The 72,089-nt window shown below is 36.0% G+C and overlaps 1 protein-coding gene across 1 annotated transcript; it reads left to right on the forward strand.

The window, feature by feature from the left end:
* The first annotated feature begins 16,420 nt into the window (after positions 1 to 16,420).
* On the forward strand, positions 16,421 to 34,701 carry LOC131155451 (uncharacterized). The gene is made up of 6 exons (XM_058108604.1): positions 16,421 to 17,063; positions 28,436 to 28,635; positions 30,007 to 30,147; positions 30,244 to 30,324; positions 34,260 to 34,387; positions 34,488 to 34,701. Exons 1-6 carry the CDS (start codon positions 16,838 to 16,840, stop codon positions 34,531 to 34,533), a joined length of 822 nt encoding a protein of 273 aa, XP_057964587.1. The 5' UTR covers positions 16,421 to 16,837; the 3' UTR covers positions 34,534 to 34,701.
* The last annotated feature ends 37,388 nt before the right edge of the window (positions 34,702 to 72,089 follow it).

The raw sequence follows: 72,089 nt of genomic DNA on the forward strand, positions 1-72,089 counted from the left end.
TTGGGGTGAGTCTAGATAGTGTTTGATTTTGAAATAAGTACTGGTGAGATGCATATATATAGTTATGTTTTGGTTTACTATGGATTGTATAACATTTTGAGGAGATATGTATGTAATTATGGTGATCTTAGAACTCTAGTATTGTATCTATGATATTATGTGTTAAAATTGGCATGATCCCAAAAGGGGGGTGAATTGGGTTTTAAAACTTTTTTCCTAATTTAAATATGTACCTATTCAGCACAGTTCATATCCCATTCAATATTGAAAGCATGTATGTAAAATGATTAAGCTATCAGTGTAGACATACATGCGTATCTCATTTAAAATAAATATGCATGCAAATAATTATAACTTTAAATGAACAAACATACACATATGGAAATTAAAGTGCGGAAATTAAATGAGATAAGGAGAGAGAGATACACGATATTTGTTATCAAGGTTCTATCAAACCAGCCTACGTCCCCACTTTGGGCATACCCCCCAAGGATTACACTATCCCTGCTCACTTAAACGAGCGGAGTAGAAGTCATTACAACCTTTCCTTACGAAGCAAGGTAAACCCCAGCTCAATTACAAGGTTGATCCCAAATTGCCTCCTTTACAGGGTGAAGACTCCCCAGTTCAATTTACGGGCTAAACCCAACCGGTCTCACTTATGAGGTTGAGACTCTCCAGTTCAATTTACACGATGAACCCAACCGATACATTAAAACATTTTTGTACATATGAAAATGCTTCTAAATACAAGTAGAGATGTACATCATTAAAACTCAAATGCATACACTCTAATATGATATGAGTTATGCTCAGTAGAGGAATGGTGTTTTCTCAAAACAATATTTCCAATCTTTGAGAAATGATGTGTATGATAAAATAATCAAAGATATGACCCTAATAAAATTTTCTCCCAAAAATATATTTCAATACAAGTATAGGATAACCTAGGGTTTGCTTTTCAAATAGTTTTTGTACAAATAATATACATATATATATATATATATGAAAAATGAGTATTATGTTCTCCTATAAATATTTTTGCAAATAAATAATATTTGGAGAATCTAGGAATTTAAGTTCAAGAAAATATTTGTGCTATAAATAATTTTCTCCCAAAAATATTTATCAAAGAAATAACCAGGAGAAAACCTAAGCAATACTCTCAAAAATATTTTTCAAATATTAAGTGCTAAGTGAGAGTAAATGCAAATAAAATGCCCAAAATAAATATACTCTCTTTCAAAGTGATTTTGAAATAAGTGAATAGAAAGACAGTTGGAGAGTTTTGTTTAAAAGATTTTGCCCCAAAAGAATAATTTTGGCAATAAAAATTAATTTGGGGGAACTTTGATTAACAAATGTTTAGTCAAAATTGCTAATATGAGTTATGGAGCGGGGGTATTAATAGATTTTTAGGAAATATGACCATTGAGGGACATGCTTAGCATTTTGTAAAAATTTAATTAAAAATTAATGATGTTTTAGCCCTTAAAAAATTTCCAACCCGAGAGGTTCGGTTGACCCAAGTAAAGGTTCGGTCGACCACTTTTGTAAGTTTGGTGGACTAGAGCAAATTTGAACTAAGGATATGGTCGACCGTCTCAGTGCGATTTTGAACCCTTCATGGGTTCGGCCAACCAAGACAAAGGTCGGTTGACTGTTTATATGATTCGATCAACTAAGGCCAATTTGAACTATAAGGTTTGGTCAACCAAGTAGTTTGGGTGTCAGAGTATCATGGTTCAGTCGACCTAGGACGGTGCATTCAAAACCAAATGGTCGACCGAGTGAAGTCAACATGTTGACTTATGGTCGATTCGGTCGACCGTGGCATTTATACTACCAAGGGTTCGGTTGACCAAGGCAAGTCAAACTATTGAATTTTCCAAGGTTCGGTTGACCAGGGCATTTAACGCACCAAGAGGTCGGTCAATCAAGCTATGAAGTCTTTGTAAGCCCAAATTTTTTACCTTAAATTATTTTGAAAACCTTTGTGTGATTTAGGCAATTTTAAAAAAGGTTTTATGTGAATGGTTAGGTCCCTAAAGTCAACCTATGGTCATCTAAGCATTCAAACATATCATGTAGATGGATGCATTATTACAGACCAAAATAATAAAGATTAAATGCAATACAAGTATAATCAAAATGTCTTCTTCTTTTACTCTTCATTTTCCATGGAATTCGCTAGGAGAGTGTGAGCTTTATGTTCCTTTTGGCTTCCATTTTTCAATATCTTGTGTTTGTGCTAAAATGAAAAACTTGTTCACACACTAAATACAAACATAAGATATTAATGCTTTATGAGCATCAAAACAGGGATCGGACTCAAAAAGTCAACATTATGTGTATGATTTCGTTGCATGGTTAGATATATGTGACGAACAGGTCAGCTTGGTACCACTTTGGGTCTGGGATATTACAATTGGTATAAGAGTTTTATATGTTGGAATATATATATATATATATATATATATATAGCAAAATTCTCAGGTCGTGACATAATCATTTGTATCTTGCCAATATTTTATATTTTATACAAAAAAGTAAAAATAAGTAAAAGAGTCTATTCACCCCCTCTAGACTCGACCCTAGGGCCAACATGTAAAGACCTGCCTAATTTACCATATATATTTTTTCCACATAAAAATTATATTAATAATTCTAACTTTCAACTAAAATATCATAATCATAATCAACCTGGACCCATAAGTACCAAAGATAAACCTATCATACAACTCTGACACCTAAGTAATGGAAAACATAAAATTATATACATGTTATACAATACCAGAAACCATACCAGTGTTCTAATAACTCTGTCATATACCTATACATACATCCCAAAAGACCAAAAAGTATCCTACCGTCATAACCAAAAAATCCATCTGACCCTAGTTCATCCACTTACCCTATAAACAGGGTAGCTCAGTCCATTTCTACTACCGCAGGGCTCAATCCGCCCTCCTACCTGGATTTTTTGAAATGTTTGTAATGCCGAGGTGAGACACCTCTCAGTAAAGGAGATGAAATAATATCAATGTGTGGCAACATGAGTATTGTTTGTGATATACATGTAAACAATACATAATTCATAATTGGTATAAACAGATGTAACATATCTGAATAGAACATGATTTATCATAACATAGTTTAACATACTACATTTCTATATTGAAAAATCATCTTGTATAACCATATCATACTTGAATTATTACCCAAGATAGATAGATAGTTAGTTGCTGTCATGTCTTACCCCCCACATGACAAGGTTGTGTGGCCTGGAGGCGAGACCTAGCAAAGGCTGGCCGACCATGTTAAGTCAAACATAGGTGTGTAAGTACGATGGGCCTGTTCCACTTGTGTCGGACTACCAGGGAAACTACGATACTCCCATAAAGCCACATCGACTATCATCTCCCACACTCTACATAAGATGTGTGGTAGCACTAACATATTCATAATCATGAACATATAGCTACGATACCGTGTTTCATAAAACTGAACTAAGCAATCCGGGTTCTGATAATATATAATACATTCCATATTTTAAAACATAGCTATTTCATATTTTAGAATAATATTTAACATAAATATATTTCATGATTTCTTACACATCATACATAATCATGGCATTTACGGCAACATAATTCATAACGTAAAGATCACGACATTTACGATGACATAATTCATAACATAAAAATCATGGCATTTATGCCAACATAATTCATAACGTAAAAATCATGGCATTTACGTCGGCATAATTCATAACGTAAAAATCATGGCATTTACACCAGCATAATTCATAACATAATAAACATAAATTCTTGCACTATTTAACATAATTTTAAAACCTCAGTTCCTGTACTATTTTTAGGGTTTTCCTTAAAACTACTATAACATGCTTATCTTGGAAAAATCATAATACTTCAATATAACATAACTTTCATGGAAATATTATACTCATGCCACACAAATGTACATAGCCTTATAAACTCATAATATATTTTGAAATCATATTTCCATATAAAATGTGTTAAAATCATTTTTCCATTCAATGGTAGTATTTCCAAACATAATTCTATATCATACATAATTTCCTAACAATAAATGCTACATAATAATAAATAATTTCATGAAAAAACTTAATTTATCCCTTTACCTGACTTACTAAGAAGCCCACAATTTAAACCAAACCTACACCCGTGTGTTCCCTAGCTCAACACCATGAAATTATATTTTTTCCCTACAAAAATTCAGTATTATTCTATCTAAAGCATTTTCCTCAGTCTAGAAACACCAAATACCCTATAAAACTTAAAATAACCAACTTACCCAAATTTTGGGATGGTGCCCAAGTTGGCCTAACCAACAATATTCTACCAAACTTGAAGAGAATCTTCCTAGGAGTAACGTGGCATCTTCTGATCGTTGAACCGGTGAAGAACGAAGCCAGAATCAAAGAGAGAGGGCAGAGGGGATGAACTTCTAGAGAGAGAGAGAGAGAGAGAGAGAGTTTTCTTGCAAAATTTCTCACTGAAAACTTGAGTTTGGCATATTTATACACCTGGATTCATCGACAAGACTAGGAAGGGAGTTCGTCGACGAGCTCATAACCTTCATCAATGAACTTCAGGCCTAACTTCACCACTCTCAGTACATTTTCATCAATGAGACATGGGGCGTACGACGAACCAATGAAGGAGTTCATTGACAAGACCAGTGGGTTTGTCGATGGACCCTGCTTTGTCCCCTTTTTGAAGTTTTTTTCCTTCCACCTATTTTCTCTCTCTTTTCTTATTTAATGGCTATAAATTTCTGGGTCTCTACATTCTCCCCTCCTTATAAAATTTCATCCTCGAAATTTACTATCTGTATTAAACACCATCATTTGAGGAAAATAGGCAACTTATTTTTTTACTTACCCTCACTTGTGGCGGATGAATACCGTGGTTACATTCAGGGTTCTAGGAGATTACATAAGATAAAAAAAAAAATTCTCCCAAACCAAAATACTACCTACTAATAGAAAATTACATTTAATAACTAACCTGCACAAAAGAACTTAACATACTTACCTGCATTTTTCTGATTATTGCCGATCCCCACTAAACAAATGTGGGTACTTCTGATGTGTTTCTTCCTCAAGCTCCCATGAATCTTCTTCCACCGCATGATTCCTTCATATGAATTTTACTAATGGAATTTTCTAATTACGCAATTCATGTTCTTTCCTGTCTAAGATTCGCACTGGTATCTCCTTATAAGCCAATGATTCTCTAAGCTCTATCTCTACATAACTGACCACGTGGGAGCGATCTAGGACATATTTCTTTAGCATAGAAACATGAAAACACGTCATGTATTTTGGATAAAATTTGCGGTAAGGCTAGCCGATAGGCAACTGATCCCACTCTCTTAAGTATCTTGAAAGAGCCAACAAACGTAGGGCTCAGCTTACCCTTCCTCCCAAACCTCATAGTACCTTTCAATGGCGCTATTTTCAGAAATACATGGTCTCCTACTTCGAATTCCAATTTCTGGCAACGATTATCTACATAGCTTTTCTGCCGACTCTAAGCTACACTAATTCTTTCTCTAATAATCTGGCCTTTATCATATGCCTACTGCACTATTTCTAGTCCCAAAACTCGCCTCTCACCTACCTCATCCCAGTATAGAGGAGAACAACATCTCCTACTATATAGCACCTCGTAAGGTACCATATTGATGCTTTTCTGATAGCTATTATTGTATGCAAACTCTACCAGCGGCAGATGTTGAGTCCAACTACCCTCAAAATTTAGCACACATGCTCATAACATATTTTCTGATATCCGAATCATCCTCTCTGACTGTCCATCAATCCGAGGATGAAATGCCATGTTAAATGAAAGTTGAGACCCCGGAGCCTTCTGCAAGCTCCTCCAAAATCGTGACGTGAAATGTGTGTCTCGATCTGATACTATAGACGCTGACACACCATGTGATCGTACTATCTCTTGAATATATATATATATATATCTGCCAGTCTGTCCATGGAGTAGTTGACTTTAATAGGAATAAAGTGAGCAGTCTTCATCAGTCAATTTACGACCACCCAAATAGCATCCTGCTCCTATCGTACTGGCGGTAAACCCATCACAAAATCCATAGAAATTTGATCCCATTTCCACTCCGGAATGTAAAGTGGTTGTATCTGGCTCACCGGCCTCTGGTGCTCAACCTTTACCTGCTAGCACGTCAAACACTGCTGTACAAACTTGGCAATTTCTCTCTTCATACCGCTCCACTAGAAATACTCTTGCAGATCCCTATACATTTTAGTGCTACCCATATGAACCATGTATAAGGATCTATGAGCCTCCTCTAGGATCATCCTTCTAATATCCACATCTGCAGGGATGCATAGCCTGGCACGGAACCTCAGAGCTCCGTCATAAAAAATACTGAACTCCTCTCCTTGTTTGTCCTGCACTTTAGCTATCAGCTCCATCAATTCAACGTTATTATTCTTGGTTGTTTTAATATTTTCACATAGCATAGCCTGTACCACCAGGTTGGCAATAAATTCCTGGTGATCACTTCTTACTAACTCTGCGCGAAACCTCTCCATGTCCATCAAGATCGGGTGCTGAATTTTCGATGCTGACAATACTGCTATCATGGACTTTCGACTCAGCGCATCAACCACCACATTTTCCTTACCTGGATGGTAACTGATGGTGCAATCATAATCCTTGATGCTCTAACCATCTTCTCTACCGCATGTTCAACTCCTTCTACGTGAAGAGGTACTTTAAACTTTTATGGTCTGAAAATATTTCATATCTCTCTCCGTAGAAATAATGCCTCCAAATCTTCAGTGCATAAACCACTGCAACCAATTCTAGATCATGAGTGGGATAATTCTTTTCATATTCTTTCAATTGTCTAGAGGCATATGCTACTACCATGCCCTGTTGCATCATAGTAGATCACGTAACCATCACCTCCCGATGGAATAACCAATACTGGTGCTGTGACAAGCCCCTGCTTCAATTTCTGAAAGCTCTGCTTGCAATTGTCATCTTATTCAAACCTCACATTCTTTCTGGTTAGTCGTGTCAGAGGCCCTGACAATGTTGAGAATCCTTCTACAAACCTATGGTAATATCCCTCTAGTCCTAAGAAACTCCTGACTTCCTGAACATTTATCGACCTGACCCAAATTTGCTACTGCCATTATTTTACTAGAATCTATCGAAATTACATCCCATGATATAACATATCCCAGAAATGCAACTTTCCCTAACCATAATTCACATTTACTAAACTTGGCTTACAATTCCTTTTCCCTGAGCATCTGAAGTACTAGACTTAGGTGTGTCTCATGCTCCTCAAAACTCCTCGAGTAAACCAGCATGTCATCAATGAAAATCGTAGGAGCATTTGTCATGCCGAATGGCATAACTAGAAATTCATAATGCCCATACCTGGTCATGAAAGTTGTCTTTGAAATATCTTTAGTTTTAACTTTCACCTGATGATAACCTAACCTGAGGTCGATCTTGGAATAGACCCGTGTACCCTGACGCCGATCAAATAAGTTGTCTATACAGGATAAAGGATATATATTCTTAATTGTTACTTTGTTTATTTCCCTATAATCTATGCACATCTTCATAGACCCGTCCTTTTTCTTTACAAATAACACTAGAGCTCCCTAGGGCGATAAATTAGGTCTGATAAACCCTTTATTCAATAAATCTTGCAACTGATCTTTTAATTCTCCCAATTCTGCTGTAGCCATTCGGTAAGGAGTTTTAGAGACTGGTACTGTCCTTGGAAGTAAGTTGATAGTAAAATCTATCACGCGGTCAGGAGGCAATTTAGGTAGTTTTTCTCAAAAAACGTCTGAAAAATCCTTAACCACTGGTGTACTGACAAGCTTCAATTTATTTTCTGTCACCTCCTTTACATAGGCCATAAACCCTTGACATCCATTCAGAAGTAGTCTTCTCTCCTGCATGACTGACACTAACTGAGGTGGGAATTGCACTCGCGATCCTACAAATATGAATTCTGGCTTTCCTAGTAGTTTGAAAATCACCTCTTTCAGATAACAGTCAATACTAGCATGGTTAGTAGCCAGCCAATTCATACCCAAAATTACATCGAATCCATGCAAATTTAACATAATTAGGTCAACTGGTAATACTTGTTGATTTAGATGTAATCCCAAGAGGGGGGTGAATTGGGTATTTTAAAAATTCTTTGAAACTTATTTATCAATCAATCCCTATTTCTATGTTTAACTAATTAATGGCTGGAATTTGATACTGATTTGAATTACTAAATCTATGAATTCCTTTTTACCCAATTAAGTGTGTCTAAAGTTATTCAACATACACAAGCAAGTTGGAAATTGAAATACGATGCGGAAAATAAAAAGGATAAGGGAAGAGAGAATGCAACCACGATTTTACGAGGTTCAGCTAACCCAACCTACATCCTCGCCTTGAGCAACCCACTCAAGGATTCCACTATAATCCCTGCTCCTTAAATTGGGACGGAGCTTCCCTTACAATCCACTGCTTACAAAAGATATAACTCCCTCGTAATTCGCTGCTTACAAGAGGTATAACTTCCTCCTAATCCGCTGCTTACAAGAGGTACAACTTCCTCCTCACACCTGGTTCACAACTCGAACCGTGTTTACAATTTAGGCTCAAATTTGCAAACACTCAATGTTGCTTCTAACGAAAGCTGGTGAGTACAATTCAAAATCCTAGTACATTGACATATGATGTAACTTGAAGCTTAGAATGTATGGAAACGATACAATCGTTTATGTATGATATGCTTCAACACACAAATACTCTTTTTATGAAATCTCCCAAATAAAGATATATTTAAGCACTTTGGAGAATTTTAGGGTTCTAGTTCACTTGGTAAAAATGCACAAATATATCTTTTGTGAACTTATCAAAAAGCTTTGAAGATTATATCAATTACAATCAAAAAGGTTCCTTTCAAATATTCAATCTCAACATAATCTTTGTTATATGCAAGCATGTATATATATATAGATAATGATGTTCAACACTCACAAACTGAATATATTGTTGTTCAGAAAAATATCCCTCAATAAAATGAATATTTATAAAAACCAAGGATATTTAATCAAGCGTTAATATATCTAAAATATTGATCCTTTAACAAGCACACACCAGAATCAAATCTTTTTAACCAAAAAAAAACTTAATCAAGTAGTAAGATTATCCAAATAATCTATGTGAAAATATACCCACTATCAATCACCCGGCTTATTTCAACAATAGATTTGGAATGAGAAGTTCTTTGAAAAATAGATTTACTCTTGAATCAAACACTATTCAACCAATAGCTAAAAACTTTCTCAAGTAATGATCTTGTTAAAAAAAATATTTATATGTATATGCACATTCAAGATCAATTTCTCCAATGATATTCAATAACAAGTAATGAGATAAGGAGTTCATGAAAATAATAACTTGAATGATCAAACCTCAATACTAGAATGAAAAACTAGATGAGTAAACAAGTTCCCTTCGAGATTCTGAGTTGATTTGCCTAAGCTCGATGATTAGAAGTTGAAGTGTAGGCAATCGTATAGCAATATGAGCAAGTTTCTCAATATTCTTTCAATAAGATGCGTTATTCTCTTCTTGTGTGTCTTAGCTTGGTTCTAGGGTTTATATATTTAGTATTTATAGTGTCTTACTCTTAGGATTGATCTCAACCATTGGATCAAAGAAAAAGCTCGTGAGTTCTATTAATAAAAATCTGATTTTTAAACTTTCCCGTGACTTCAGGCTACTAATGTTGAAGTTCAGGCTCCTAAAGTGACTTCAGGCGACTGAAGTTCCAGGGTCAGGCAACCGAAGTATCTCGGTCTTCTTGCTGTGTTTTCCCATTAATTCTTTAGGCTACCGAACTTAATCTTCAAGCTCCTGAAGAAATTCTTCAGGCTACTAAGGGTGAGTTCAGGCTACTAAAGTCCTCTTTTTGTCAATTTTCCTTTTTTTTTAATTTAAAAATCTATTTTACTTTCTTTCTTGGCTCTTTTATAAAGGTACTTTCCACGATTTTAAGAATATTTTTAAGTCCATGAAAGTCCCCTAATGATATACATGAAATGCATGAATCCTAAAATCATTCTAAGTTATGTTGAGCCTCAAATTAAATCATATGAAAATGTAAGTACATGAGTTCCAAATACCCATTCCCAAGATGTTCTTGAACTTTGCCACTTGCATCTTGATTCTCATACTCTTTGAATTACATGGATCTTGCCAAGATATGTCAGCTTTACTTTATGGCTTCCATAACTCATTATCTTTCCATGCATGTTTAATATAAGTCCTGTTCACAAACTCAATGCACATATCAAATACCAAGTGATTTGTCATTATCAAAACCGAATTGGACTCATAGAGTCAATAATACTCTCTTTTTAATTTCTACTAGGTAACCTCTGAGCGCCCTACGACACCTCACCACTGACCCTGTCGGTGTTGCTACTAATAATTCAACATCTAATAACTGTGTCTCAACACCCGATAATTTAACATATCCCGCAAACACAAAGGAGTGGGTGGCATTTTTATCAAATAAAAAAATAGCTTGATATGATAAAGCAGTAAAGGTACCTATCACGACGTCATTTACGACTTCCGTGTCTCCCGGCATCAAAGCATAAACCCTTACCGGGGCTAGATTCCATTGCTAGCCTCTACGTGGCACTTGTTAACCTCCTCAGTAAGGTCTGGGAGCAAGTGTTGTACCAGGTGGTGTAGGACAATATCGTACTAAATGTCTCGGTACACCGCAATGATAGCAGACGCCTCTCCTTACTCGACACTCTCCCAAGTGTCTCTTTCACATGTTTGACAAACTAGGTAGATCTGCACACCCTGAGTCTCACGACCTCTCGTCTCCTGCCTCTGTCCCCTGCCATAATTACCTCTCTTCCACTGGCTCCAACTAGATCCCTGCTGATAGCCTGAAGGCGTGGACCTCTTCTTCTGTCCCTGCTCCTCAGCACCCATCCGCTCACCGACCTCAGCCTTAGCTACTCTATCTACCAATTCAGCAAAGTCCTACATTTTCAACACAGCTACATGTTTGTATATTTATCACCTCATACCTCTTTCAAACTGCCTTGCCTTCTTTGCCTCATCGGGAATGATATACGGGGCGAAGTGGGACAACTCTATAACCTCATCACGTATTGCTGGACTGTTTGCTATCCCTGCTTTAAGTGCAGGAACTCCTCCACTTTAGCCTCCTTGATAGTGACCAGAAAGTATTTGTCAAAGAACAAATCTTTAAAACGGCACTAGGTCATAGCTATAGGCGCCACCCTCGTTCCTCCAATAGTTTCACCGCAGTCCACCATCTTTCAGCCTCCCTTGTCGATTTAAAGGTGGCAAATAAGATCCTCTGCTCCTCCGTGAACTACAGCACCACTAATACTTTCTCTAGTTCCTGCAATTAGTTCTTGGCAACTGTAGGATCTACTCCTCCAAAAAATGCCGAAGGATTCATCTTTGTGAATTTTTCTATCGCGCACCCGTGGCCTACAGATAGGCCTCCCTACTCTCTAGAGCTCCATGCAATCTCAATCATGACCTGTTGAGCCACACTGCGTAATACTGCATCTGAATCAGCTCCACCTGCCCCTGAGGGCCTTGCACCTTTACTACCGCTCGCATGAGCACTGCCACTACTCAGATCCATCTTGAAAAGACAATAAACATGACTTAGGGGCCCTATCCTTATAATTTACGTATCTAATCAAAACTCATATTTACCCTCTAACTTGTCATTCTTATCCTAATTTAAGATTCAGTCCCACACTTTAGAAACACAACTTGATAATAGTTTACTGTGGCTTTCCTAAAATTGTCACCCTAGGAAAGACACAGAAACCACCATGGAAGTCCTGCCTCCACACTATAGAACTAAACCTCAAATCATTTTCCTATACTCTATTATTGTTTTCGCTGCACTCTAGAGTCTACAGAACCTAGCAACCTAGGCTCTAATACCAAACTATAAAGACCTACCATATATATATATATATATATATATATATATATATATTCCACAGAAAAATCATATTAATAATTCTAACCTCCAACTAAACTATCATAATCATGATCAACCTGGATCCATGAGTACCAGGGATAAACCTGTCATACAACTCTGACACCTAAGCAGCGAAAAATATAAAATTATATACATGTCATACAATACTAGAAACCATACCAGAGTTCTAATAAATCTGTCATATACCTATACATACATCCTAAAAGACCAAAAAGTATCCTACAGTCATAACCCAAAAATCGGTCCGAACCTAGCTTATCCACTTATCCTACAAACAGAGTAGCTCAGTCCACTTCTACTGCTATGGGGCTCAATCCGCCCTCCTACCCGTATTTCCTGAAATGTTTGTAATGCTGGGGGTGAGACACCTCTCAGTACGGGAGATAAACTAATATTAGTGTGTGACAACATGAGTATTGTTCGTGATATACATACAAATAGTACATAATTCATAACTGGTATGAACAGTTGTAACATATCCGAATAGAACATGATTTATCATAACATAGTTTAATATACTACATTTCTATACTAAAAAATCATCTTGTATAACCATATCATATTTAAATTATTACCCAGTATAGATAGATAGTTAGCTGTTGTCATGACTTACCCCCCTCACATGACAGGGTTGTGTGGTCTGAAGGCGGGACTTAGCAATGGCTGGCTGACCATGCTAAGTCAAACATAGGTGTGTAAGTACGATGGGTCTGTTCCACCTGTGCCGGACTACTAGGGGAACTACAAGACTCCTATAAAGCCACATCGACTGTCATCTCCCACACTCTACATAAGATGTGTGGTAGTACTAACATATTCATAATTGTGAACATATAACTACGGTACCGTACTTCATAAAAATGATCTAAGCTATCTGGGTTTTGATAACATATAATACATTCCATATTAAAACATAGCTGTTTTGTATTTTAGAATAATATTTGACATAAACATATTTCATGATTTCTTGCATATCATACATAATCACGGCATTTACGTTGGTGTAATTCATAATGTAAAAATCATGGCATTTACGCTGGCATAGTTGATAATGTAATAAATATAAATTCTTGCTTCGTTTAACATAATTTTAAAATCATAGTTCCTGTACTATTTGTTAGGGTTTTCCTAAAAACTGCTATAATATGCTTATCTTGGAAAAATCATAATGCTTCAATATAACATAACTTTCATGGAAATATTATACTCATGCCACACAAATGTACATAGCCTTATAAACTCATAATTTATTCTGAAATTATATTTCCATATAAAATGTGTTAAAATCATTTCTTTGTTCAACAACAGTATTCCCAAACATAATTCTATGTCATACACAATTTCCTAAATATAAATGCTGCATAATAATAAATAATTTCATGAAAAATGCTCACTTAATTTATCCCCTTACTTGGCTTACTAAGAAACCCCCAATTTAAACCAAACCTACACTCATGTGTTTTCCAGCTCAACACCCTGAAATTATATTTTTTCCCCAACAAAACATCAGTATTATTCTACCTAAAGAATTTTCCTCAGTCCAGAAATACCAAATACCCTATAAAACTTAAAATAACTAACTTACCTAGAATTTGGGATGGTGCCCAAGTTGGCTTAACCAAAAATACTCCAGCAGACTTGAAAAGAATCTTCCTAGGAGTAACATGGCGGCTTTCGATCGTCGAACAGGCGAAGAACGAAGCCAGAATCGAAGAGAGAAGGTAGAGGGGACGAACTTCTAGAGAGAGAGAGAGAGAGAGTTTCCACGCAAAATTTCTCGTGAAAACCCGAGTTTGGTATATTTATACACTTGAATTCATTGACGAGACACGTCACCTCGTCGATGAGCTCATAACCTTCATCAATGAACTTCAGGTCCAACTTCACCACTTGTTAGCTTTGGTGCAATCCCAAGAGAGGGGATGAATTGGTATTTAAAAAACTTATTTCCTAGGTTCAACTAATCCAACAATCAGTATTACACAAGCCTAGGATCTTTTTTTGTAATTGCAAATCCAATCAGATATTCAGACAATAAATGTAAACGTACAGGTGCAGAAAATCAATTGCGAAAAATAAAATTGACACCAGATATGTTATCGGGGGTTTGACCTTAATGATCTTGCTAATCAGTGCTAATTTTTGCAAATGAACAAGTATATATAGGCAATGACAGATTTATGACCGTTGGAGACCTAATGAGAATTATTAGAAAAGTTTTAAACTTGTTTAAAGAAAATAACCCCATTTAACCACTTTAACCTCAGTAAAAAAACTAAACAACCCGAGAGTTTTAGGGTGCTTGGTCCAAGGTTTGGGAGCCCAAACAGACACAATACAAAAATGTGTTTTTGAGGTTCAGTCGCTTGAAAATTGGTTCGATTTTCTGAACCGAATGATTCCTCAAAAAGACTGCAGTTCGGGTGCCCAGTCTATAATTCAGTTAACCAAACACACAGGTTCAATCGCTCGAGGTTATTTTGAACACAAAGGTTCGGGCGCCCGGGTTGGTGAATAGTACTTTGACAAGTGTTCGGTCGACCGAGGAAGATATGTTCAAAAATGGTTTGGTCTACTGAACAAAAGTCAACAAGTTGACCTATCTATGGTCGGTCGCTCAAGGCGTTTTGAACGCCATAGGTTCGGTCACCTGCCCTCTCACACGATTTTCAATTAAGTCCAATTTTGCTTCAGTTATTTCTCCTGATATATTTAAGTGATGTTGGGGATTTAGTGCATTATGTGTAGGTACCTAAAGTCCAACTAATGTCGTTTTGAGCATACCTACCTATCATGCATGATGCAAATTATTATAAGCCATTAGTGTACAGTTCATAATTAACTTTACATCCTAGAATGAAGAAAAAAGAATAAATAATAACAAATATAGCACAAATATCTTCATTCTTCTGCTTGATCACCGTACGCCATCATGATATGTCTTTCAGTTCGAATACATGCGTAAAGTGAACCTGCATGCAAGTCTCAGTACAAACATCAGTACCAAGAGTATTTGTCATTATCAAAACTGGGTGTGACCTATCAGGTTAACACCACTCTCGGTACACTTTCGTCGATGAGACACGTGGCGTACGACGACTCATCAACGAACCCTGCTTTGTCCCCTTTTTGAATTTTTTTTCCTTCCACCTATTTTCTCTCTCTTTATTATTTAATGGCTATAAATTTCCGGGTCTCTACACAACATGTTGATTTAATGATCAAGTTTCTTTGTAATGAACTATTTATGAAAAAGTCTACAACAAAAATGGTTTTACATGAGCTATTTTTTTATTTTTTTTTTTAAGAATTGGATTAAAATCAACTCATAAAAGTTGTGGTTTTTATATATATGACGAAAAGAAATTCAAAACACTTTATAGACTTTTAGAAGAGTAAAAAGAGTAGTACATATTGTTTTATCTTGATCGACACGATTTATGAGATTTCAGTAGATAGAGTTATGAAAGTACTTTAACTAATAATCGATTCTTAATTTTTTGTTTTATATATATATATATATATATATATATATATATATTAGTTTTTTAGCATGTCATTCGAAGTGGTTCATTCAAATAGATAGCCCTTAATTTTTGGTTATATTGTTTTATGAATTTTTTTCGTCATTTATAATTTTAGTAATTTTGAATACTAAAATTACATATTATGTATATATTGTTGGATGAGATTATTAGAAATTAAACTATACATGTCGAAGTCCATATCCCATACTTAAGTTGATCCAAATAATGGATTTGGATTTATTTTGAAATTTCATTTCCATCTCATAGTTTAACCAAACCAAATTATGCAAAATTCAAACATAAATACATATATGTGTTTATAATTCAATTCAAATTGAAATCCATGCATCCAAATATTAGTTTATGTATTTGTTTGAATAACTTTAAAATAAGAAATTGTATTTCTCCCTAAAAAAATATTTATAAATTAAATTATGTGCAGAGATGATTTAGTTATGGAATAGTATTTATATTTATATTTATAAATATGTACATTGTTTTTTTTTGTCTTTTAATATTTGTATAAGAGAGTTAAAATATATTTTCATCATAAATATTTAATTTTTTTAAAGTCATAATATTATGAAGTTTTAAAAAATCAAAAACAAAATTTATTTCCCTGAAATTGCAGAGCACTAAAAACTAAAAAGAGCGTGGCGCTTTGCCTCTCTCGGTCTCAGGGAGGACCCAATAATTTCTCCTGAATTTCATTCACTCTACAGTCTACACTCCCCATTTAAGTCAAAAACAATGTTTGAAAAAGAAACTGTCCAAAAATGGGCAAGGCCGACCGTTCCATCTCTGTCATCTTCTCAAAAGACATAAATAATAATAAGAAAAAAAGTTGGAAAGATAATGTGATTTATTGTTTTTCCGGATGGAAAAAAAGGAAAAAATTTGTGGGATTGTCTCTGCATTGTCACCACACCAATAACTGCAGGGTTGCTCGCTCATGGAAAAGCATTAAATGCACCCAAAATCCCATCAAACCCTCCATTGCAAGAACTTGTTTCTCTCCAAACGCCTGTCTCTGTGCCCCATGTCTTTATGTGATTGGATTAATACACATTTACCCACAATAATACACACACCCACAAACTGATATGTATGTGTAGATATTGATTGGATACATTGATAGATTGTTTGTGCAAAGTAGGAAGGTGAAGCAATCAATGGGGCGGAGAAGGAGCTCGCCGGTGAATGCGTTGTTTGGTTGGGTTAGAAAGCAGTCCATGAAGGTAAAGGCCTTCTTGGCTGTTACTACTGCTATTGTTTCTTTGGTGGCTTTGAAGCTTCTGGTGAAAGATCACAACGACTTCTTTCTTGCCTCCGAGGCCGTGCACGCTGCTGGGATCCTGGTTTTGATATACAAGCTTACTACCCAGAAGACTTGTTCTGGTACTTCTCTCTTTTCTTTACTTCAATTCATGTTCTGGTCCCTCTTGTCCATTTTGTGTGGTTAATTTCGACGATCTTGGGTTGGTCTCTGGGTTCTGTTGGTTGAATCGATGTGGGTATTTGGAAATTGGAGTTGGAGATTCAATTTATTGCTGTACAGATTAATGGGTTTGGAGTTGAATTAAAACCTATAAAGTTGATATTTAAAATAACTAATTGGATTTATAATTCCATTCGCATTCAATTCTGCGAAACTAACCGGTGGCCTTAAGGTTTCTGTTGAGCGTTTTAAATTTTCAATCGGCCTTTTTTCCTTTTCCCAATAATGGACTGGGCCTGCAACTTAGAAATTTAGGTATAAAAATTTTGAAAATGGGGAAGCATAGTCAATCTTTGTTCTGTTTCATTAAGGAAAGTAATTTTCTAGTCGGTTGTGATTGATGCTAATAGATAATAATGGGGAATAGATTTTAAAATTAAAAGGATACCTAATGTGTAAGGTCAGTCAACAATCAGTACAGATAATTCTTTAAGTGCCTTCTTTTTAAGTGCTCTCTTCCCAACTTATTTGTGCAAGAACAGTTATTTTATTTGTCTCTAAGCTCCATCTCTTTTTTTTCTCCTTTTTTTTTTTTTTTCCCTGTTTAAAATTTTTATTGCTGAAAAAATGAAAAAGAAAAGCATCTTAGGCTTCTTGGTTGTCTTCCTTCTGTGCTCATTATAGAGTTATGTAGGGACTTTTTGACGCACATGTGCACCTTGATTTGGTTAGGATTTCTTACAATGTCCATTGGCATGGTATGGTACCTGTACTGCACCTGTGTAGTTGTATTGTTTTATATTGCTGGATAAGGAACATTCTTTTCAGACACTATTGTCTGGAGCAACTACAGAATGCTGGAGTCATTGCTTTTTGTTACTGAGTCAATTGAAAACTTCCTGGTCCTTCTGTTGAAGGTTGTCGGGAGTGAGTTTGTGTAAAACATTAATAACATGGGCATAAATATTTTAGTAATGCATCAGTTATAACATGATTTTTCTTTCCTTCTTGGATGCTACCATCCCATGAAAACACATTTGTTAAGGGTTCATTTGGTTTTTTAATAAAGAATTTCAGGAAAGAAAATCTTTACGATATTCTATTTTATCTTGATGGATGTATTATCATGAAGTTTGAAACTTGTCAAAAGACATGTATGCATGTGTGTACATGCATGTGTGTGTGTATATATCATGATGGTTGGAGAAATTTTGTTATGTCTTCTCTGTAGTTTCTGTAAATCGAGTTTTAAGTTCACTAAAAAATTTTGTGATGAGCATATTATGCTAGTGCTAAGTATATAATGCTCATGCATCAAATGACATGTTGTTGGTGCCATATATTTAACCACACTATAGGCCAAAAATCTAAATAAACAATTTCAGGTGAGCTTTATATCTGTAAGTGTGGAAATGAGAAGTTTCTATAATTGGGTTTTTATTTTGATAATGGACTCATCTGCATTAAGGATTTCGTAAAACTTTCAGTTGATTCTCTTTGGATGTAGCATTAAAGGCTCATTGCCACTAGATCTTAGCAAATAAGCGACTTTGATCCAGTTCAATCTTAGCTTTAACCAACCTAGTATGGGTATCAGAGAAATAGTACCTGTGATAAACATACAATCTCTTTTTAAGTAATTTCAACTTATTGCATGGAATGAACATTGGTTAACCTACTATTCTTGAACAACAATCTTTCTCGTCCAGTGAATAAGAATTTGGATGATCAATCTGGCAGTTAAAGAAACTCAAAGATGAAAATTTTCACTCCCAGAAGCCAGCTTCCTACAGAATTGAATGAGGACAGGGCAGTGACCAGAAATACTGGGAGATAAAAACTCAATGGTGATTTAAAAAAATAAAAAGGAAACAAGGAGTTGCATATAGGATTTGTCAACACTGTGTAGTCTCCTTGCAAGTATAACCCTCCTTTTTATTTGACCCTGTAAAAACTGGACCAGCAGAAGGGAAATCATCCAAGTATTTTTGAGAAAGAAACTCATTAAAATGAGCAGAGTTTTGAATGCTTATAAAAGAATGTTACTGGAGTTTTCACTCATACACTTATTGCATTCATACATAACAATCCAAGAAGTAGCTCCAAATTGCTGAGAAAGATGAATGAGCTAAGTCCATGAGGATTTTCTTTCCAGCATTATGTTTGAACTATAAACTACCTGAAAAGAAAAAAGAAAAACAAAATAGGGAAGAAGTTCCAGCTATATCCATCAGAAGAAACTTCTTCAGTCAAGAGTCACATGCTGAGTATGATATTTAGTCTTCAAAAAATGAGGATAAAAACCAATTCATACCCTCCCCCAAAAGGAAATTTAGAACCATAATTATGAGGAAGGCCCAGAGTGTTTATTCCTTCTAACTCTAGTCTCATAAAACCCTATCAGGTTGTTAATTCCCTATTGCCCTTTATCTTCCAACATGAAAATATGCATGCTAATAAAAAAAATATTAGAAACTTGGTAGACTTATTTTTGATGTATGGGTTTTGACTTTCTAGTTCTACCATTGACCTAGGACAGAAGTGGCGTTTTCTCTTCTCTTTCAGCTTTTTCTGCTGCTTGTTTCAAGAATGGTTTTGAACTTGGGCTGGACTGGCCGCTCTGACTGGGCTAGACTGGGCTAGACTGGAACTTATCACCAGGTTGATCCAGTTGCCACCTAAGAACTAGTTATCTAAACCAGGATGATGACCTAGTCAAAACTTGATTTGGGCCTGAACTGGGGTCGACAGTTGGTCAACCCATCCCTATACAAATACATATTAAGGAGATTTTCTTGGCACCTAACCTTGAACCCAGTACCTTAAGCAGTTAAGCAACATAAGAGGTTAAGTTACCGCAGCAACAGCCATGACTGGTTAGTTTTTTGCCCAGAAAAGAATAGGTATACCGTATACGGAATGGGTATTATATAAATGCACACCAATTTAATTAATTTATTAATGGAATAAAAAAATCTTCTATCTACCCTTCAATATTTGTTTCACTACTACTACTAGTCTACTGCTACTACTAATAATAATAATAATAATAACAACATTTACTTTCAAGATTATTTTTGAAAAAATAGAAAAAAGTTCAAATTGCATTTAAAATGTTGCTAGTAATTATTTAATGTGGTGACTATGATCATCATCTTTGTAATATCATTTCAATAAGTGGAATATATAATAATAATAATTATTATTATTATAAAAATAATAATATGTCATGCTAAAATCATTGGTTTAACCACTACTAGGTGGCTTCACTAGGTTGGAAACTGGTCCGGGATGTAACACTATGGTTTCAAGGGTGCTTGCTTTTTGGAATTCTAGCAAGTCTAGAGGGCTTTATTGATTTGATGTTGTTTTTCGCACTTTCTTTTTTTTTTTTTGTTTTTTCTTTTGTTTTGTTTTTGGAAGATATCTTATCATCCACTCTGTGAAATTTCTTCTTTCATTCCCTAAAAAAAAATGTTGGAAGATTTCTTCCTTGCCAAAGGAATATTCTTGTCTTAGCCCTTTTAGGGCAAATTGTTGAGGAAAAAGTTCACATAACGAAGATCATCACATCTACCATAGGTTGCTTTGACTTTTAAGAAACAAATGATGAAACTTTTACATTACATTTGGTTTGCACAATGTCTAATCCTAGAAGAGAATGAAATGAGATGAAATGTAATAAAAGTTTTACAAGAATTAATAATGAAAAAGAAAAGCCACTCATGAAAAAGCATGGATTGATTCATCCAACATGGAATAAAATAGGAGTAGACATTCTCATGGTGAAATTTGTAATCATTCCTTGTCTATTCCATATTATGTATTTATAAAAGTTTTACATTCTCCAATTGCTTTATGATGGTAAAACATCTCCTTTAGTATGTTCTTGTGTTAAAATCTCAATCCCGAATATCTTTGTAAATAATATACAAATTAGGAAAGTGGGTAATTATGGGGGATTTGATATTATTCAGTAGGAAATTGTTTCCTTGTTTAGAATAGGTAATTGTATTATATATTGGATTGTACATATGAACAAAAGTATGAAGAAAATATTTTTCAATCGTTTCTTCTTTCATGGTATCGAAGCTAGGGTTTCTTAAACCTAGCTAAACGATGGCTAACAGCAGAGGCTCTACCTCCTCTGCAAACATCACCGGTGATTCAGAGGCTACGTCCGGTGGGGGTACGAATGGACTGGACAACACAGTCTTTCCACTCTCATTGGAAAAACTTAACGGAAAAAATTTCCGTGAATGGGCTCAGTCCATGAAACTGGTGATTGAGGGAAAAGGGAAGCTTGGTTATCTTACTGGTGAGTGGAGGAAACTAGACCCTTCTGACGTTGTAGCCTTGCAAAGATGGAGGTCCAAAAACTCCATGGTCACGGCTTGGCTCGTCAACTCAATGCAACCATCAATCTGAAAAATTTACTTGTTCTTGCCGACGGCGAAGGAAGTCTGGGAAGCCGTACGTAAGACGTACTCCGATGTCGAAAGTTACTTACAAATCTTCGACATCAAGACCCGATTGTGGCAAATGAGGCAAGGTGAGAGAGGTGTTACCGAGTATTTCGTGGAGATGACTCATCTCTGGCAGGAGCTTGATCTGAGCATTGATGAGGAGTGGGAGTGCTCCGGGGACAGCATGCGATACCGAAGGAGGCTTGAAAACGAGAGGGTTTTCGAGTTTCTTGCCGGCCTGAATCAAGAGCTCGACGATGTGAGGGGACGGATCCTTGGCCGGCGACTTCTCCCTTCAACCCGAGAAGTCTTCGCAGAGGTCAGGAGGGAAGAGAACAGGAGGCGGGTGATGCTGCGGCCTCAAAATGAATCCGTTGGGCTGGACCTTCCTGTACCTGTATCCGCCCAAAAATTAGATGGGCTCACTGGACACGCTGGGCCGGATGCCTCAGCTCTTGTATTAAAAGGCTCAGGGGGACCTAGTCAACAACCGCAAAGAGGAAAAATATGGTGCGAACATTGCCAAAAAACAGGTCATTCAAAAAATACCTGCTGGGAGATTCATAGAAAACCAGCAGATTGGAAACCGAGACAATACCAAAAAAATCGTGGGTACCAGGCCAGCACTAACGGATTAAGTGAAAAATCACAAGGAGAGAACAACAATACCCCGTCCAGCAGTGCAGTCAGTCCTGAACAGTTGCATCAGTTATATAAGATGATTTCATCAATGCAAACATCGGGTCAGTCTTCCTCCGGTTCCCTAACTCGCCGAGGTAATCATCTTTCAGCTTTAAATACCACATCTTGTTACAAATCTCCATGGATAATTGATTCAGGTGCATCCGATCATATGACTGGGTCTTATCAATATTTTTCATCCTACTCACCATATTCCGAGAATTTGAGGGTAAAAATTGTAGATGGCTCTCTCTCACCCGTTGCTAGAAAAGGAAGTATTCGCATATCTGATTCCTTAACTTTACAATCGGTCTTACATGTCCCCAAGTTATCTTGCAATCTGTTATCTATCAGTCAGTTAACAAAAGACTCGAATTGTTTTGGTAAATTTGTTTTCTCTCATTGTGTTTTTCAGGACCTATCATCGGGGAAGACGATTGGCACTGCTAAAGCGTATGAGGGACTCTACTACTTTGAGGAGGCAAGTTTGAGTGAACTATGTAATATTGCAATTTGTGATTCTGCATCTACTTTTAGAAATAGTGAACTTTTGTTATGGCATTCACGGATGAGTCATCCCAATTTTCAATATTTAAAACGTTTGTTTCCTTCTCTTTGTTCAAATAAATTGGCTTCTGAGTTTCAATGTGAAGTATGTGAGCTTGCTAAACATCGTCGTACTTCTTTTCCATCATCCATATATAAACCATCTCGCCCATTTGCTATGTTTCACAGTGATGTATGAGGTTCTTCACGTTCCCTAAATCGCACCAATACAAAATGGTTTGTGACCTTTATCGATGACCATACCCATCTTTGTTGGGTCTACTTACTGAAAGTCAAAACTGAAGTCCATTTTATTTTCATCAATTTTCATACCATGATTCATACAGTTCCAGACTCATATTCAGATCCTACGTATTGATAATGGTACGGAATATTTTAATACCATTCTGGGAACTTATCTTCAAGATAATGGGATTGTTCATCAAAGTTCTTGTGTGGATACCCCTCAACAAAATGGGGTTGCTGAACGAAAAAATAGACATATACTTGAAGTAGCCCGGGCATTAATGTTTACTACCCACATGAAACATTATTTTTGGGGTGATGCCATCTTAACTGCCACACATCTCATTAATCGAATGCCAAGTCGAGCACTCTCATTTGTCACCCCTCTTAAAAAATTTCAGGAACACTTTCCTATCTCTCGACTCCCTTCCAGTCTCCCGCTGAAAATTTTTGGTTGTACTACTTTTGTTCATGTCCATGCACACCATCGCGATAAATTGGATCCTCGTGCCATTAAATGTGTCTTCCTTAGTTATTCACCTACCCAAAAAGGCTACAAATGCTATGACCCGATCTCAAAACGACTGTTCGTTTGTCTTGATGTCACTTTCTTTGAAACCACTCCTTATTTCCCAAAGCTCTCTCTTCAGGGGGAGAAATGGAGTGAAGATCGGTTCTTTGATCTTTTTACTACTGAATCTGCGGTTACTCTAGTTACTCCATTCCTTGACCCATCTATTGAGTCTTCCATTGCATTACTTCCTGACTTGCCAAACACAACTGAACACTTACCCTCAGGGGGAGATGCAGGAGAGCAAAACAACACAGACATACTGGTTTACTCAAGAAAGCCGAAAACAAAGGAAAGGGAGAATCTCATACCTGAGGCACCAAGAGCGTTGGAATCGGTGATGGCTCCGAATAACCATGAGCCCTTACCTTATCTTGATCTGGTAATTGAGTCTTCCTCTGATAAATCAGCACCTGATGATATCAAGTTACCTATTGCAATCAGAAAACAAACCAGGTCATGTACTCAATACCCTTGGTCGAAATACATGTCTTATAAAAGCTTGTCTACAGGATATCGTGCGTTTGTTTCTAATCTTGACAGGATGAAAATGCCAAGAAACATTCAGGAAGCTCTAGAAATACCAAAATGGAGAGAGGCAGTCATGGAAGAAATGCGAGCCCTAGAAAAAAATGGAACTTGGAAGTTGACAGATCTACCGAAAGGGAAGAAGCCAGTGGGTTGTAAATGGGTCTTCACAGTGAAATATAAATCTGATGGAACAGTTGAAAGATATAAAGCCAGACTTGTTGCAAAAGGCTTTACACAGACCTACGACATTAACTATACTGAGACATTTGTACTAGTGGCAAATTTAAATACAATTCGGGTTCTCTTGTCCCTGGCAGCCAATTTAGATTGGCCACTACAACAACTTGATATTAAAAATGTTTTCTTAAATGGAGAATTAGAAGAAGAAGTTTACATGACTATACCACTAGGATTCAGTACAACAGGTGAAGAAAACAGAGTGTGTAAACTAAAGAAATCGTTATATGGCCTCAAACAATCTCCTAGAGCGTGGTTCGACAGATTCGCAAAGGTACTAAAGAATCAAGGGTATCGACGAGGGCAATCAGACCATACACTATTCTTCCAACAGTCTGAGGAAGGTAAGAGAACAATTCTAATAGTGTATGTTGATGATATAATCCTTACTGGGGATGATACTGTAGAAATGGAGAGATTGAAGAAGGTTTTGGCTACTGAATTTGAAGTTAAAGACTTGGGACAGAAGTGGTATTTTTTGGGCATGAAAGTGGCAAGAACGAAAAAGGGAATTAGTGTTTCTCAGCGAAAGTATGTCACCATCTCCTATTTGAAACTGGCATGCTAGGATGCAAACCCAGCGAAACCCCGATAAAAATAGTAAAGAGGGTTGAAGATTGTGGAAAACCAGTAGAAAAGGAGAGGTATCAGAGATTGGTTGGCAAGCTGATCTACCTATCACATACTAGACCAGATATTGCATTTGCAGTCAGTGTAGTAAGTCAACACATGCATTCACCAAAGGAAGTTCACTTAGATGCTCTATACAAGATCCTTAGATATCTCAAGGGATCCCTAGGAAGAGGACTCTTCTTTAAGAAATGTGAAAGTAAGGAAGTAGAAATCTTTACAAATGTTGATTGGGCAGGATCAGTGGAAGATAGAAGGTCCACCACAGGATATTGTACATTCGTCTAGGGAAATCTCGTAACTTGGAGAAGCAAAAAATAGAATGTGGTGGCTCGTAGTAGTGCTGAAGCTAAATTCAGGGCAGTCGCTCAAGGGATTTGTGAAGGATTGTGGTTACGAAAACTATTGGAGGAATTACGGGTACCGGTGAACCTTCCTATCAAACTCTACAGTGACAATAAGGCAGCCATTAGCATCTCTCTTAATCCAGTTCAACATGACAGGACTAAACATGTGGAGGTAGATAGGCACTTCATCAAAGAAAAAATTGAAGAAGGAATTATATGTATGACTTATGTACCAACCAAGGAACAAACTGCAGATATTCATACTAAAGGGTTGGGACGACAGAGCTTTGATGATCTTATTAGCAAGTTGGAGATGATTAACATTTATGATCCAACTTGAGGGGGAGTGTTAAAATCTCAATCCCGAATATCTTTGTAAATAATATACAAATTAGGAAAGTGGGTAATTATGGGAGATTTGATATTATTCAGTAGGAAATTGTTTCCTTGTTTAGAATAGGTAATTGTATTATGTATTGGATTGTACATATGAACAAAAGTATGAAGAAAATATTTTTCAATCGTTTCTTCTTTCATCTTGGTTGTTTTTCCATAAAAGCGGCATGTGAACAGGGTTCAAAACATCATGAGACAGTTCGCTTCACATCCGCTGTGGGCATTAGAGCATTGACATGACCTTTTCCTAGTACAAGAGAACTAGGAAGGACACTTCTCTGGTGTACCAGTTATCGTGCCCACTGTAAACGCTGTGTAGCCAACTACAAAGCAAATAACTGCTAAAAGCATCTCAGTAATAAGCCATCCACAAGATGAGTGCTCTCCTATTTTTGACTTCCCCAAAGCCTCTAGTTAGCACATTTGAGACAGGGACGGGTTCTCTGCGCTGCACTTACATTATGATTGTTATATTCTAGGAATAGACATGCAGCAAATCAAAGCGTAACCTCAATGTGAAGGGTTTACTAGCTGAAGCAGTTGAAAATAAAACAAGATTGCTGTGATCATTTGACAGTGTCTATCAAAGTTATTAAAGGCTCAATCGAGGCTTGCCCCAAGACGAGGCATGCCTAAAATGCCTTGCGGCTCAATCTTAAATACAAAATCCAAAAAAAGCTTACACATTTGTACTAGAAAAAGGCCAGCCTTTTGCACCTTTGTAGTTGAGGCTTATGCATTTTGGACTTGTTAATCTCAAGTTTGATTAGGTTAGAAAATTTCAACCACAATTTTTTAAATGAAAGGAACATCATAATTATTTTTGACTTCCAAAACTCTTGAACCTTAATCTTTCCATTTTCCAAAATATTTGACAGTTGTATCTTAGATCTTGAAAATAATTTCAACTTTGTAATGTTATAACAATTTCAACTTTGTAATGTTATAACAATTTCAACTTTGTAATGTTATAGCTATCTCTTGTCATGATTTATGTAATGAATTCAAGTTAACATTTTTTGAATGGCCAACAAGTAGTTTACAAATTATATTTTGTTATTATTATTTATTTTTTTTACTTTTATTTGTCATTGTCTTATTTTTTTCTTTATTTTATAAAATATATGTAACTTATTTACATATTTTTATTTAAAAATAAAATTCTCAAAAGGCTTACACCTCATTGCCTTAAGGCTTATGCCACCTCTTATGGGTCAAAATGTCTCGAAAGGCTTTTACCTTTTAAACCATTGGTGTCTATTGATAAAAATCCAGGCTTCTTTTTAATAATGAAGGCTGCACCTAATCTTCCTTAACTATGTTATTAGCTTCAATAGTTGGATCATTTCAGATCTTTAAAAGAGTAAGAAGTATCCAAAGCAGAATTGTGCACAGATGAATGCACAGAAGCAACCATGTGCACACTTGTTTTACAACCAAAGATTCAAGAAGTGGCATTTGAGCTGAAATTCCAATCAGCTGACACACGTTAGGTTTGAACCTTTTTTCACCCACTTCTGCCTCAGATTACTATATTTTGAGCATTTTAGAGTTTCTTCATTTCCTTTTAAAAGGAATGTAAATATAAGTGAACGCCAACAGAATTAGCTATATAACTAGGGCCCATGAATAAATTTGCCCAAACTAGCAGTTCCTTCAACTTAACCTTCAATCTTTAAAATTTGGCTTCCATAATTGAAGGATCATAGGAGTTTTACCTATTTCTTGTGATAACAAAAGAAATGCATTAAGATAGAAGAAAAAGAGATTACAAACTAAGAGAGGGCCAGAATTTTTTCCTCAAAGAAGGAAAGCAACAAAAAAATTAAACAAAGAGTAAAAAGCTTACAAAAGCTAAATGAGAAATTCTGTTCTTAATCACTTGCCATCAAGATCATTAGATCAATGCAAATTTGCTAACTGACACTGCCCTTACCTGCATGACATGGAACATTATCAAGAACTCAGCCCTGGCATTAAATCCCAGAATTTGGAGTCACATGTGAAAACCTCAGGAGTTTCCACATTCTTCAGATCTTCTCAACAGCATGCTTGAGGTTATTTTTAGATTTTGGTTACTTAAATTTACAGTATCTTATTTGCCTATAAATATAGGGTTATGGTTCTGAGGTTTTAGTTTAGGATAATTAATTGAGAACTTTGCCTTCATCTCCTATATCTTATATGAGCCATTCACATTTGATTCTACCCATTTCATTCTTTTCTTCTTCTTTCTCCATTTCCTGCTCTCTTTTCTCTCTCTTTTTTTTTTGGCTATCTTCCATCAATTTGTCTGCTTAAGAAAAGGGGACAAAGAATGTGATGATACTGTGGATATGAGTGGTTATCTGTGTTTTTCCTGTCCCTTCAAATAAACATTATTGGTAGATATCTGTTTATTTCTGTCATAATAATTTAATCAATTTTCAACTTCATGTTTGATTCAAGTAGAAAATGAGAAGACCCTTATGACAGCAAAATGTCAAAGTGCTCATTAATTTTTTATCTTGGTAGTTTGGACAAGTTATTTGCTTATTTAAAAATTTAATTAAGAACCTCTTTTATTTACATTCTCAAGAAATATCAAACATTAAGAGCTTTTGTTGCACTCCTAAATCATATTTTCTTTGTTACTGCATGGCAATGTTGTTCTACTAATTGGTTTCCATCCTCTTCTTCAGGCCTTTCATTGAAGACTCAGGAGCTCACTGCAATATTCCTCGCAGTTAGGGTGTATTGTAGTATTTTTATAGAAGGTGATATCCACACACTGCTTGATTTTGCCACAGTTGTGTCAACTCTTTGGGTTATATATATGATAAGGTTTAGGTTAACATCAACCTACATCAAGGAACTGGACAATATGCCCCTATATTATATGGTAAGCATGTTATTCACTGTTTCTCATTTTATTGTTATTTAATATTTTCTATTCATGAAGTTATTTTTTGATTCTTGTGTTAGTTCAATGCCTTTGCTTTTTTTAATGCTATACATAAGACCCATGTGGAGCAATATTTGTATAAGTCAGAGAGCTAGAGACTCAATATAACATATTATTAGTTATTTGTAGTTCCTGAGTAGATTTGTTGAGACACAACAAACAATGTTTGAATTTGGATTCTAGGCGCTCAAATATTCTTCTTTAGAGCTTCTTTGAGTGTCATATAGGGGGTTTAGAGCTTTGCTTTGCTAAAGCTGTGGTCTTCTTTTATATTTATGATGCATATATTTTTTATCCTCTGTATGCATGTTCGCTTAGAGGATGCCACATCCTCCTCTTTGTATCTTCTCCCTTTCTTCTCTTATAAATTTGATAGTTTACTAAAAAATAGCTGTAATTTAACAAAGTATTTAGACCCCTTTTTTTTAAAATTCTTTTTTCCTAAATATAAAATCTTAGTTATGCTTTAAAAAAGAAAATGAAATATTATTCATGTTTGATCTAGAACAAATTACCAAACAAAACCAATCTGTTGCCTCATTTACCTTATGGATGTTAGATTTTGGTTTAGAAAGTTGAACTGATTATATTGGTTCAATATGAATTTGGAATTATGGTTGGGTTACTGAATCATGACCATCTGCATAGAAGGACTTTTACCTTCCATTTAGGAGGGAAAGAGGATGTGGAGAGAATAGGAAACTCATAACTATGCTCGTTCAATCTTCTCTAGGGATTTGAAACATTGGCTGAATAAATTATTTCTTTGTGTTTTCTCTTGTTTTTGTTATGATTTCAAGTTTCATATCAACACTAGTTCAATCTGAGTCAAAGCCAATGTCCATGTTTTCTGGAGAACATTAAGGCAACATTTGGTTCATGAGGAATGGAATGATTATTATATAAAATTTTGATAGTTTACAGGAGAAGATGTGTTATCATCATAAAGCAAATAATGATGCAAAGATTTTTTTCTGAATCCATAACATGGAATAGACAAGGAATGACTTCCAAACTAACCATGGGAATGTGTAGTCTTATCTAATTCCATGTTGGATGGAATAACACAAGCTTTTATATATTGACTTTTTTCTTCCCCTGAATGATTATATTCCTATGCAATTTTTATTGCACATTCACATCTTATTTCATTGTATTCCAAAGAATAGACATTCCATGGATCAAATGTCACCTAAATTTGTCTTTATGCACATGAAATGTACAATCTTTGGATATATAAAGTTCATTGAGTTGTAATTGTCCAATTTTTTGAAGTTTGTAATTACTTTTTGTTTCATTTGTTTGCAGTTGGTGCCTTGTGCCATCCTTGCCTTAGTAGTTCATCCATATGCACATTATATTCGTATCCACCGAATGCTATGGGCTTTTGCTGCATACTTAGAGTCTATTTCAGTTTTACCTCAGCTTCGTTTGATGCAGAATGCAAAGGTATGAGTCCCACTTAGCAATGCTTGATTATATATTCATGATTTACCAAATTCCAAAAGCTAGTTTTTGTTCTGCTCTGTTCGAGTGTGTTTTCAGATGATAGAGCCATTCACTGCTCATTATGTATTTGCATTGGGTATTGCAAGATTCTTGGGATGTGCTCACTGGATCATACAGGTCTGTTTCTTACTTTCTCACTTCCATCAATCAGTTTGCATTATATTAAGTGAAGTCAATCCTGCATTAAATGTGCAATTAATTCTGAAGATTCCTCTCAGCATTTTAACACTCAGGTAGCCGGCCTGTATTGTACCTCCTATCCTCTTAGCCTTCAAGCTGGTCTTTTTGATATCTCACTCAGATGAACTGATTCTGTTTAGCATAATTCTTACATCTTTCTAGAGTGGAAATTAAGAAATGATAAATGTTACGGCCATTTTTCTTCTGTGTTTGCTTCATACGCTAAGTTTTTCTTGGGTGACTCCACTAGAATTGTTCATCTAATTTAATATAAGCCACATAAGATTAAGAGATATTGCAACTTAACATATGCAGCAAATAATTTTTGAATATTAGGCTCTTGCTTCATTTTTAAATTGGCCTCTTTTAGGGTAATAACATAAAAGCTCCTAACCTTTAGGTTAATAACATAAAAGCTCCTAACCTTTAGGTAGGGACACTTTTGGATCCTTGAAATTTAAAAGGGAGCAAAAAGCCAGCCATAGAGTTTGGGTGAGAGTAGCTTTTTAAACCCTTGTTTAATTTAACACATTTGTTTAAATTTTCAACCAAATGCTGACACCCATTATGTGATGTGTTATTAATATTTTGTTGGCTATCTAACAAAAAGGTTTTAAAAAAATGCAGAAATCATATTTCAATTTTTTTTTTTAAAAATTCATTTACATTGTTGACTTTACCATGATCCCAAAAGGGGGGGTGAATTGGTATTTTTAAAATTTAAGCCCTAGGTCAATCTCCTAACACCAATATATTCACAACCCTAGGATCAATTTAGTGCAAGTAATGTAAATGTATAGCAAAAAGTAAATAAAACAATTTAATCAAGCACACATGTAGCAGAAAACAGTAAATTAAGGGTGACACACATAAATGTTATTGAGGTTCGGTCAATTGCCTACGTCCCCACCTTGACTAACAAGCACAAGGATTACCACTATAACTTGCTCACTTAAGGGTAGAGCGGCACCTAAACAAATTAGGTCAATTAGCACAGGATTGACCTCAACATTTACAACAAATCCTTACCGGACTGGATTATCGCCCCCTCAGGCCACACTTGGAAACATTCAGATTTTACAATCAAATGATACAGAAATAGTGCTTTCACGTAAAGCAGAAATGTACCCAAATACGCATAATACACATCAATAGCATGGATATAGTGTAAGCTCAGTGATGCAAGTTTTGTTCAATCAATACTCAACACAGTATAATCAGTATGATGCTCAAGAGTATTCAACATAAGCAATAACTTAGAATCTAAACAAGATATTTCAATAACAGATTAATATTCCAAGTATACAAGTCAGATAATCAAACTAGTTTAAGAAAATTTTCCTCGATGTAATATGCACAATACTAGTTTAAAAATATTTGCTTGTTTGAAAAGTCTTTGCACACCAAAAACAAAGTTATTGGACACTTGCAATAGAATGCAAATATCTTAAGCTTCTTTGGTTTAATCCCACACAAGATTTATAATAGAGAAATTCGTGGGATAAACCTAAGCTAAGCTTCCAAAGAAATTGTCTCAAGCACACAAACAAGTGGGAGTATTAGCACAGAGCAACAATCACGTTTACACAAGAGGAACTCTCATAATCTCAGATTTTATAAAAAAGGAAGCAAGTTTGAGAGTATGTGGGCAAAGGGTGATTTTTCAATGGAGAGAATTTTTTGACTAATCACTTTGCTAATCTTGCCCTAATCATGCAAATGGACTCATATTTATAATCAGGGGTAAAAATATAACCGTTTGGAATATAATGGGAATAATTAAAAAAGTTTCAAATGATTAAAATCCAATTAGGCCGACTTAACCCAATTTTACCGCGGTTCAAATAATTTTAACCGGCTAGGGTTCGGGTGGCTAGACATAAGTTCGGTCACCCGACAAGACACATACTAAAAAGGTAGTCAATGAATTTCGGTCGCCCGGATAGATCTTCGGTAGCCCGAATCAAAGTTAATAGCAAAGTTTCGTGACTTCGGGTGCCCGGTCTAACGTTCAGTGGCCCAAACACATGTGTTCGGTTGCCCGGGATTCGTTTTGAACTAAAAGCATCGGCCGCCTAAGTTGGTGAATAGTCCCTTTCAAGGGGTTTGGGTGCCCGAAGACGGTGTGTGCATTTAAGGGTCGGTCACCTGAGAGCCTGGTCAACATTCGGGCGCCTGAGGAGTTTTGTATCCCAAGGGTTCGGTTGCCCGAGCTCTCACAAATTGCTTAGATTTGTTCAATTAGAGCACAATTTCAAGACACTTATATGTTATATGCTATGTGTGTGAGTGTTGGAGCCTAAGGTCTTGCTATGGTCTAATTGAGCTTATGGTATATCCTATATGCATGATGTGCAAGTAAGAAACATACAAACTACAGCCTAGGTTATACTATTAAAGACCCATATTACAAACATTAAATTTACAATTACAAATTACAAGTCTTCGGGATCTTCTTCTTTCTTCAAGTTTCATTCCTTAGGATATTTATTTGAGCCTGCACAAGCACTTGACAATCATCAAATATCAGTATTTATCATTATTAAAACCGGGTGCGACCTATAAGGTTAACATACATTTTCAAACAAAACACAATGTTTCCACAATATTTAACCAGTGCTTCTGACTGAAGCATCACCAATAATAGTGGTAACATCATTAACTTTTTGTCAAAGCTCAAATTGGAAGAATTTCCTAGCCAATACAGGCCATGATAGAGTGATGATTTTGTGAGAAACTAATAGAAATGACCTTTAAGGAAATAAGCTTCAGCCTATAGGTCCATAGTCGGTAAAGTATACCAAGCATTCCAGGTAGGGTGGCAAAATGGGTTAACGGGTTAAGTTCAAACGAGTCATAAACGGGTAGGGGTTAAATAGGTTTGGGTTTGGATTGTTATGTTTATTAATGGGTCACTAATATACAAACCCAAATACATCCGTTTAATAAATAGGTAACCGTTTAAAAATATAATTTATTTATTTTTATTTTTAAAAACATTTCATATAATAATAAAATGACATAAATTTTTTTTAGGGTTTGGGTGTCTTTGCGGATTGCCATCGCGAATTGGGGAAGGAGAAATGGGGAATGAGGCCAGAAGAAGGAAGAAGAAAAAAGGAAGAAGAAAAAAAGGAAGAAGAAAGAAGGAAGAAGAAGGGTTTTTTGGGTGCGGTCCGTGCGGATTGCTGTCGATGAACTGCCGAAGGGGTAATGGGGAATGAGGCCAGAAGAAGAAGAAGAAGGAAGAAGAAGAAGGGTTTTTTGTGTGCAGCCGTTGTCAAACAGCTGAAGGCAAAATGGGGAATAAGGCCAAAAGAAGATGAAGGGAGAAGGAGGAGGAGGAAGAATAAGAAGACCCCGCTCGCTCGCATGTGTGTGTGTGTGTGTGTGTGTGTGTGAGAGAGAGAGAGATGAGGCTGTGGGTGTGTGGCTAGGCCGAGCGCCAACTGCTGAGGCACCGCTGCACCGAGTCTACAATATTATTGGCTCTTCTTGAGAGGCGCAATGAGAGGCTGGAAATCAGGAAATGGGTGGGTAGGGTTAGGTTATATATATTAAGATAATCGGACCACCCGACGGGTATCCGACCTGAACCCACCTAACCCGTTTAGTAAACAAGTCGGGTCCAGGTTGACTCGTTTATAAACGGGTCAGTTGATATTAAACTTAAACCCGATTTTAACAAACGGGTCACGGATCGTTCGTTGGGTTTTGACCTATTTTGCAACCCCTAATTCCAGCAAGGACTTTTGACACCTTCAAATGACAAAAAAGAACAAAATGAACGTATCTCCTTATCCTAAATTGAAGTGTCTTATTAATGAGTCCTCAATTCTATTCTCATTTTTTTCATCACCGCCCACATGCAGGTTTATGAAACTGGTGGGCAGTACCTGCTCTTGATGGGACATGGTTACTTTTGGCTGCCAATGGTTCTCCTCTCAGAAATAGTCCAGACATTCATTTTGGCTGACTTTTGCTACTACTATATCAAGAGGTAAGGTTCCATACCGGTTTTTCATTTGTTCTTCTCATCACACCCTTTGTTTTTGTTTATGTATTTCTAACTTGCCCTGTTCCTGTATTCTGACGTACAGTGTCGTGGATGGCCAACTTATAATGAGACTTCCTTCTTCTGTCTAGGATTTTAGTCCATTTTGAACTCAGGGGTTTGTAACAAAGTACTGCTTGCAGATATTGGTTTTTAATTTAAGGACACGGGGTATCCTGCGTCACATATGTCCTAATTTTGTTATCTTTTTTTTTTTTTTAATTTCTGATTTACATAATCTCAAGTTTATTGTTCAGTTAGAATCGATTTCTTCTTTATTGTGTTTCTGTTGCACTAAAACTATTCACTGCTGCATCTATAGTCGCAAAGTTATGTCATAGAAATTTATGATTATGGATAAACTTTGAGCAGCTAATTCATTACACTAGAGAAAATTAACAATTATATCCCTTTGATAATCTTTTTTCGTTTTGGAAAAAAGACCTCCTTAATTATTAATTATTGGAATCGAAAGTGGAAACATTTGTAGTGCTGCATTCTTTTTAAAAGGTTTATTTATAATAAGAAATGCAATATTTGGTGCATGGTTATTGTGTGTATAACCAGTTGATTGCTATTTTCAGATTTTAATTAATTTTAAACAAACCACAATAACAATATGATTTTGTCCGAGCATCAATCACAATCACACCTAAACTTAAACCTGTTTATTTTGATGCATGTGTGTGCGCTAAGCTTGATCAAGAAAAATATAGATGTTCACCAAATAATATTCAGCAAAACAACAATATGTCACAAGCACAATCCACAAGAACACATTTACGTGGTTCGGTCCAAAAATTGGTCTACATTCACGGCAGAAAATCACCTCCAGAGAAACTAAATTAAATCGGAGAAAATAAATGCAAGTACACACAGATTTACCCTTTCTTGTCTTACCGATCTCCTTTGGAAATCAGCCTAAAAATAATACAAGAAATCCACCTTTCGTACCTGCGAAGAACCCTAGGTTTCTCCCTATATTCCTCCCTAATTTCCTTACAAAAAATTCCTCCAAAGAAACTAGATCTGTGTATTACCTTCACTTATCCTTGCGTGAACCGCCGCAAGAAGCTAAAGACACCCAACGCCGCACCCATCTCTCCTCGTCTCCCTCTCCCATGCGCTGCGGCTGGAAGGATCTCTTGGCGGTGGAAGGCTCGCGGTTGTAGGTGCTCCGCTCTCGGCTGGGAAGAAGAAGTCTTGTTGCAGGCGGCTGTCATGCTGGTGAAGATTCGCGGTTGGTGGAATGGAAACCCTCCTGCGCTGCCCCTCTTTTTTGCCTTTTCTCCAAGAAGCTGAAAAAAGAACTGAAGCTGCAAACAAAAATTCAGAGCCCCCCTTTCCGCCCCTCTGCTGCTTTTTTGTTTTACAATTAAAATAGGAGTAAATTACAACAAAACCCTCCCCCATAACCAAAACAAAAAACAGCCGTTGGATCTCCAGCGGCGTGGGTGGCTCAGATCTGTCCCAAATCAAGCTTGACACTCCTATAATTCTCCACCTTGGCAAGCTTGTGACCCTTGCACCTGCTTAGCATTTCCTATGGCGGTTCCTGCAAAACAAAATACTAGAAACTTCCAAAGTTAACCAAGTTTGAATAGTGTTCAAACTTGGATTTAGGTACTGCTTTAGTCATCATATCCGAAGGATTATCCTCCGTTGGAATTTTTCTTACTTCTATTTCTCTGTTAGAAATAATATCTCTCACAAAATGCAGCCTAACGTCTATATGTTTGGACCTATTATGACAAACATGATTCCTAACCAAATGAATAGTGCTTTGATTGTCACAATAAATTGTAACTGTTCCACTATACATTCCTAACTCTAGGCATAGTCCTTTTATCCATATAGCCTCCTTTAAGGCTTTAGTCATGGCAATATATTCAGCCTCCGTGGTAGACAAGGCTACCACCGACTGTATGTGAGATTTCCAACTAATAACACTACTTAAAAAAGAAAAAACCATACCAGACAAAGACTTCCTGGTATCTAGATTTCCAGTATAGTCAGAATCTACATATCCTTTTAACCCTATAACACAATGCATATCCTTTTTACCAAATATTAATCCTTGCTGTTTTGTTCCAAACAAGTATTGAAAAATTTATTTCAAAGCATGCTAATGTGGTTTTTCAGGTTTGCTCATAAATCTACTCACTTGACTTACAACATAAGAAAGATCAGGTCTAGAACATACCATAGCATACATTACACTACCAACCATACTAGCATAAGGTATTCTATTCATAAATAGTGACTCATCTTCAATTTCAGGACACTGTTTGTTAGACAACTTAACATGTTGTGCAACAGGAATAGAAGTAGATTTAACATGACTCATTCCAAATCTTTTTAATACCTTTGAAATATAAGACTTTTGAGACAAGTAGAGAAGCTTTTTATTCCTTTCTCTAGTTATTTCCATACCAAGTATTCTTTTAATAGGTCCTAAGTCTTTCATTTTAAATTTAGATTTGAGCATGCACTTAACTTGATGTAACATATCCATGTCTCCACAAGCAACCAACATGTCATCAACATATAATAGCAAATATATATGACATTTATCACATGATTTAAAATAAACACAACCATCATAATTGCTTCTACAGAAATCATTTTGAATCATGTAAGAATCAAATCGTTTATACCATTGTCTAAGTGATTGTTTCAACCCATATAAAGATTTCTTTAATAAACATACATGATTTTTATTCATTTCCGTAACAAAGCCCTCAGGAGGTTGCATATAAATTGTTTCTTCTAAAGTACCATGCAAGAAAGCAGTTTTAACATCAAGTTGTTCCAAATGCAAGTCATGTACAACAACAAAGGATAATAGAATTTTAATTGAATTATGCCTCACAACAAGGGAAAATATTTCATTATAGTCTACCCCTTCCCTTTGTGTAAATCCCTTAGCCACTAACTTAGCTTTATACCTAGGTGGTTCAACTCCAGGGATTCCCTTTTTCCTCTTAAAGATCCACTTGGATCCTATGAGTTTTTGTTTTTCCGGTCTAGGTACCATTACCCATGTCTCATTCTTGTTTAGAGACTCTATTTCTTCTTGCATTGCAAGAAATCCATTTTTCAATCTCTTTACTATCCATGGCCTCTCTAAAGTCCTAGGCTCCACCTCAATTTCTATTTCAGCAACAGAAAGAGCAAAAGTTGTCATATTAGCTTCCCCATACCTTTGAGGAGGTCTTATGACCCTCCTCTCCCTATCTCGTGCTAGAAGGTAAGTTTTACGTAATTTAGAGGTTTCCATTTCTGAGTTTTGCTCCTCAAAATCTGCAGCATCTGTTTCTAAATGGTTATGAGAAGTGGAGGGTTGCTCCACCTCAAGCTACGGGTCACTAGTATCAGAGTGCCTAACACTTTCTTCTGAACTTTCTAGTTTTCCCCCCATTTTAGTTTCATTAAAAACTACATCCCTGTTAATAATACATTTTTGTTTTGCAGGTTCAACAACCCAGAGCTTATAGCCTTTAACCCCCTCTGGGTACCCCACAAAAATGCATTTAATAGCCCTACGCTCTAATTTATCAGTTCTAATGTGGGCATAGGCTACGCACCCAAAAACTTTTAAACCTTAATAATCAGTAGGCTTACCTGACCAAATTTCATGAGGGGTTTTATAATTTAAAGCTGTGGAAGGACACCTATTAATAAGGTATACAACAGTGGTCACCGCCTCTACCCAAAAGGTCTTGGGTAGACCCGAAGTGGCTAACATGCATCTTACCCTTTCCAAAATAGTCCTATTCATCCTTTCAGCTAATCCATTCTGTTGGGGAGTATCCCTAATAGTCCTATGTCTAGTTATGTCCTTAGCTTTACAAAATTCAGAAAATTCATTTGACAAGTATTCTAATCCATTGTCTGTTCTCAATGTTTTAACTTTTCTTCCAACTTGATTTTCAACTAAGGTTTCCATTTTTTAAACTTTTCAAAAGTATCACTTTTATGTTTTAGAATATTAACTCATACTTTCCTAGAAAAGTCATCTATAATTGACAGAAAATACCTAGAACCACCATGGGAACTAACCGTAGTAGGCCCCCACAAGTCTGAATGTATGTAATCAAGAGTCTGTTTCGTGGTGTGAGTGAACTTCTTAAAACTAACCTTAGTAGACTTACCCAAGACACACTCCTCACAGAATGACAATTCCTCAAGTTTCCTATCTCCAAGGAGCCTATGTTTCTCCAACTCTTTTAGGCCCTATTGGCTAACATGTCCTAGCCTCCTATGCCATAAGGAAACCTAATTTTCTACCCTGTGATTGATAGGTGAAGCCTCACCAATCATTGTCTTTCCTACCAAGGTGTACATCCCATTCTTTAGCATCCCTTTCATCACTACTAGTGAACCTCTACAAACTCTTAGGCTACCTCCTTCAGACTTAAACGTGCACCTTGTCTTATCTAAGCTACCAAGTCTCTTTAGCTCAGGTATGTACCTCACATCTCTTAGCACTCTTTCCATCCCATCATGCATTAGAAGTCTCACAGTCCCAATACCTTGTATTTTACATGACTTATTGTTTCCTATAATAACATGACCTCCTTCTAAGCATGTAAAGGACTCAAATTAGTTTTTCAATAGACACATGTGGAAGGAACATCCTGAATCTAATATCCATTCTTTTCTCGAATCTCTATCAGAGACATTCAACACTTCCGCACTATCATACCCATCTAAAACTACAGTTGTCTTACCCTTTGATTCAGAGGTGGGGGCATTTGCACCATTTTTCCTCTTAGGGCAGTCCCTCCTAAAATTTCCTTCCTTGTGACATGCAAAACACTTTAGTGCTTTGCTCTTCGACTTTGATCTAGACCTCTTGTATTTTCCTTTCTTGTTCCTCTTTTCAGACCTACCTCTCACATTTAACCCTTCCCCTAACCCTGATTTAGACTCAAATTTAGTGTGCAATTCCCTAGAGTGCAAAATGGCTTGCACATCTTCTAAAGTCAGTCTCTCTCTCCACATCATAGTTTCTTTAATATGTTCATATGTGGAGTCAAGAGAACTCAATAAAAGAATTGCATGATCTTCTTCATCTATACTAATATCAATATTAGTAAGATCCAAAAGAATTTTATTAAATTAATCTAAATGTTCATCAATCGATGTTCCAGGGGTCATTCTAAAGGTGCAGAGTTTAGTCTTCTTATGGAGTCTATTTGCTAGGGATTTTGTTATGTACGAACTTTCTAGTTTTGATCACACTCCAGCTGTCGTATCCTCATTGGTAACTTCCTTAAGCACTTTGTCTCATAAGGACAAGATAATGGCACTATGTGCCTTTTGAAGGGTTTCGGGCTTCACTTTGTCGATGGAGGGAAAATCTAGTTTCCCCTCTTGTGAAGTGGAGGCTCCCTTTTTTTCTCCAAGAAGAGCCTCCTTAAGCCTCTACTGTACCAAGATGGCACACATCTTAATCCTCCACAAACCAAAGTCATTTTTTCCGGTGAATTTTTCTATTTCAAACCTATCGGTCCCCATCGCATAGCCAGACTCTGATACCACTTGTTGTGTGTATAACCAGCTGATTGCTAATTCTATTTTCAGATTTTAATTAATTCCAAACAAACCACAATAACAATTTGATTTTGTCCAAGCATCAACCACAATCACACCTAAACTTAAACCTGTTTATTTTGACGCGCGTGTGTGTGCTAAGCCTGATCAAGAAAAATATATATGTTCACCAAATAATATTCAGAAAAACAACAATATGTCATAAGCACAATCCACAAGAACACATTTACGTGATTCGGCTAAAAAATTGGCCTACATCCACGACAGAAACTCACCTCCAGAGACACTATATTAAATCGGCAGAAATAAATACAAGTACACACAGATTTACCCTTTCTTGTCTTACCAATCTCCTCTGGAAATCAACCCAAGAATAATCCAAGAAATCCCCCCTTCGCACCTGCGAAGAACCCTAGGTTTCTCCCTATATTCCTCCCTTATTTCCTTACAAGAAATCCCTCCCAAGAAACTAGATCTGTGCATTACCTTCACTTACCCTTGTGTGAATCTCCGCACGAAGCTAGAGACACCCAACGCCGCACCCATCTCTCGTCGTCTCCCTCTCCCGTGCGTTGCGGTTGGAAGGATCTCTTGGCGGTGGAAGGCTCGCGGTTGCAGGTGCTCCTCTCTCAGCTGGGAAGGCTCTCACGGCTGGGAAGAAGAAGTCTCGCTGCAGGCGGCTGTCACGCTGGTGAAGGCTCACGGTTGGTGGAATGGAAACCCTCCTGCGCTGCCCCTCTTTTTTTCCTTTTCTCCAAGAAGCTGAAAAAAGAACTGAAGCTGCAAACAGAAATTCAAAGCCCCCCTTTCCGCCCCTCTGTTGCTTTTTTGTTTTACAATTAAAATAGGAGTAAATTACAACAAAGCCCTCCCCCATAACCAAAAAAAAAAACAGTCGTTGGATCTCCAGCGGCGTGGACGGCTCAGATCTGTCCCAGATCAAGCTTGACACTCCTACAATGGCCTTCAAGACTTCTTGGAGATGAAGTTACTATTGTAAAAGGTGAAAAAAGGATAGCGTACTGCATCCTTGTCGTAGCTTTCTATTCACTTTTAAATTGGGTTTTATTCCAACAATAATGATTATAATGTTGAAGCCTAGTGAATAAAAGGTTTAACACCCCTAAATTGTTAAAAAAAAAAAAAAAAATTGTCCACAATCATGTAAATTAGATGGAAAAGATTCATGAAACAAACCTCTTAGTGGGGCTTAAGATTTGGTTTGTTGTTTTTTATTATAATATTCAAGTTCTCATGACAATTTCACCATAAATGTGCTTTTCATTGAAAGGGAATGGAAATATAACAAAGAAGGTAAAAATAAAATAAAATTAAATGAAAGAAATAATGAAGTTAAAAATGTAATAAAACATATGATACTTTAGTATACATAGAAATTAGAAGCATCTCTCTCTCTCTCTCCCCCCCCCCCCTTTATATATATTTCACGAACAAGAGTAAGAATAGGGTTATATACATTGTCATTATGAGAAGGGGTTATTAAGCATATCTAAACAGATACCATGTTTAGTATGGATCTCTACATTTTTCTGTTACTTTTAGGATCCAGATAGGCATAATGGGACTTGCTTTTTTATATATCTTTCATTATTTGACACCCTATTCACCAATTTAGGCTTCTATTAAATCAAGAAATAGGTTTGATTGTCAACATTTTGATTAGAATCCATAGTGGGAAAAAGACATTGCTTTTGCTAATTTGAATTGAAGGATGATAAAAAAATTGTCTACTTTCGACATCATATCCATAATTGGAGCATTCATCATAGTTAATAGTTATAGCTCCATGTTAAGGTCATTTTCATTAATATCAATATCATCAATAAGAAAATTCTTAACCTTAGTGGCTAATGGGTTAAGTGTGAGGTAGGATTTCTTGGAACTCTTGTGTTTATGATGTGAGTAAATAACTAGCAAGAGTTGAGCAAATACATATGCATATTAATTCATACTAGTATAGAACATCAAAAATCAGTTTTCATATGCATACTGATTTATACTAGTGCTAAAGATATCAAAATGAGTTTTCAAAAGCATTTTCATATACAAGATATCTTACAATCTGTTGGAAGCTCACAAGGACAAGTTTAAATCATCATTAGACTTAATACATTTCATACACACTTGTCCTAAGCTTGGTTTAATTCGTCTAAAGAGATAGTAGTTTGAAAAATAAGGCAAATAAACCATAAGCTAAATGAGTTTTCAGCCGAATCAAATTGTCGACAATTAGGGGTAATTTGTCGACGAATTGGGGTGAATCGTCGACAAATAGGAGCAACTCATCGATGAATTTTTCCAGTAGCTAATTATGATTTTTAGCCTAGCAACTCGTCGACGATTAGGGGTAATTCGTCGACGATTAGGGGCAACTCATCGACGTTTGGATGCAATTAGTCGACGATTAGCATCAGGAAACCTGAAACAACGAGCTTTAAACAGCTAGTTTTTTTTTTTGTCTTATCACATTAAATGTCCAACAACCAAACAACGACTAGCTCGTCCCTTTACCCATAAATACAAGCTACTTGCATTTATTAAATACATTGATTATTGATCAATTGGTGGTTGCAAGCATTCTAGGTCATTATTTGCTCAAAAACTCTCATGCTCTTTTGTTCTTGTTATGTATCATTTACTTAAGAGAGTAGTGTGAGGATTTAATTTGTATTATAAACTCAATAAGGAGTATTCTCTGTATTCTCTACATTCATTGTCATTGTTAATTGATTCTTTGTGAATCAGAGGTTCTTGTTGAACTCCGTGAAGTAGATCTTGGTGAGCATTAGGGATTTGATCCCGGGTTGTAAAGGCTTCTCTGTCTTGAAAGGAGATTACATAGTGGATTTTTCAATCCTTGAGTTGGTCTCAAGGCATGGACGTAGGCTAAGTGCCGAATTATGTTAAAATCACGGTGTCAAGTTCTCCTCTCTCTCTCTCTCTCTCTCTCTCTCTCTCTCTCTCACACACACACATCTACTTTATTTACTTGTATTATTTACTTTGCAAATAATTGTGATATAATTACTTGTTTCTAGCCAAGTCTTTTTTTTTTTTGTAAAAAAATATAGTATCCACAAAAATAGTCTATTCACCCCCCCCCCCTTATGCACACTCTTAGGCCAACAAGTGGTATCAGAGCTAGTCACTTGACTTTCGGAGTAATTTCTAGAGTGCAAAGATCAAATGGCAGATATGATTGAGGCACCACTCACTTAGGGTGCAGTAACCCGAACTTGAAAAATAAAATAAAAATAAATAAAGGAAAAAGGAAAAAGAAAGAAGGAAAAGGATTTTTAAAAGGAGTCAGTGGGTATTTGTTAACGAACCAACTGGTTTTGCCGACGAACATACTTCTTTGGCTCGTCGATGAAGACACGTGTCTCGTCGACAAAGAATTATCGTGAGAGGTTTTCAAATATTACTGAGATTCATCGACGAACTCACGGCTTCGTCGATGAATTTTCTTCTTAGGATCGTCGATGAATCCATGTGTCTCGTCGATGAAGCCCTGCCCATAAATAGTGTTGCTTTCATTTTAAGCAACGTTTTCTCTCTCCTCACGCCTCTCTCTCTCTCTCTACCCTATAGTTCCCTCACCCTCTCTCTTCGATTTTGGCTCCGTTAAAGTTCATATTGATGATCAGAAACCATCACGGGGGTCCTCGGAAGATTTTCTGCAACTTAGGCGGAGCAGATTTTTCAGTTTGGGGTTTCAGGGCACCATCCCAAAACTAAGGTAAGTAGGATATTTCTTAATATTAAATTAAGTATCGGGAGTGTGTGAGCCTAAGAGATGTTAAATGATAAATATTCTGAGGTTGAACTAATTAAGTTAGGATTTTTAGAATACGGGGTTTCATTTTCTTTTCGATTTGGGAAAAATTTCGAAGAGCAGGTAAGGGGAATTAATTATAGCAGGTTTTATTAAGTTTAAGTCTGTTAAGTTCGATTATATAAATTTATACACTTAGGTATGATTTTCTGAACAGCTAGGCCTTTGAAAAATGATGATTTTTGATATATATTATCTATGGGAAAAATTGTGGCATGAACATAACTTTTATAAATTAACTGGTTGAGAATTCTAGCGGTTGTGATTATTGATTGATGATGACTACTTGTGAATATTGGCTAGTTGTTAACACAATTTATTTGTGAGCATAGACTGGTTGCGAATACTGGCTACTTGTGATTACTGTGTGATGAATAATGTGATGTTTGTAAATGGGTTATTCTGTGAGGTTATCCGTGTGTATCACAATATAACATTGGTAGGTCTGAGGAGTTCGTTATATTGCCTAGATGTATTCACGATATAACGTTGACAAACCAGAGGAGTTCATTATATTGTCATTATATATTGGGGTAGTGCATTGGCAATCTTGAGGAGGTAGTTCTACTGATATACTATGGATAGGTCAATGTGGAAGTATGATAGTGATGATTGGCGGGGAAGAACTTATGCAGATTCCTATGTGGATTTGAGTCTGTGTGGACAGTATTTCCCGTGTGGATGTTGTGTTGATAATTGACGTGGAATGTGATATATGGTATGTGAATTTAATTGTATGCATATTTATGGTAAAGTAAAACTCTCCACCCGAGGGCTTGCTAAGAAAGGTGAGTGCCTTGGTAATTTTTAGTTTGGTACTAGAGCTTAGGGAAACTACTTGTATGAGCAAGTAATTTTCCCTATTCTCAGAGACTTTACCTATATACATAACCCAAAGGCTTACTGAGTAAGGTGAGTGCCCTAGTGTTGATATTAGAGCATAGGGAATCTACTTGTATAGGTGGGTAATCTTCCCTATTCTTGGGAACTATCACTAAAAATAATTATGTATGTGTAAGTGTAATTTGTACGTGTTTCCTTTACTGATGTTGAATAACAAATGTTTATATTTTGTATATATTTAAACTTTTTGCCACACACTGTTATGGTTTATTCTTCCTTACTGAGATGTGGCTCACCCTAGCAAATGATTATATTTTCAGGTCCATCAGTTGATCGAGCTTAGAGCTCCGGGCAGGGTAGTATTTTTGGTTAATTTTGGGGTGACTGCAAGAACAATTTATGTATAACTTATGTTTTAAATATTGGGATGTAATATAAACAGTTGGATGCTGTTGTTTTATTTGGGATCTATAGATAGACTTTGGTATTTAAATAGAGATTATTTATTTATTTCCACTATATGATTGTAGTATATGCTATCAGAAATAGTTGAATGAAACACGTAACCTTCAGGCCCCACTTGGTGGGTTCGAGGCGTTACAGATGGTATCAGAGCCTAATGGTTCTGCAGACTTTGAGGATGATTAATACCAAAGTACATGTTCGAGTTAGGATAAGGATAAAAGTGGGTAGGTTTGGTGGAATAGTGGTATAGAACTTGAAGGCGAAGATCCTTTGATGGCCTTTTGTATTTTTCCAGGAATGACAATTTTTGGAAAACTACGGTAAATCCATCAACGATTTCATTTCTGGGTTGAGAGACTGGAACTTGGGCACGTAAGTCGGAATGTTAGGTTGGTTGAATATGTTTATCGTGTCAATGTTACGGTTTTGTGGTAAGACGATATGAACGAATCCTAAATTAGAACTTCTATGCTGTAGTAGCTTTCCGTTTCAAACTTGTTTCAATTTTGATAAATGAGGAAATTCTAAGTTTGTTTCTATCCTATCTTCAGGATGGATTCTAGGGGGAAGGACGTTGACATTAGAGGAGATAAACACGTGGATACCTCCAGTAAGGATGACGTTGATGCCTCAACTGTGTTGCATAGCATAGCACGTCAGGCTAAGAAGGAAGCTCAAAGAGAGCAGGATCAGCCATTGGCTAATAGGGGCTGCAATTTTCAGTAGTTCACCTAGACGAGTCCGTTGACTTTTGTAGGAGGTGCAGACCCGATCGTAGCTAAGGACTGGATTCAAGAGATGGAAGAACTCCTAACAATTCTGCACTGTACTGAAGGACAGAGGGTACAATACGCCACCTTTAAACTAGTGGGGGAAGCAAAGAGGCGATGGAGGTCGGTGAAGCTAGTAGAGGAGCAATGACTAGGACCTGTGGTCATCACCTGGAGTCATTTTAGGTAGGTGTTCTTTGACCAGTATTTCCCCCTGCCACCTGGGTAGCTAAAGCAGAGAAGTTTCTACATTTGACCCAGGGTCCCATGACTATGCAACTATATGCGGCCAAGTTTGTGGAGTTATCTTGTTTCGCTCCGTACATGGTTCCAAACAAGCTGCTGAAAGCCCGGATGTTTGAAAGGGGACTAAGACAAGGGATACGCACTCAGGTGGTGACATTATTGACTCAGAGTTTCTTTAAGCTGGTAGACATGGCCATGGCAGTTAAGGCTAATATACAGGAAAGTGAGGCAGAAGCGAATCAGAAAAAGAGATCCATACCTTCTAGCTCACATATTGATATCCGATAGGATTCCTAGAGGGGAGATCGAGATGCTGGGTGTCAGAGGTCATATAGGATTGATCGAGACTACCAGGAGAATTCATCCCGCCCCCTTTGTGCCAGATGTAATCAGAGGCATGGGGGAGAATGCCGGGGTGGGAATATTGTGTGCTATAGGTGTGGCAAACATGGACACATAGCTCGTGATTGTCGTGTTCCACCGAGCAATGCACCCGCTCCTGATCAGAATAAGAGGAACAACCCGGTACCTAGCAGCAGTGGCGACCTGACTCATGTCTATATGCTTACCCAGACTGAGGGGAACAATGCTGGAGGCACAGGTAATATGTTATGTTTAGATAAGCGATAGTTTTGTTTCAATTTATGTCATTTGATGGTTCACATCTTAGAATAGATTAAACTATGTGAATGTGATTAATTAGCTTTTTAGTTGTGAAAAATGATGGATTAGCGAATTTCAAGGGCAAAATTTTGTAAGGGGGGAAGAATGTCGTAACCTGAACCCGGTAAAAAAAATAAAAATAAATAAAGGAAAAATGGAAAAGAAAGAAGGAAAAGGAAAATGATTTTTAAAAGGAGTCAGTGGGTATTCATCGACGAACCAACTGGCTTCGTCGACGAACATCCTTCTTCGGTCCATCGACGAAGACACGTGTCTCGTCAACGAAGAATTACCGAGAGAGGTTTTCAAATATTACTGAGATTCATTGACAAACTCACAGCTTCGTTGATGAACATTCTTCTTGGGATCGTTGATGAATCCACATGTCTTGTCGACAAAGCCCTGCCTATAAATAGTGTTGCTTTCATTTTAAGCGATGTTTTCTCTCTCCTCGCGCCTCTCTCTCTCTCTCCCTCTCTCTTTCTCTCTACCCTATGGTTCCCTCACCCTCTCTCTTCGATTCCAGTTTCGTTAAAGCTTGAATTGATGATCAGGAACCACCACAGGGTTCCTAGGAAGATTCTCTACAACTCAGCAGATATTCAGTTTGGGGTTCCGAGGCACCATCCCAAAACTAAGGTAAGCAGGATATTTCTTAATATTAAATTAAGTATTGGGAGTGTGTGGGTCTAGGAGATGTTAAATGATAAATATTATGGAGTTAAACTAATTAAGTTAGGATTTTTGGAATACAGGGTTTCGTTTTCTATTTGATTTGGGAAAAATTTCGAGAAGCAAGTAAGGGGAATTAATTATAGCAGGTTTTATTAAGTTTAAGCCGGTTAAGTTCGGTTATATAAATTTATATATTTAGTTATGATTTTCTGAACAGTTAGACATTTGGAAAAATGATGATTTTTGATATATATTTTCTATGGGAAAAATTGTGTGGCATGAACATAACTTTTATAAATTAACTGGTTGAGAATACTGGCTATTATGATTACTGATTGGTGATAAATACTGACTACTTATGAATATTGGCTAGTTGTGAATACAATTTATTTGTGAGCATAAATTGGTTGCGAATACTAGCTACTTGTGATTACTGTGTGATGAATAATGTGATGTTTGTAAATGGGTCATTTTGTGAAGTTATCCGTGTGTATCACAATATAACGTTGGCAGGCCTGAGGAGTTCGTTATATTGTCATTATATATTGGGGTAGAGCATTGGTAGGCTTGAGGAGGTTGTTCTACTAATATACTATGGATAGGCTAATGTGGAAGTACAACAATGATGATTGGCAGGGAAGAACTTGTGCAGATTCTTGTGTGGATGTGAGTCCTGTGTGAACAGTATTTCCTGTGTGAATGTTGTGTGGATAATTGATGTGGAATGTGATATATGATATGTGAATTTTATTGTATGTATATTTATGGTAAAGTAAAACTCTCCACCTTAGGGTTTGCTGAGAAAGGCGAGTGCCCTGGTAATTTTCAGTCTAGTACCAGAGTAGAGGGAAACTACTTGTATAAGTGGGTAATTTTCCCTATTCTCGAAGACTTTACCTATATACATAACCCGAGGGATTATTGAGTAAGGTGAGTGTCCTAGTGTTAATATTAGAGCATAGGGAAGCTACTTGTATGAGCGGGTAATATTCCCTATTCTCAGGAACTATCACTAAAAATAATTATGTATTTGTGAGTGTATTTTGTATGTGTTTCCTTTACTGATGTTGAATAACAAATAATTATATTTTGTATATATTTAAACTCTCTGCCACACACTGTTATGGTTTATTCTTCCTTACTGAGATGTGTCTCACCCTAGTAAATGATTATATTTGCAGGTCCATTAGGTGATTGAGCTTAGAGCTCCGGGCAGGGTAGTATTTTTGGTAAATTTTGGGGTGACTGCAAGAACAATTTGTGTATGACTTATACTTTAAATACTGGTATGTAATATAAACAGTTAGATGCTGTTGCTTTATTTGGGATCTATAGATAGACTCTGGTATTTAAATAGAGATTGTTTATTTATTTCCGCTGTATGATTGTAGTATATGGTATTAGAAACAGGTGAATGAAACACGAAACCTTCGGGCCCCACTTGTTGGGTTAGCGTTACATAGGGACAATCCATAGATCATCCACCAAGATTCAATAAGAGCAACTACCTAGCATAGGAAAACCGAATGACCATTTTCATCCAATCACACAATCTTAAGATGTGGCGAGTTATCACAAAGGGAGATTATGAATTCAAAGATGACAAAGGTGAACCTAAACAATTTGAGTTGTCCGACACTGAATCGAGGTTAGTTCAACTTAATTTCATAACTAAGAATTTTCTTTATTGTGTTGTGAGTGATGAAGAATACGACCGTATTGCGAGTGCGACACCACAAAGGAAATTTGGGATAAGCTCCACGCAACATATGAAGGTACATCTCAAGTTAAAAAATCTAAAATTTATATGTTGGTAAAAGAGTATGAAATGTTTAAAGTGGAAGAAGGAGAATCAATTACTTCCATGTTTACTCGTTTTACACATATAACAAATGGATTAAAAGCACTTGGTAGGGACTATTCTATGGAAGATAATGTCTAGAAAGTCCTTTAGTCATTACTGAAATCATGACATGAAAAATTAACAGCTATTGATGGAGCGAAGGATCTATCAAAGGTCACCCTTGATGAGCTGATTGGATCTCTCATGACTTATGAGATCAAAAAGAAAAATTCAACACTTGAAGTAGAAAAGCCCAAAAAGACATTGGGCATCACCTTAAAGTCAGCAAGTCAGAAAGAAATAGTGGAAGAGGAAGAGAGTGACAATGAAGATGAAGCGGCTCTTCTTACAAGAAGATTTATAATGAACAAGAAGCCTGGAAAGCAAAGAGAAAAGGGAGAAGCCAGCATGAGGTCCTACAATTGCAAGAAAATTGAACACAGGATGGCTGATTGTCCACAATTCAAAAACAAAGGTAATAATCAGTAAGAAGACAAGATGAAGTATAAAGCCATGAGTGCAACCGGATGGGATGAACTGGACAGACTTTCAACCGATAGAAAGATGAAGTAGCAAACTTCTATCTCATGGTGGAGAATCAAGATGAGGTTAGTTCCGATGATGAATATTTTCCTTCTTATGATGAATTAAAAGATAATTGAAGAAAACTACATGATGAGTTAGTTGCAATTAAAAGAAAAAATAAACATCTTTAAGAAATACACTCAAAATGCAAGCAAAAGGAGATATGTCTTTGTTCTACTTTAAAAGAGGAAAATGCATCTCTTAAAATTAAAAATGAAAAATTAAATTAAAAATGAAGAACTTGTTAAAAGTTCTCAAAAAGATAATGAACTTTTTCAAAAGAAAATTGAAAACTTGAAAAATCAAATTGATGAGAATTTAAAAGAAAAAATGACTTTGAAAAAGAAAATTTAGGATCAAAGTAATATCATTTATAAGTTTTCCGTTGGGAAGGAAATTTTTGACAAACTACTTGGCATTCAAAGAATCGATATTTACAAATAAGGCTTAGGTTATGGTATATCCTCATCTAAATCTATTGGCTTTGCAAATCTTTGTGTCAAAAGAAGTTCTTTACCAAGTAAAAACACATCACCCAAACTAAACCCTTTACATGTTAATAAAATTTTTTTATACTGTGAGAGAAAAGGTCATGTTTGCTTCACTTGTTGTTGTAGAGGAAATATAGGAAAAGAAAGGAAGTTGCATGGGTCATCAAGAAAACTAACCCTCTAGGACCCAAGAAAGAATGGGTACGAAAACAAATCACCTAACTCTATTTTGTATGTTTGCTTGAAGACCACATCTATGAAGAACAAATGGTTCCTTGACAGTGGGTGTTCAAGGCACATGACCAGAGACGCTAGCAAAGTCATCTCTCTCACCTACAAAAAGGAAGGGTTCATGACTTTCAAGGACAACACCAAGGGCAGAATCATTGGAAACGGTAAAATAGGTAACTCATCCTTTTTTGTTGATAATGTTGCACTTGTTGACACATTAAAACACAATTTGTTGAGTGTTGACTTTGGTGCAATCCCAAGAAGGGGGGGGGGTGAATTGGAGATTTAAAAATTTCCTCCTATGTTCAACTAATCTAGCAACAGTATAATGCAACCTAGGAGCAGTCCTAGTATATATGAAATTGCATATATGATATATTGATCACCTTTCAGTACATACAACGCAATTCCAGCATTTCCCAATCAAACGCAATACCGTGCCAACCAGGTATGTAGTATATTTAGTAAGGAAATTAAATCAAGCATAAAACAAAATATAATGCAGGAAATGTAAACTTGACACCGAATATGATGTCGGGGTTCGGCCTATCCTGCCTACGTCCCCACCTTGGCTCACAAAGCACAAGGATTCCACTTTGAGGATCACTTCACGGGTGGAGCGACATCGAATACAACACCTTACCAGGATGGTGCAACTAACTTTCCTAACCGGGTCAAAGCCAATCCGAGACTTTTATTAGGGCAAGTCTCCCTCTTCAAGCTCGCTCCTAGAATACAATAATTAATATAGTTTTAGCTTACAAATGAAGTGCTTCTAATCAAGAAAATATGTGCCACAATATAGTCTAGATAAATATGCATGCACAGATGATAGTAAATATGCTCAGTGCTAATAACGTGTGCTAAACACTCAATCTAATGTTAATGTGCAATCAAGGCCTAGAGTGTATTTCCAAACAATCTTTGAAACAAAGTATCAATGTAAATCAATCACCACAAGTTTCAAAGAGTTCCAACTAGAGTAATCAAAATATCTCAGAAATTATTTTCTCAAAATAAAAGCTCAAGAGATATTTGAAGAATAAGTAAGCTTGTGAAAAATATTTTGCACAACCAAAAACCACAAGCTTGATGAGTCTTGCAACAAAGATGCAAGGACTCACTAGCTACAAAGGTTTTCCCACACAAATATTTTTTAGTTAAATCAAGGGAAAAACCCTAGCTAAAACTCTCAATCAAAAACAATAAATCAATCTATAACTAGGAGAGTTTAAGCACTAGAATCTCTCAAGAACACTCTTTAGAAACTTGATTTCTTAAGGGAATTGCAAAGGAGGAGTGTATTTGGCTTAGTATAAGAAAAATATACTCTTAAAAATTCATAGGATTTTTGGCTTAATGATGTCGCTAATCTCCCATTAATTGTGCAAATGAAACCATATATATAGAGGAGGCCAAAATTATAACCGTTGGGGACACTCAGGGAATTATTAAAATTGTTTTAAATGTGTTTAAGAAATTAACCCTGTTTAACCCTATTTAACTGAGGTAAAAATTTGGCCAACCTAAGAGTTTCGGTCAACCGAGCCATAGGTTCGGTCGCCTAAACAGACACAATAGGAAAAGGTAACTTTTGAAGTTCGAATGCCTGAATAAGGGTTCGGTTTGCTGACCGAGGCGATTTTCCATTCTGTTCGAGGTTCTGTCACCTGGACTCAAGTTCGGTTTGTCAAACTTGAACATATCGTTGCCCGGGGGTAATTTGAGCGTGTGGTTCGGGCGCCCGAGTTGTTGGAAAAAGTAGGGGCATGAGTTCAATCGCCCGTGGACACTCAAGTCATTTGAGTTTGGTCGCTCAAAGACAGGTCAACTATTTGACCATTCCATGGTTCGGTCGACTGAGGCAACTTGAATTGCCTGGTTCAGTCGCCTGAAGCCCTTATGATTTTAGCCTAACGTCCATTACCTGATTTTAATTTTACCCCTAATGACATGTGAACTATAGTGGAGTCTTGTGCACTAAATGTGGGAATCTAAGGTCAATCTAAGGCAATCTGAGCATACAATCCTATCATGCATGCTGTAGTTATTATAGACCATATTGAATTATAATCCAGAAAGAAGAATATAAAAATACAAATACAAATTAAGCACAATATTCTTCAATCTTCTGTGAGGTCACCATACGCCATCATGATATAGTGTTCTTTTCAATTCCATGCGTAGAGTGAACCTGCATGCAAGCTCAGGGTAAACATTAGTACCAAGTGTATTTGTCATTATCAAAATGGGATATGACCAATTAAGTCAACATTGAGTATCAACTAGCTTTAAGATAAGGGGCTCAACATTATATTTTAGTCCACTCAAAGCCTAATAAATGATTTAAATGGAAAAACTATCTTGGTAGGACATCGTGAATCTAATATCTACACTATAGAATTTGATGACATTAAATCTAGTAATATTAGATGTTTGGCTGCAACTAATGAAACTAGTTGGTTATGACGTAGGAGACTTGGTCATGTGAGCATGGATTTATTACATAAATTATCTTTTAAAGACTTAGTTAATGGCCTACCAAAATATAATTATGTCAAAGACAAGATTTATGATGCATGACAATATGGTAAACAAATTAAGTCACCCTTCAAAACCAAAAAGGTAATCTCCAAAATCAGGCCCTTAGAGTTAATATATCTTGATTTATTTAGGCCTAATGACAAAGCAAGCATTGGTGGAAAAGTGTATACTTTTGTGCTTGTTGATGTTTACTCTAGATTTTCTTCAGTTATGTTTCTTGCAAACAAAAGCAATACTTGTAATGCTTTCATAAATTTATGTAGCTAAGTTCAAAATGATAAAGGGCTACCCAGTGTTCACATTAGGAGTGATAGAGGAATAGAATTTAGAAATAAAGAATTAGAAGACTTTTGCAATGAAAATGGTTATTCACACAACTTATTCGCACCAAAAACTCCACAACAAAATGGAGTCGTTGAAAAAAAGAATCGAACACTCCAAGAAATGGCTAGAACAATGTTGAACAAACATAATCTTCCAAAATATTTTTGGGCTGAAGCCGTAAACACAGCATGCTATGTTAGTAATCGTGTCATCATCAAATCCAAAATTGGTAAAACTCCTTCTGAAATATGGAAGGGTCAAAAACCCAATATATCACACTTCAAGGTCTTTGGATGTAAATGTTTTATTCTAAATGATAGAGACCATTTGACAAAATTTGATCCAAAATCTGATGAAGGGGTTTTCTTAAAGGTATGTTATGAACAGTAAAGCTTATTGTTGGAATTGGTGTATACCCAAAAGAGGGGTGAATTGGGTATTTAAAAATTTTCTCCTAGGACAATTCAAATTCCACAAATAGTATTTCATAAACCTAGAGTCTTTTTATATAATCAGAAAACCAATCAAATATTCAAACAATTAAAAACATGTACAACATATAATAAATCAAACATAAATCATACATGCTTTGAAATTGAAAGTGCGGAAATAAATTAGAGGGCTGACACAAAATTTGTTATCGGGGATTGGCCAAAATTGCCTACATCCCCGCCTCAAGCTAACAAGTAAGAAAATTCCACTATTTGCTCTTTTATGGGTGGAGCAACGCCAATTATACCTCCCTCTCCTTGCTGGGCAAGGGAATACCCTAGGTCAAATTTACTAGGTTGACCCCAACCTTTACAACATCTTACAAGATGGTGCACCTAGTTCTTTTAACCAGGTCTGAACCAGTCTAGTGCTTTCTTAACCGAGTCTAAGTAATCCGGTGCTCTCCTAACTGAGTTTGAGCAATTCAGGACTCTTCACAGGGTGAGTCTCCCTCTTGCGACAACCCGTCAAGAATACAACAGATATTTAATTTGCGTACAAACAAATACTTCTAGAAAAGCTGATGTGTACGACAAGAAGCACAAATATGTACTCACATATGATATGAATATAAGCTCAGTGTGAGTATGTGGAATTTTACAATATGTATAATGAATGCTCAAAGATTTTACACCCAAATAAAATTTCTCTCCAAAAAAAATTCCCAAATAAAGTGTTGGAGGATATAGGGTTTAGCTTTCAAATGATTTTGCACAAACAATGATAAACGTTTAAAATCTATGTGCAAAAAGGTTTTTAAACAAGAATGTATTTCTCAAAAAATATTTATCAAGGAAATATGTGGAGAAACCACTGAGTTTACTCTCAAAAAGATTTTTCAAAGAATAGAGAAAATGAGAGTACTTGTGCTTTGAATGAAGAAGTAAATGCCCAAAAATATAACTCCTTAAACAATCCCCAAGAGCAAAGAACTTGCTAATGAAGAGTGTAAAGGAAATGATCTAAGCTCTCTTGAAAATGATTTTGAATTGAATGAAAATAAGAGAGTATGAAAAATAAAGCTTTTGAAGATGAAAAATGATAAAAATGTTTGGGAGAATTATTTAGCTAATCATCTTGCTAATTATAAGTTATGAGGGGATATATATAGGCATTGGCCAAAATATGACTGTTGGGGATACACTGGTCATTTTTAAATTTGTTTAATTACTTTTTAAGCATGTTTAAACATTTAAAAATGGTCTGAATCGAGAGGTTCGGTCAACCATATTACAGGTTTGGTTGGCTGAGCCAAGGGGATATTCCAAACCTTTGTAGGTTCGGTAGCTCAGTATTGTGGTCGGTTTGCTAAAGGGACAAGTTCAATCGATCAAGGAGTTTTTGAACTGAAAGTTCGGTTGGCCGAGGTAGGTAGAAAAATTCAAATTCAATGGTCGGTCGATCGTGGCAGCTTAGTTCAAAATAGGGTCGGTCGACCGAGGCTTGGTCAAACATTTTAATTTTGGCCTACGGTGTGTTCGGCCTACTGAGACGTTTATACCACCATGGGTCGATTGCCTGAGCCCCTTGAAACATCAAGGTAACCCCAGTTTTTGACCTAATAAGTTTTTTCCCTATTTATATAAGTATGACATTTTAGCTAAGGGATTTTTCATGAAGTGTTTGGGGACCAAAGGTTAGTCAATAGCTTAGGCTTTTTAATTAAGCCCAAAAATCCAACGTCGATAGACCGAAGTCTGTCTATAGTTATTTGATTTTCCTATGGTCAAACTATGGTCATTTTGAGCTTACATTCACATCATGCATGCATTGCATTATTACAGACAATAATTAGAAAAATCAAGAATGCATTTACAACAAAATTAAATGTCTTTAATCTTCTTGCTCGTGTGACTTTATGGAATGCACCAAATACATATGATCTTGGAGTTTCTTCTAGCTTCCAAGTCCCTTGATCTTATGTATGCTGAATTTTAGACTTGTTCACATACTTAAATACACATAAGATACTGGTGTTTTGTCAACATCAAAACAGATATTGGACTCGAAAAGTCAACACTTATAAAGTGTTTAACAAAAGAATCCAAACTGTTCAAGAGTCAACACATGTAGTTTTCTATGAATCAAATTTTTTTGCCCCTAAGGCAAAGGTTGATTTAGAGGAAGATAATCAAGTAACAACGCTTAGAATTGAAAAGGAACTTGAGCAACTTAAAATAAATAATGAACTAGAAGAAAGTTTCCAAAAAAAACATAACTAATCATCAAGAGTCATAACCTCAGGAAGAAGTTGTGAAACCAGAAGAAGTAGATCGGGAACTCCCTAAAGCCTAGAAATTTGTCAAAAATTATCCAATTGATCTCATCATAGGAAATCCATCTAGGGGAGTTAGTACTAGATCACACCTGAGGAGTGGATGCAACCACATAGCCTTCGTATCCCAAATTAAACCTAAAAATTTTTAAAAAGCTAAAAATGATGAAAGTTGGATAATGGCTATGCAAGAAAAGCTTGATCAATGCAAACAAAACAAAGTATGGGAACTTATTCCTAAACCCAAGAACACATCAATAATTGGCACAAAATGGGTGTTTAGGAACAAGAAAGATGAAGATGGCAATATAGTAAAAAACAAAGCAAGACTAGTTGCACAAAGGTACAATCAATAAGAAGGTATTGACTACGATGAAACGTATTCCCCGCTAGCAAGACTAGAAGCCATTAGAATCTTGCTTGCCTTCGCATGTTACAAAGACTTCAAATTATTTCAAATAGACGTCAAAAGTGCTTTTCTCAATGGTTATATAAATAAAGGAGTCTATGTTAAACAACCCCCCAGATTTGAGAGCCATGCACACCCTGATTATGTATTTAAACTCTCAAAAGCACTTTGTGGACTTCAACAAGCACCAAGAGCATGGTAGGACCAATTAAGTAAGTTTCTATTGGAAGATGGTTTTACAAGAGGACAATTTGACACTACCTTGTTCTTGAAACACAAAGGAGATAATATGTTGATTGTGCAAATTTATGTAGATGATATCATCTTCGGTGCTACAAATGAAAATATGTGTGGCGAATTTGCTCAGGCTATGCAAGAGACCTTCGAAATGAGCATGATGGGAGAATTAACATTCTTCCTTGGTCTGCAAATCAAGCAAATTAAAAATGGAATCTTCATAAATCAAGCTAAATACGCAAAAGACATGCTTAAAAAATTTAGACTAGAAATTGAAAAAACAAAATCAACTCCAATGAGCATGACAATCAAACTTGATAGTGATGAAAATGGCAAGAAGGTTGACCAAAAACTCCATAGAGGAATGATTGGTAGCCTACTTTACCTAACTTCTAGTAGACCTGATATCATGTTTAGTGTTTGCCTATGTGCAAGATTCCAATCATGCCCCAAAGAATCACGCCTAAACTCTGTTAAGAGAATTTTTAAGTATCTAGCAGGAACATATGACTTAGGTCTCTTCTACCCTAAGAGCACTCCATTTGATCTTACCTGTTATTTAGATACTGATTATGGATGATACAAAACCGATAAGAAAAGCACTAGTGGGTCAGGTCACTTTTTAGGACACTCACTCGTTTCATGGTTTTGCAAAAAGCAAACCTTAGTTGCACTTTCAACCATCGAAGCTGGGTATATAGCTGCCTGTAGTTATTGTGCTCAGACCTTGTACATGAAGCGGTAACTTGAGGATTTTAAAATTTTAGTGAAAGGGACTCCAATTCATTGTGATAATACTAATACCATTAGCATTTCCAAAAATTCGTGCCGACATTATAGAACCAAACATATCGAAATTAGGCACCATTTTATCCGAGACCATGTACAAAAAAGGAATATTGAACTAGTTTACATCAACATTGAAAACCAATTGGCTGATATTTTTACAAAATCCCTTAATGAGGATAGGTTCTGCAAAATTAGACATGAATTAGGAATGTGTACTCATAAGGATCTATATTAAAAGTATGAAAATTTCCTATTCAAATAATTTGTCTTTGTTTGGCTAAATCATAAAATTCATTATTTTAGTTCTGCTTCAATTTGTCGACGAATTGAGGGTGTTTGTCAACGACTAGGGTCCATTCGTCGACGAATAGGATGTAATCGTTGACGAATTTTGTTGAGAAAACGTTTAAACTAGCATAGTAGAATTCATTTTTTCGAGTCGTAACCCCGAGCCCTCTCTTGTATTCTCTCTTCTGGTTCCCCTAAACACAAAAACTCTCTAGCCCTTCATCTTCTCAGCTATCATCGATCATAATGGCACCCAAGCTAAAGAGGAAAGTCGCCAACTCCTCATGACGACTCGACATGGCTGATGGTTCCTCACATGATCCTTCTTAGGAACATATTCGCAAAGACTCTAAAGAAGGAAAGGTTTGTTTTGTGTCTCCAGAAGCACTGATAGGTCTCTCCAAGGCTTGAGTCCTCAACTACCAAGGATAAAATTTCTAAAACTAACTACTCCTAAGTTTAGTAGAACAGTGAGTAAGTCGGGTGTTGATCCATAATGACTAAAGTGCATATCTTAGATCATGAATCAAACCTAGACTGTCGTGCGTGCTAGCTACGTCCAATCAACTATCCATCTTAAGCTAATGGCTAAATGAACCATTTGAGGGCATAGAGTAGCGAAGGTGTAGCAATCGTCTGGAGCACGATCGGGAACCAGGTATACTCTATCTCAACGATCACGAATTCACCCCATACATGAACCGTAGCCTAATCTGTATAGGTGACTAAATCCCTAGCTAGGCTATCCTTTACCCTAGGGTATCATCACTCTCAAAGATGTAAACTTGCATGGTATTGAAATGAAAGCAGTAAAGAAAGCATGTAAAGATGGCTTTACTTGCAAACTCGAAAGTCTATCACTAACAATCAAGAATACAGTAGAAAACCCTAATCTACGCGGCAGCATAAGGAACTTGAAGGTTGTCACAGGCCTTCACGAATCTAAGCATAAACCAATATAGAAATTGAAATAGAAAGCAGTAAATCCTAATGTAATTAGCTCTTAATGGATTTCTAGGTCTATTACTAACCCAAAAGAGACCAAAGAGAAACCCTAAGAACATATTCGAAGCTATTCTTTATACCTAAAATGGTTTACATGGTTTAAAATTCAATACAAGAAACTATAGCAAAAAATATCACACATAAGATCGTCGCTGTCGACTTGGTTGCACCCATAGGTTCCCCTGGTCGCGCCCTGGTTGAGGCTCCCAAAAATTTTGGGATTCAAACTTCAGCATCCTCGACTTAGTCGCACCTTGGGGTCTTACTAGTTGAGTTGCTGGTCGAGATCTGCAAGATCTCAATCTTCAGTTCAGCTCAAGATATCGACTTGGTCACTTTTCATGGTCTCTTGGTCGAGACTCTCAGTATCTCTAACTCAGTAGGCTTTAGTATCTCGACTTGGTCACCCCACAGGGTCACTTTGTCGAGCACTTAGTTGAACCTTGCAACATTCTTCTTTCAATCTGAGCCTTGGAGCTTGCAACTTGTGACCTAGTTGCCCCTATGTTAGTTGGTCGCCCACATGGTTGAACATGGTCTTCTTTCCTTTAATGAATCGAGGCTTTAGGGGCTTGGTTGAGCATCTGATTTGAGCTTTGTGCACTCTAATTACTCCCTTGGCTTCTCATATTGCTTAACCCCTCGGTTTTAACATGTTTTTCCTAAAACATGAACAAATCTTGCATAACTCCGAACTATGATAACAAAGCGTATTTACAAGAGAAATGAAGACAAAACAAAGTAAATGGGGGCCTAAAATAGTGCATTTTAGGAACTCATCAAGCACGCCTTTGGTACAAGAACATCATCACCAAATGAAGTGTTGTGTGTAGTAAGATTATTCCCATAAAATCCTTGGAAGATAACTTTCCTATGCTTGTAGAGAAAATTAGGGTTGTAGGTTGGGAATATTTGCTAACTTTGAATGAGCCTATATGCTTTGACTTAGTTAAAGAGTTTTATTCGAATTTTGTACCATTATCTCCTGGATGCACAACCTATTCCATCGTGAAGGGGGGAAACAATTTTGTTGAACAATGTTACATTTTTTGAGGTTTTGTTGTGTCAAAGATACCCTATTCGTAGCGTTCCTAAAATGATGTGGCCTACAGACCTTCCATAATTTAACCCGCACGAGGCCCTCAAGCTCATTATTGGTAAGCCCCATATATCCGAGATTGCTAAACCTAAATCTAAGGAGCTCACTGTTGAATTCAGAATACTACACCACATTATCACCTATAATATCTCACCAAGACAGGGTGGGTGAGATACAATGACCCTCTGGGACATTTTTATGATGTTTTGTTTATGGCATGGACATGGAATCGATTTGCCATCCATCATTGTCCAAGATATGAAAGATAACCTAAAGCGCAAAAAATGGATGTTTGCCTTTTGCCCAATTGGTCACGCAATTTTTCTCGCATCACGGCATCCTAAGCGCAGGCATATCAGAGACTTTACCTACGCAAGATGACATCTATACCAAGGCAACCCTATGCCACATGCACTTCATTTGGGATGAATGGTTGTTGGCTTGGATAAAACCAGACCAACTAGTTGGGGGACCAATGGATGAAGTTGAGGAGGCTATGGAAGAAGAAGAAGCCACAACAACAAGAGAACATAACTTCCATGAGGTACATATGGATATTCCTGAGGCTAGGGAACACTCAGCTAACCAAATTTTGCAACGCTTGAATAGACTTGAGTTAGGGATTACAGCGCGCATTGACGTTATGGAACAAGGAGTGGGCAAATGCCTTGATGGGTTTGGATCTCGCCTCGATAGGTTCAGTACCCAGCTTGCTTCCATGCAGTAGGAAAATCATGCTCATATGGCTCATGTTAATTCCAATGTAGCCACAACCCTTGATCTCCTTTGCCATGACAACTAGGATCCCTCTTTTTTGATAACGGGCAAAAGGGGAGAAAGATTTATTGGTGTTGAGCTTTTGACTGATGCATACTGAGATGTTGGCTGATGCATGCTTATGGGAGAAAGATATATATATTTTATGTTGGTTGATACTGTTGTGATGCATGTTCATGACATATGTTCATTTTGAATAGATATGATAAACCTTAACTCTTGTTAACTTCTGATGAAACTTGATTGTTGTTTGAGTACTACTGTTGATACTGTGAGCAATGTTGTTATATCTCACAGGTCATGATGCTAAGTTCATCATAAGTTATATACATATGGCATATATGACTATTTTGTACTATTTCTTGCCACTATATGAACTGGTTATTTACATTGTGGTATATGTAAATTCATTTTGAGTTAAGACTTGTTGGATAGACAGTTTATTAGTTGAAAATACTGTTGAATTGTTGATATACTGACTCTCATTGAAAAGTTTAGTTTTTGCTTGCTGATTCATATTAAAATGAACTTTTAAAACTCTACATGACAATGAAACTTAAAGTTGAATACTTTTACCATGCATGAAACGCATATAGTAAGGGGTAGGAATGTTTTCTTAAATTTCAAACAAGTATGGATATTTTGAGGGGGAGTTTTTAAGAAATATCCTACAAAAACATAAATAGTTTGTCATCATCAAAAAGTGAGAGATTGTTAGCCTTAGTGACTTAAATATCCCAATATGTAGGTTTTGATGATAACAACCCATTCGTGACCCTCAGGTTAACTAATATGTGCACTCTAAATTAGTACAACACAACAGGTCAATACTGGAGCAAAAACACAAGGCTAAGGTGAATTTCAATGAAGTAATGGTCAAAGCTTACACAAGGAATACTCAAGCACAACCAAATGAAGCCTTATAAAGTCTTACATATGTAATAGGTTAAGTGTGAGGTAGGATTTCTTGTAACTCTTTTGTTTATGATGTGAGTAAGAATAATTAGCAAGAGTTGAGCAAATACATATGCATATTAGTTCATACTAGTATAGAATATCAAAAATCAGTTTTCATATGCATACTGATTCATACTAGCGCATAAGATATCAAAATGAGTTTTCAAAAGCATTTTCATATACAAGATATCTTATAATCTATTGGAACCTCATAAGGACACGTTTAAATCATCATTAAACTCAATACATTTCATACACACTTGTCCTAAGCTTGGTTTAATTCGTCTAAAGGCATAGTAGTTTGAAAAATAGGGCAATTAGTCGACTAATTGACTCTACTCTTTGACTAATTAAACCAAAAGCTAAATGAGTTTTTAGCCTAGTCAAATCTTTGACAATTAGGGGTAATTCATCAAAAATTTTGAGTGAATCGTTGATGGATAAGAGCAACTCGTCGATGAATTTTTACAGCAGCTAATTCTAGTTTTCAACCCAGTAACTCGTCGACGATTAGGGGTAATTCATCGATGTTGGCCTAACAAGACTTAATCTTGTTTGGATGATAACAAATAAAGGTTACTTAACATGTTTGTTTAAGTTAAGTTTCAAGGCTCAAGTGTTTTTATGAAATCATGTGATTGTATGAGAAGTAAGTCGTACTCCCAAAAGGGGGGGGGGAGGTGAATTGGGTTTTTAAAATTTCTTTGGAAACTTTAATCTCGTATAACCCTTTTCAGATTAAATTAATTACATCACACTCTCCAATTAACAATACCATTAAATTTATTAGCAACTTCACAAGTACAGTTGATTTGCAATGATCAACACTCAATCTAAGATTTAGTATTAATTAATGAATGAAGATAAAGGCCCAAATTTCAATATTTATGATTCAGCTTTTCAATATATCAGTCCAATCAATAAGGTAAGCTTGATTTCACAATAAAATAGAAATTCTATCAAACTTCCAAAATTCAGGTTTTGATATCAAATAAGTTACTTGAGTTTAAGTATGTTAATAAACTTTGATATTTATCAATGTACTCCCTTTAATCAAGGTTTTCGCAATCAACGTACTTCCTTTAATCAAGGTTTCTGCAATTCCCAATAACTATTTAATTTCCAGCAATTAAATAGACATATATATACAAAAAATTAAAGAGATCTAGGGAAGAAAAAGACACCGATATTTTACGAGGTTCCGCTATACCCGCCTACATCATCGTCTTAGGAAAACCACCCAAGGATTTCACTATAACGCTCCCTTAACCGAGTGGAGCAAACCATTTACACATTCCTTCAAGTAGGATGGAGCCCTCCTCTCCAAGCTACACCTCATGCTTAGTAGTCCAACAATTCAACAATCCTGAACTGTAAAAAGCAACAAGAGAAACAAGAACAATTTTTGTGTACAAAAAGCACTCTCAGCAAGAGCAAATTAGTATACGTGAATATCACAATATACTTCAATCAAAATCAATATAGAAAGATGAAGCTCAAGAATTTATCACTAAAGTTCTTTCTTAGATTGAGAAACTCAGTAGAAATACAAAGAACCGTAGGCTTTAATCAGCAAATTCTTAGTAGAAATTTCAGCAAGAGTTTTAACTAGATAGCTTTTTGAAGAGTAAAAAGTATTAAGCTTGAATGTTGATTGTAAGTATTTTTGTGTGTTTAATTCTTTGATATAACATGTATTTATAGATGGTAAAAGTTTAATTTTCATGTTTCCCAAGTTACTTGGAGTGTTTCCCAAGTTTTCATAAGGTTTGAAGTCCAAGCAATCTATTTTGGAAATATTCCCTCCCTGTTTTATTTTGAATTTTATGAAGGTCGGTCGCCTGATCTATCGGGGTTAGTCACCTAAGCTTATTCTGTTTCAGCAAAAATTCAAACTCATCAGTGGGTCAGTCAACTAGGCTTGTTTTGTCTGCTCAATTAATTCAGCATAAAAATCTCAGTTGACTGATCTATTTTGGTCAATTGCCTGAACTAGCAAAATTTCACAATCTTTGATTTTCAAGACTTTAATCCTTCAATTTTTGAAAAACTTCAATATAACTTAATTAAAAAAATAAATTTTGGGGTTTTCAAAAATTGGTCTCTAAGTCAATAAAAGATTCCTAGGAGTTTCATTTATTCATATTGAAATGTTTGAAGAACTTACATGAGACTTCTTAAAAGACTATAACTTTCTAAATGCTAAGTCTTCATGTATTTGTTTTGCTCTTAGTATCTTCACGTATTTGCTTTGACTTCGTTCATGTTTGATTTGACTTTAAGATTCAATAGTCTTTGGTTTCATAAGATTTTGTAGTAGCATTAAGTTCGAGCTTTTAAAAGACTTCGTCAAGTACTTGTTCTTGAGCACTTGGAGTCCTAAATCATCATTTAACCAAATTTATTAAGTTCCTTTACTTTGTTGTCATCAAAACAAGATTCTAAGCCTTGTGAGGCCAATAATCTCGCCCTTTTTTATGTTGAAAAACAAGGAGCATCAACTCAACAATATTTGCAATATCACGATCATTTTCAATAAGAAAATCAGAATTCATGATCAATTTCAATATCATGCTCATATATTTCATTTCATAGTTGAGCCAATATACATGCTTAGGTATGAAGTGTCATGCTCAATTTTTGCCCAAAAATTCTCCCCCTTTTTGATATCAATCAAAAAGAGCAAAAAAATAAAATAAAATAAATGAATATCTAGGCAATGAGCAACCTTAAGTAAAAGTATATATCTAGTGAAGGCACAAAACAGAACCTTTGCATTCATCATGCATAAAAAGATAGACAATAAGTATCAAAGTAGCATAAGAAAATACAAAAGATTATATATAAAAATTTTCAATAATTTCCAATAATGAACATAAATCATGATATCATTACATAACAAGTCTAACTCCCCCTGAATGAAATGTATTTCATATTCAATAAATTCATAATTTCATTATTTAAGGACAAACAATGTATCCATGTATAGTATGAGTGTAAATATCATGTGAAACTATCATCATTATCAGTCATCATTAGCAATCATCATTATCAATCATGCTTTTAAATTTATTATGCCATGCTCATGCTTAGTTTGCTTACATTTAGATTTGCTAAAATTTCCCCCTTTTTATATCAACAAAAGGATCAACCGAAAGAAATATTATGCAAAAGTACTAAGGATCAAAAAAAAGTTTGCATTTATGTTAGAATTGGTGTATTCCCAAGAGGGGGGGCGGTGAATTGGAATTTTAAAGTTTATCTCCTAGGTTAAATGAAATACCCGTATGATACAACCTAGGGTCTTTCCATGCAATTCCAAATGCGCCAATACTATGTGGAATTTTAAATCAAGTGCATCATTCATACCATAACATACATGTATGGTAAATGTAAAGTGCAAAAATATGAACAAGGCACACGATATGTTATCGGGGTTCGGCCAACTAGGTCTACGTCCCCACCTCTAACTCGCAAGCCCAATGATTCCACTAATGGCTCACTTAACGGGTGGAGCAGCACCGATTACAACTAGGTCAATTATCATAGGGCTGACCTCAACCTTTACAACCAGGTCAATTAGCGGGGCTGACTTCAACCAACACATCTTAACAGGATGGCGCACCTAGCTTTCCTAAGCGGGCCTAAGCCAATCCGGAACTATTCCACAGGGCTAGTCTCCCTCTTCAGGTCCGTGCCTGGAAATACAACAGTATGTTCACAATCAATGAGATTGGTACAATGATTATGCTTTCATGTAAAGCAGATATGTACCCAGTTATGCGCAATCACATACACCACAGAATGATTTAATATGTAAGCTCAATGTGGTTTAATATATGCTCTCAACTAAATATTTTCTATAAATGTAATCAGTGCGTGAGAGTGCAAACCAGTATGATCTTTGTATCACAAAATGTTCAATCTAAATGCTCAAACAAAGATATCAATCTAACTTCATATATTTCTACTAGCAAATTTTCTCAATCATATAAAGCTTAAGTAATGTATGTGTTTGGTTTGCAAAACGAGTTTAATCTTTGTATTCAACAAATGATATATAAATCAATGAATATTGCAACAAAGATTTTACCACATAAACAAATATCTTTTCAAAACTATGTCGAAATAAATCACCTGAGATATTTGAGAATGTTTTTGAAAAAAATTTTGCAACCCAAAAATAAATACAAACTTCTTAAGTTATTGCAACGAAAATGCAATACTCAAAAGTTCAATACAAGTCTTCTTAGGCGAGACTTATTAGCAAAGCCCCCTAAGAACACTTAGATTTAGCTCTCGTAAAAACTGTATCAATCAATCAAGGATGTGAGAGCAAACATATTTAAAACAAACACTCAATCAACTTATAGAGGATTTAAGCAATCGAAGAGGGTAAGTATGAGTGATTAGAGTAAGAAAATGAGTACTAGAAAGTTTTTGGCTTGAAAGAGAATTTTTAATTGGGTTTGCTAATCTCGTTGCTAATTTTCCCAAATGAAGGGGTATATATAGACTCCCTTGAAATTATAACCGTAAGGGACAAGGTTGGGATTATTAGAAAATTTGTAATGATATTTAGTTATTTTAACCTTGTTAAAAAATAGTTAACCACGGTAAAAATGTAAGGCAATTCAAGACCACCAGTCGACCAGAACACTTTCGGTCGACCTAAGTTCATATGGTTCGGTCGACCAGGCCAAAAATGAACTGCCTAGGTTGGTCGACCGGACAAGTATATCCGAGGCAATTTTTCCAAATAAGTGAGGTTCGGTCGACCAGGATTGGAATGAACTAGACTGGTTGGTCGACCAGACTGTTGGATTCCCACACGTGGGAACTCGATCGACCAAGTTGGTGGTATACAAATTTCTCTCAGTCAACTAGGAAGTCAAACTGTTGACTTCAAGGGGGTTCGATCGACCGGGGTCAAATGAGCTTCAAAAGCTCGGTCGATCGGACTGTGGTCAATCGGTTGACCTAGACCGAGTTCGATTGACTGGGGGCAGAATGAATTGCACAAGTCGGTCAACCGAAGGTGCACTTTTTTTGCATTTCGGTTCTATTTCATTTCACAATCACTCTATTCAAGTGCCTAACACATACAAGTGCAATGGTGAGTGTCCTAAGGTCTTTTCTAAGTCTAGTTTTAGTTATTATTCAATCTGAGCTTACCTATTATACCATGCATATGGGGTGTGTGATTATTACAAGCAAAAGTCCTAATTACTATTACAGACCCTTTAGCATAAACGAAACATATTACAACACATTAATACTGGGTCTTCAATCTTCACTTTCTTCCATGTGCACTAAGATCTTTCAATTTAAGTTTCTACACATATTCTCAAATACCCATTAGATATAATGAGTATTTTTCATAATCAAAACCGGGACGTGACCTTTAAGGTCAACAATTTAAATTACAAAAACAAGGTCCATAAGCTAGTATATATTTCAATTGAAATATAGTCATCCATTATTCAGCATGCAACATATATTTACTATAATCCAACATCAGCATGTGAACTAGGATGGTCAAAAGAAAACAAATAAAAGAGCTAAGAATATATATATATAGTAGTGTCAAACATTTCTACCTAGCTTAGTGTTTGGTTTAAGAAAATATTCATGCATCTGTAGTTCCATCACATTTGTATGCTCATGCTCATGCTTGTATGCTTTAGTCATATTTCAAAGATTCATGCTCAGAGTCATATGTCTGATGATATGAATTTAAATATCCATGCTCAATTTTTATGTTTTTGGTCAACACATCTCATCCTTATTACATTGCATCAATCAAAAGGAGAAGGTTATCAATAAGCATATACAATCAGCATAAAACATATAAATGACTATTCATCATGCTTAAGGCGATAATCAAGAATCCAAAATAGCATGAGAAACTTCAAACGAGCAGAAAATATCAGGTGCACAGTTTAGTACATAAACTGCTATTAGTCAGTCGACTGAGATCGGAGGGGCCATTTTCCTGACCTCTTTAGCGCATTTAAATTTTCCTAGATAGTAGTGAGTCAATCAACTGGGCCTGTGGGGGTCAGTTGACTGATGAGCCTGATCCTGAAAAGATTAGTAAGTCAGAGAGCAATCAGTTGACTGAGGATAAAACGTCAGTCGACTGTACATCAGTGTTTTAAGTCCTTATTCCTTATTCAAAATTCTTATGCAATAAGCTCAATTTGCTTTAGATTTTCTTTCTTTTGATTTTAGATAATTTTTTTGCATATGAATACCAAAATTTATATGGCTTTCCAAATCTTCAAATATCTTTCCAAATTGTCTGTTAAAGCATATTGTTCTTTGAATTTAATTATTTTGAAGCCTTGTACAATTCATCCTTTAATTGTGACCAACAATGTCATTCTTATATTCTTGTTGCAGTATAATAATCAACAATAAGCTTAAAAACTTATTATTAAGATTTTCATAATCCATTTCAATTTGTTCAATAGCCTTGTGTTAATTGGGATTAAGTGATTTTCAATAGATAGAACAATGATAAATTTTCTACTTGGAATTTGTGAATTCTCTGGATTTCTTAGTAGTAGCTTCTGATCTGATCATTGAGTGAATGCTTTTAAATATCCAACTTAATAATTTCAGAAGACTACTTAGAGCAGTTTTCTTCTTGAAAAGTCAATTTCATTTTTATTACACTTAAAGATGAATATCTTGTTGATTTATTAAATACTGAACCAGTTGAACTATAGATTTTTCACTTTGAAATTCTTTCAACATTTGATCACTTTACTAAATCTCTTTTAATTGGATCTTATGGATCTCAAGTATAACAACATGTGTTGTGCTTTTAAAAATTTTATCCTTAAGCATTCATGGATTATCTTTGATAATTCAACTAAGGTCACCTACTTTTGTCCATTAGAGATGAATTTTCTAGGTTATACTATCTCATTCCTTTATCTATAGCTAATTTAGTAAATTATGATATGCATAATCAAGATAAACTATCAGTTTATGCATTATATTCTTAAGGTCTCTAATATAGTAGACATATCTGTTAAGCACTATCCACTAACACAACATACTAGGTCTCTTCTTATATTAGAATAGACTGACTTTAAACTCTTATAGGCTATTGAGGTATCACTAGCCTATTTCATTTTAGTACAAATGAATGTTCTTTATTCCTAAATGAGGAATGATTAATCCTAATATCTTTGGAGTCCTTATTTTGTGAACTAGGTTTTTTATCTAGGTACCCATACTTTCTTGGGTCTAGATGGTTTTATTAAGAGATGTTTCTTTTACTTTTCAAACCTGCTTAGTTTTAACACCCTTTATCTTTAATGGAAATTCAAACTTTATATGTCCCTTCGTCTTACATAGGAAGCATGTGGTGTGAGTGTAAGTATTTGAGGAGGTGCTAGCATAGTCTTTAGAGGCTTTTACAAGTACCCCATGTAAAGGTTATTTTTCCTTGTGTTCTTAACTCCATTAAATCCTATGCCTTCTTTATCCAAAGACATTCTTTGTATTCCAATCATTTTATCAAGATTTTATTTTCCTTTAGTGAAGTTGTAGATGATTTTGGCTTGATCCTCAATTTTTCTCCTAAGATCACGGATTTTTGAGTCTTGTATATTTTTACCCTTTATTTGCAGCATTGCTGGATCTTGAGACATTTTGTTGATTTTACTTTCTAGTCTAGATATATATATATATATTTCTTTCTCATTTTCCATAGAATATTGGGATCTTAGATCTTTCAATTCTTCCATCACCTTTTTTATTCTTTCTTTCTAATCTCTTGATTTTAAATCATTTTCTCTCTCAACAAGATTTTTAGATTCTAATTCTTTCATTACAGCTTCATTCTTATTTTTCAATGAAGTGTATCGTTTAGCCGAATTAACTAGAATCTTATGAATCTTGAATAGTTCACTTTGTAGTTCTTCATAAGATGGCATATTCTCATCATTGGATTCATCAAATGAATCATCACAAGATTCATTGCATGTTTCATTAAATGATTTGGGTGAAGAACTTTGTACTACATCATCGTCCCATGCCATAAGACAACCATTTTCAACCTCTTGATCACTTGATTCACTCTTTAAACTTATATTGTCAGATGTAGTAGCCTTCATTGCCTTTTTCTTTTTCTTTTTAAAATCCTTCTTAAGTTGTGGACAATCTGTTTTATGTGTCCAATTTTTTTTGCAATTATAGTATGTAGGAGATTCATTTATTGTTTCCTTTTTATTGGTTTCACCTTCATCTGATTTTGAGTCCCGAAATTTTCTAGTAAATTTATTCTTCTTTCTAAGTATTTTTGCAAATTTCTTGGTTATGAAGGCTATATCTACATCTATCACTTCTTCATCTTTATCACTAGAGCTTTCACTTGAGGCTTTGAAAGCAATGGATTCCTTGATTTTAGTTTTTCCTTTAGTTCTTTCGTTTATTGTCATCTCATATGTGAGGAGAGAACCTATTAATTCATCTAGGGACGTGTTTTTCAAATTTATTCCTTCAGTTATTACAGTGGCCTTAGGTTCCCAAATCGGTGGAAGTCCTCTAAGAATTTTTCAGATCATTTTATAAGTTGAGTAATTATTTCCTAAGGCATTGAGGGAGTTTATTATATGGGTGAACCTAGTGTACATACTAGTAATATTTTCATCCGGGTTCATCCTAAAAGCCTCATACTCGCTTGTGAGCATGTCGATTCTACTATCTCTAACATCAACTGTTCCTTCATAGGTTACCTCTAGTTTATCCCATATTTCTTTGGCTGATTTGCATCCCATAATTCTATTGAACTTATTTATGTCAAGAGTACAATATAGAGCATTCATAGCACTTGAATTTACTTGTAACATTTTATGGTCATTGTTAGTCATCTCCTTTTCCTCTTTAGGTATTTCTTTACTATCCACGATTTTAGTGGGGATAAGGTCACCTTGTGTGACAACTTTCCATGCTTTCCAATCCATTGTTTGTAAATAAATTCTCATTCTTTGTTTTTAAAAGGTGTAGTTTACACTGCATAAAATAGGTGGTCTAGATGGGGATTGATCCTCGGAAAAGGTAGATACACATAGGTGTGTCATAGGGATCTTTACGTAGCTTCTAGTTAAGGTTTACTACAACCCCGCTATGATACCAATTGAGAAGTAAGGTGTACTCCCAAGAGAGGGGAGGGGTGAATTGGGTTTTTAAAATTTCTCTGGAAATTTTAATCTAATATAACCCTTTTTAGATTAAATTAATTACAATCACACTCTCCAATTAACAACACAATTAAATTTATCAGCAATGTTGACTTTATAGGTCACGCTCGATTTTGATTATGACAAATACTCATTATATATCTAATGGGTATTTGAGATTATGTGCCGGAACCTTAATTGTCAAGGTCATGATGCACATGGAACAAATGAAGTTTGAAGACCAATTCATGTCTATAATTGTAATATATATATTCAATTGTGAAATTGGTCTGTAATAGTTAATTAGGGTCCTTGGTTTGTAATAAGCACACACACGTCAAACCAAATATAACCTAAAGTGACCTTAGAAAGACCTTAGGGTTTACCCTTCGGTCGACCGGTACCGTATTTTTTCGGTGTCTTCAAAAGGACCCAGAAATGACCTTAGGACACTCACCTTTGCACTTATGAATGTTAGGCACTTGATTAGGGTGTTTGTGATTCAAAACAGGACCAAAATGCACATTTTGTGCACTTTCGATCGACCGGCCAAGGCAGTTCATTCTACCCCGATTGACCAAACAGGTCTGGGTCAACCAATTGACCACAGCCCGGTCGACCGAACCATTATAGTTCAAACTCCCTGATCGATTGAAACCTCCTAGGGTCAACATTTTGCCCACCTGGTCGACCAAGCCAATTTGTATTGCAACTATCTGGTCAACCGAGGGTCCTCAGGAGAAATCTCAACTGTCTGATCGACTGAACCATTCAATTCAAAATAGCTCGGTTGACTGAACCTCGTTAAAATTGAAAAATCACCTCGGACATGCACTTTCAGTCGACTGAGTCCCCAGTTCAAAAATGTCTTGGTTGACTGAGCCATATGAACTTCGGTCGACCAAAAGTGTTTTGGTCGACCGAACTTCTCGGGTTGCCCTGAATTTTTACCGTGGTTAAAATATTTTAAATCGGGTTAAATTTTCTAAAATGTCATTAAACTTTCCTAATAATTCCCAATAGGTCCC

The sequence above is a fragment of the Malania oleifera genome, chromosome 5 (genome assembly GCF_029873635.1).
Source record: "Malania oleifera isolate guangnan ecotype guangnan chromosome 5, ASM2987363v1, whole genome shotgun sequence".
Classification (NCBI taxonomy): Eukaryota; Viridiplantae; Streptophyta; class Magnoliopsida; order Santalales; family Ximeniaceae; genus Malania; species Malania oleifera.

Bases quoted from the DNA above. Each gene is read 5' to 3' on its own strand.
- LOC131155451 (XM_058108604.1), top strand. From the start codon at position 16,838: ATGGGGCGGAGAAGGAGCTCGCCGGTGAATGCGTTGTTTGGTTGGGTT. The intron at 17,064-28,435 runs GTACTTCTCTCT...CCTCTTCTTCAG, and splicing joins TACCCAGAAGACTTGTTCTG to GCCTTTCATTGAAGACTCAG. The intron at 30,325-34,259 runs GTCTGTTTCTTA...GCCCACATGCAG, and splicing joins GTGCTCACTGGATCATACAG to GTTTATGAAACTGGTGGGCA.